The sequence below is a fragment of the Caretta caretta genome, chromosome 23 (assembly GCF_965140235.1).
Source record: "Caretta caretta isolate rCarCar2 chromosome 23, rCarCar1.hap1, whole genome shotgun sequence".
NCBI lineage: Eukaryota > Metazoa > Chordata > Testudines > Cheloniidae > Caretta > Caretta caretta.
Window position 1 is genome coordinate 10378313 of NC_134228.1, and position 60948 is coordinate 10439260.

General features: G+C 41.4%; 1 protein-coding gene and 1 pseudogene across 1 annotated transcript; both read right to left on the reverse strand.

Moving 5' to 3' along the window:
- Nucleotides 1–23377: 23377 nt before the first annotated feature.
- LOC125629377 (butyrophilin-like protein 2) lies at nt 23378–51550 on the reverse strand. Its single transcript, XM_075122305.1, has 9 exons — nt 51517–51550; nt 49528–49878; nt 48023–48307; nt 46931–47359; nt 41176–41451; nt 30309–30329; nt 29974–29994; nt 25536–25556; nt 23378–23559 (listed from the first exon to the last, which is right to left on the reverse strand). The coding sequence occupies exons 1-9, from the start codon at nt 51548–51550 to the stop codon at nt 23378–23380; spliced, it is 1620 nt and encodes a 539-aa protein (XP_074978406.1).
- Nucleotides 51551–56524: 4974 nt separating this feature from the next.
- On the reverse strand, nt 56525–59573 carry LOC142069834 (erythroid membrane-associated protein-like; annotated as a pseudogene).
- Nucleotides 59574–60948: the final 1375 nt, after the last annotated feature.

Below are 60948 nucleotides of genomic sequence, written 5' to 3' on the forward strand. Positions count from 1 at the left end.
CAGCCGTTCAATACCCCTAATAATTTTTGTTGCCCTTTCCTGAACCTTTTCCAATTCTAATATATCTTTTTCAAGATGAGGCGACCACATCTGCACACATTATTCAAGATGTGGGCGTACCATGGATTTATACAGAGGCAATATGATATTTTCTGTTTTATTTTCTGTCCTTTTCTTAATGATGCTCAACAATCTGTTCACTTGTTTGACTGTTCCTGCACTTTCAGTGGTTGTTTTCAGAGAACTATCCACAATGACACCAAGATCTCTTTCTTGAGTGGTAACAGCCAATTTAGACCCCATCATTTGATATGTATAGTTGGGATTATGCTTTCCAATGTGCATTACTTTGCATTTATCAACACTGAATTTCATCTGTCATTCTGTTGCCCAGTCACCCAGTTTTCTGAGATCCTTTTGAAGCTCTTTGTAGTCTGCTTCAGATTTAACTATCTTGAGTAGTTTTGTACCATCTGCAAATTTTGCCACTTCACTGTTTACCCCATTTTCCAGATCATTTATGAATATGTTGAATAGGACTGGGCCCAGTACAGACCCCTGGGAGACACCACTATTTACCTCTCTTCATTCTGAAAACTGACTATGTATTCCTACCCTTTTTTCCCTATCTTATAACCAGTTACCAATCCAAGAGAGGACTGTCCCTCTTATCCCATCATAGCTTACTTTGCTTAAGAGCCTTTGATGAGGGACTTTGTCAAAGGCTTTCTGAAAATCTAAGTACACTATATCCACTGGATCCCCCTAGTCCACATGCTTGCTGACACCCTCAACAAATTTTAGTAGATTGGTGAGGCATGATTTCCCTTTACAAAAACCATATTGACTCTTCCTCAACAAATTATGTTCATCTATGTATCTGACAATTTTGTTCTTTACTAGAGTTTCAATCAGTTTGCCAGGAACTGAAGTTCAGTTTATCGACCTGTAATTGCCGAGATCACCTCTGGAGCCTTTTTTTAAAATTGGCATCACATTAGCTATCCTCCACTCATCTGGTACAGAAGCTGATTTAAATGATAGGTTACAAACAACAGTTGTTAGTTCTTCAATTTCACATTTGAGTTTCTTTCAGAACTCTTGGGTGAATACCATCTGGTCATGGTGACTTATTACTGTTTAGTTTATCAATTTGTTCCAAAACCTCCTCTAATGACACCTCAATCTGGCACAGTTCCTCAGGTTTGTCACCTAAAAAGAATCGCTCAGGTTTGGGAATCTCCCTCACATCCTCAGCCATGAAGACTGATGCAAAGAATTCATTTAGTTTCTCCGCAATAGCCTTATCGTCCTTGAGTGCTCCTTTACCATCTTAATCAGCCAGTGGCCCCACTGGTTTTTAGCAGGCTTCCTGCTTCTGATGTACTTAAAACAATTTTTGCTATTACTTTTTGAGTCTTTGGAAAGCTGTTCTTCAAATTCTTTTTTGGCCTTCCTAATTATATTTTTACACTTCATTTGCCAGAGTTTATACTCCTTTCTATTTTCCTCACTAGGATTTAACTTCAACTTTTTAAAGGATGCTTTTTTACATCTCACTGCATCTTTCACTTTGTTGTTTAGCCAGGGTGGTACTTTTTTGGTTCTCTTACTATGTTTTTTAATTTGGGGTATACATTTAAGTTGAGCCTCTATTATGGTGTCTTTAAAAAGTTTTCATGCAGCTTGCAGGGATTTCTCTTTTGGCACTGTTCCTTTTCATTTCTGTTTAATTAACTTCCTCGTTTTTGTGTAGTCCTCCTTTCTGAAATTAAATGCGATAGTGTTGGGCTGCTGCGGTGTTTTCCCCGCCACAGGGATGTTCAATTTAATTATATTATGGTCACTATTACCAAGCGGTCCAGCTGTATTCAGCTCTTGGACTAGATCCTGTGCTCCACTTAGGACCAAATCAAGAATTGCCTCTTCTCTTGTGGGTTCCAGGACTAGCTTCTCCAGCAAGCAGTCATTTAAGATGTCAAGAAACTTTATCTCTGCATCCCGTCCTGAGGTGAGATGTACCCAGTCAGTGTGGGGATAGGTGAAATCCCCCATTATTATTGAGCTTTTTTTTTTATAGCCTCTCTAATCTGCTTCACCATTTCACAGTCACTATCACCATCCTGGTCAGGTGGTCGGTAATATAGCCATACAGCTATATTCTTATTATTAGAGCATGGAATTAATATCCATAGAGATTCTATGGTACAATTTGGTTCATTTACAATTTTTACTTCATTTGATTTATGCTTTTTTTCACATATAGTGGCACTCCCCCACCAGCACGGTCTGTTCTGTAATTCTGATATATTTTGTACCCTGGTATTACTGTGTCCCATTGATTATCCTCATTGCACCAATTTTCTGTGATGCCTATTAGATCAATATCCTCATTTAATACGAGAAGCACTAGTTCAATCATCTTATTATTTAGACTTCTACCGTTTGCATATAAGCCCTTTAAAATTTTTTCACTTTTTAGCTGTCTGACATTACATGATGTGCTTGAATGGGACTCTTTTTCATTTGACTGTTTCTCATCAGATCCAACCTGTATTTTATCATCTTCCATCCTCTCCTCCTTACTAGGATATAGAGGATCTCCAATAATAGATGCTCCCCAAGGAAAGTCTCTGTCCGAACCACATGCTCCTCCGCACCAGTCGGCTTTCGCCCAGCCCTTAGTTTCAAAACTGCTCTATGACCTTTTTAATTTTAAGTTCCAGCAATCTGGTTCCATTTTGGTTTAGGTGTAGCCCATCCTTCCTGTATTGGCTCCCCCTTTCCAAAATGTTTCCCCAGTTCCTAATAAATCTAAACCCCTCCTCCCTACACCATCCACACATTGAGACCCTGCAGTTCTACCTGTCTAACTAGTCCTGTGCATGGAACTGGAAGCATTTCAGAGAATGCTCCCATGGAGGTCCTGGACTTCAATCTCTTACCTAGCAGCCTAAATTTGGCCTCCAGGGCCTCTCTCCTATCCTTCCCTATGTCATTGGTACCTACATGTACCACTGGCTCCTCCCCAGCACTACACATAAGTCTATCTAGATGTCTCGAGAGATCTGCAACCTTCGCACCAGGCAGGCAAGTCACCATGCGTTTCTCCTGGTCATCACAAACCCAGCTATCTATGTTTCTAATGATTGAATCCCCCATAAATATTACCTGTCTCTTCTTATAACTGGAGTTCCCTCTCCCGGAGAGGTATCCTCAGTGTGAAAGGATACTGCAACATCATCTGGAAGGAGGGTCCCAACTATCGGATCATTTTCCTCTGTTCTAGTTGGATGTTCTCCTTCCCTGAGACATCCATCCTCCTCAGCAAACACAGAGGCTGTCAGACCAGGAGTGGGACCATTCAACTGTGTCCCAGAAAGTCTCATACATGTACCTTTCTGTCTTCCTTAGCTCCTCCAGTTCAGCCACGCTAGTCTCCAAAGCCTGTACACTGTCTCTGATGGCCAGGAGCTCCTTACATCGAATGCACACATATGCCACCTGCCCATCAGGCAGGTAATCATATATGCTGCATTGGGTGCAATAAACTGGATAGCCCCCACTCTGTTGCTGGGCTTCTGCCTGCATTCTCTTTTTACTCCTGAAGCTCATTCCTTTGTTGATGTTTTGTTTTTATCAGGGGGTGTTTTTGGTTTTAAGTTTAAAGCAGTTTAAAGAATGTTAAGTGTAACTAGACTCCCTCACACTTCCCCTCTCAACTACCTCGCAAAAATCCTGTTAGCCGGTCCTGATCGCTCACTCCTCTGGTCACTTAGGAGTGGGCTTTTTAAAGCCCTGGCCCCCTGGTTAAAGGGTTGATGGGTGCTAAAGGGCTTAGGGATCAAAGCCTCATTAAGAAGCTCTCAGCCTTGCCTAGCAAGACTGCAGCAAAGGATTCAAATGTGCAGGACATGTGTCTACCCCACATCCAGTTCCACAAATCAACCATCAGCATCATTCCACAGATTACTATGAGCATTGTTTTTCCTTCTTATTAATAAAAATGTATTTTGACTGATGGATTAAACCCCAGCACTAGACTTCACTAACAAGTCATGTGACCCAGCATTCTAGATTCTGTACAGTCTATGTAACTCTCTCAGGGTATGTCTGCACTAGAGCCAGGAGGCAGCGTTATCTCCTGCAAATTGTAACCAGCCTCATTTGTCTGAGTGATTCAGCTAGTGTACTAGAAATAAAAGTGTAACCATGGCAGTGACAGCAGTGTGAGGGGCTATCCACTCAAAATACCATCCCATCTGAAACACTAGGTACGTGCTGGAGACAGCTAGCCCATCCTTCTGCTCTTGAAGATGTCACTACACTGCTAATTTTGGTATGATCATTGGTGAAAATGTTAAATAGAGTAAGGCCAAAAAACAATCTCTGTGGGACCACACTAGAAACACATCACTCTGTGAGGATTCCATGTTTGCAGTTACATTTGGAGACCTACGAATTAGTCAGCTTTAAATCCATTTAATGTGTGTCACATTAATTTTACATTGATCTAGTATTTTAATCCAAATGGCATGTGCTACCAAGTCAAACACCATACAGAAGTCTATTATATCAACACTATTACTTTTATCAAATAAACATCTAGAGAACAGGATGCAGGGATGTGCCATCCCCTTCCAGGGGTGGAAGGAGAAACCTAGACACCATGAGGGACTTTATATGATACTAGTGATTATTTTTAAGGTGCTTGGATACTGTAAGCATCAGTGTGTTATATCTGTAGATAGACAAATTGATATAATATGGCAAATCATTACAGAAAAAGTAAAAAATTAAAATGTATGAATCTATAATTCAAGTGCATTAAGTAGGGAATTTGTGTTGCATCCTTAAAATATTTGTTCAAGTCTTACCCAGGTAGAAGTGTGGATGTGAATGGATGTTCTATATGACTAACAACTTACAAAATTCTGTATTTGACCAATTATCTTCAAAGCAACTATTTATGGGAGAAAGATACCTCACGTAACTCAGAGTGGGCAGAATTGGACACATACTGAGTGGTATCTTTTTTTTTTTTAAAGCTACATAATGGATGATTTAGGGACTTCTGTTTAGACTGAGAAATATAGGATATACAGTTGAGTTAAAAAGAAAAATCTCAATGCACCTGCTTAGAAATCAGGGCTAACTTACCATTTTCACGCTGGACTTGGTCTGTAAAAGAATAAACTTGATCAAGATTTGCATTTTGTTTTTGTTATTGAAAATTAGGTTCTCATTACTATTGACTATGTCAGTTCTTAACTTCTGGTTTAACAAGAATTGGGATTTGTAAGAACTTCCATTGGATTAGATGGGCTTTGAATCAGCCCCAAAGTTTCTCTGAACTGTCCAATGTATTTTGGAAAGACCATTTTTGCTATTGAGACTGGTAGAACAAATCAGTACAATTTTTTAAAATGTCAAAGGATAGAAGCAGCCTTACTCAGAGTTTATCACATGCTGCAAAATGTTGTTTCATGGTCAGGCCAATGGCACACTTTTGACTGGCGGGAGGAAGGGAATTATTCAGGAAATGGATGGAAGAATTTTCTCACAGACAGTTGTCAATTTGAGTGGAAGTGCTGAAAAGGCAACTTTGACTTACACATTATCTGCTGGAGAGTGGTTGAAAAAGAAAAGTTGAAATAACACAGAGCTTTTCTCTAAATGAGGCAGAGAACGTAATTTTTTTTAACTTAAGGCTCTCCCAAATTATCAGACACATCATAGCAATAGAAAAATTTCTGCTTTATTTCTTGCCAGAAAAACAAACTGAGGGTTAAACCCGATTGCATTTAATATTGTACAACGGGATTCAGATATGAAGATTTGTCTGCTCAATCTCAGTTCTATGCAGTCTCATCGTAAGCTGTCTCTCTCCTCTCCCTGGTAAGAAGATTACAATAAATCATTTTTCACTTTCCTAGTGCCTTCCATAGCTTGGTGGCAAAGGAATGAAACACATTTGAAGTAACTACATATTTTCCCTATTGTGTAAACCAATCATGTCAATAGACCCCCAGTAAATAATGATCAATCTCTTCTGTTCCAGGTGAGGGAACCTCCTGGACTTCCCTTTATGCACAAATCGTCAGGTCTCTCATTATCACCCTCTTAAAGAAATTCCCGAAGAAGGCATTACTTGACCTTCCTCCTCCAAACCCTAGAAATCAGAGCAAACTTACTGTTTTCCACCTGGAGCCGGTCTGAAAAAAACACAATTATTTTCAATAAATGCACTTTTTTTCATATTGGGGATCCAGTCCTGTTCCCCTGACATCAATGGGACTCCTACCATTGATTTCCCTGAGAGCAGGAACAGACTCAAAGTAAACAAGTATTCTCACTTTTTATATTGTCATATGGCCAACCTGACACCATTCCAGCATCCAACACAGCTACCAAACTTCTTTGGCCTTCCCCCAGTGATAAATGCCCAATCCACACTGATACCGATAAGCAGAAGATATCGAGATTAACATGGGAGAAATGCACTCAAACCCATTCAGAATCCCACTTTTGCCCAGTACTAAGTGACTCACATGTGAAAGTCTCTCCCAAACACTGCAAAAAGTTCCTTGTCCCAAAGCAATTTAAGAAAAACTCCCCTGTGTCACCAAAATAAATCATTAATGGTATACCTACCATTAAGGCAAATTATTAAAGAAAAAGTTAAGTACAAATCAACATGTATGAATCTATATATCAAGTATATTAAGTACAAGACAGCTTTGGGTTGCATCCTTAAAATATTTATTCAGTTCTTACTAAGGTAGAAGTGTGAATACGAACACATGTTTTATGTTACAAAAAACGGAGAAAATTCTGTATTTGCCCAACTATCTTCAAAGGGACTATTTATGCAGGGAAGGATACCTCATGCAACTCAATGTTTGCAGATTCACACATCAACAGAACAGCATCTTTTCTTAAATTCTGCTTTCACAATGGGTCATTTAGGGGCTTTTATTTAGACTTAGAAATATAGGATATACAGATGAGTTAACAAGAAAAATCTCAGTGCACCTGCTTAGAAATTGGAAAAACTCACCGTTTTCACGCTGGAGTTGTTCTGCAAAAGAAAAACATTAATCAAGATTTGCATTTTTTTAATTGAAAATTAGGTTCTTGAGTATGTCAATACCTAACTTCTGGAATAGCAAGAATTACCTACATTCAGTGAACAAATTAGGCCCTGTGAGACTTTCCATTGATTTGATGGGCTTTGATTGTATTACATTATTAAAACTGATATCCTATCCCTCCCTCTTTTGCTGCTTTCAATACCTCTTCCTTTCTCCTCTCCTTCAAGCAAAATTTAGAAACATAGGATATACATTTCTATTAAAAATGCATATAGAAAGATTAAAAATCGGAGGGAGTCTTAAAAATGCAAATTTACCAATTTCATTCTCAAATTCTTTGGCAAAAAAAATATATTTGATCGACATTTATGTCTTTGTTTTTGGAACCTGTGGTTAACATTGCAGTTGGCTACTTGATTTATTAACTTTATTCATGATCAGTAGTATGAATGAGCCATATTCATACAAACTCATATACAGTGAGATAAATATTTTGGTCCATGAAGTGTGCTATCTGTATATTCAACCACTGTCCCATTCTATATTTTGCCTGTCATCACTGTTTTACTGCTATAAGAATTATCCTCATTCTTTTGCAATGTAAGTTGGCTACTGAATACACAGGTTCTCACATGAGATTCAGGGTGAATTTGAAATCTATTTTCAATTATATCAAGTTCTACATATGATTAGGATAAACCTAATCTGGACAGTAATCCACTCCATGGGAATTAAACAAATCAATATTGTTTTAATTGGAGTTTTCATCAAAGTCCAGTTTTTCCCTCATGTAACTCAGCTGACTTCACTGGAGTTACAGGCAGGATGTATCTGGCCTCTGATAGGTAGTATATTATTTTGAGAGGATGTATGGTCAAGACAACTATATAGCAGATGCAATTCCATGAGATGTTCTATCCCTTCCCTGCTTCACAATAAAGTTATACAGATCAATACAAACTTTACCACATTTCTCTTGCAGTTCTTCTGCAAATGAAAGACATACATTTGAATAAAATACATGTGCTCTCTAGATAATGTAAACTATTCTTTCTATGCAGGGTAACTTAGGATAAGGAGCTGTTTCACCTGTTATAGCAAAACTGCAACAAAGGATGCATGCATGCAGGACACTAGAGCATAAGGAACTATGTCTACCACACACCCAGTCCCACAAGTCAACCGTCATCATTATTCCATAAGTTACAATAAGCATTATTTTCCTTCTCATTAATAAGAATGATTTAACTGATGGACTTCCAGCACTGGACTTCATAGAATCATAGAATCATAGAATATCAGAGTTGGAAGGGACCTCTGGAGGTCATCTAGTCCAACCCCCTGCCCAGAGCAGGACCAATCCCCAAATAAATCATCCCAGCCAGGGCTTTGTCAAGCCTGACCTTAAAAACTTCTAAGGAAGGGGATTCCACCACCTCCCTAGGTAACGCATTCTAGTGTTTTACCACCCTCGTCGTGAAAAAGTTTTTCCTAATATCCAACCTAAATCTCCCCCACTGCAACTTGAGACCATTACTCCTTGTCCTGTCATCTGCTATCACTGAGAATAGTCTAGATCCATCCTCTTTGGAACCCCCTTTCAGATAGTTAAAAGCAGCTATCAAATCCCCCCTCATTCTTCTCTTCCGTAGACTAAACAATCCCAGTTCCCTCAGCCTCTCCTCATAAGTCATGTGTTCCAGTCCCCTAATCATTTTTGTTGCCCTTCGCTGGACTCTCTCCAATTTTTCCACATCCTGCTTGTAGTGTGGGGCCCAAAACTGGACACAGTGCTCCAGATGAGGCCTCACCAATGTCGAATGTCACTAACCAGTCATATGATCTAGTGTTCTAGATCCTGTACATTCTATGTAAATCTGTCATAGTATGTATACACTAGATTTGGAGATGTAAATCACAGCTCAGGTGGACATGACTCTGCTAGCTCTGATTGTGTTAGTGTACTAGAAATAAAGGTGTAAGAGTGGCAGTGACAGCAGTGTGAGGGGCTAGCTGCCAACAGTAGAATCTCATCTGAAAAATTATCTATGAACTTGGGGCAGCTAGCCCATCCTGCTGCCCATGCAGACATGACTACACTGCTAATTTTGGCATGCTAGCTCAATCAGAACTAGTGCAGTTATGTCTATTCAAGCTGGAAATTACACCTCCAGCTCCAATGTAGATGTACCATTAGTGAAGGTGAAGTTTCTTTGTGGATAGGAAGGATAATAATCTTCCCATCTTCCAGGCCATTGATGAAAATGTTAAATAGAGTAATGCCAAGAACTGATGTCTGTGGGACCTCACTGAAAAACACCCACTCTCTAAGGATTTTGTGTTACTATTTTGTTTTGCTATCAGTTAGTCATCTTGATTGTATATCATTTTAATTTTATATTCATCTACATATTTAATCCAAATGTCATGTGGCATCAAGTCAAATGCCTTATAGACATCTATTACATCAACACTATTACCTTTATCAATCAAATTTGTAAAGAGGAAAAGGAAGGGATGTATCAGATCCCTGGAGGAGTGAAAGGAGAAATCTAGACAACATGATGGGCTTTATACAATAAAAGTGATGATTTTTAAGGTGCTTGGATACTTTACCCATCAGTATTTTATATATTTCTCAACAAACAAATTGATAGAATACGGCATTATTAAAGAAAATGGAGAAAAATCTGTATTTGACAAAGGGGCTATTTAAATGGGGAAGGATACCTCACATAACTCAGAGTGCAGTAACAGTGCAGTATCTGTTCTTAAACTCTGCTACACAATGGAATATTTACAGGATTTTATTTAGATTCAGAAATAGAGGATGTACAGTGGACTTATAAAGAAAACAATTCAGTGCAGCTGCTTAGAAATCAGAGCAAACTTACCATTGTCACGCTGGAGTTGTTCTGCAAAAGAATAAAAATTATCACAATTTGTATTTTTTTTTTGTTATTGAAAATTAGGTTCTCGATACCATTTACTACGTCAATACTTAATTTATGGAATAGCAAGAATTACCTACATACAGTGAATAAATTAGGTCCTGTGAGGCTTTTCATTGGATTTGATGGGCTTTAAATCAGCCCCAAAGTTTCTCAGAACAGTCCCTTGTATTTTGGAAAGACCATTTTTGATACTGAAACTGGAAGAACAAATGAATAGAGGGTTTTTTTTAAAAAAATCAGAGAATAGAAGCAGCCTTACTCAGAGCCTACCATATGCTGAATTAAGATTTTGTACAGACAAGACAATGACACACTTTTGCGGCCAGCAGGATGAAGGGCATCATTAAGGAAAGATTGAAAAACTTTCTCACAGACACTTGTTGATTTGAGTGGAAGTACTGAAAAGGCAACTTTGACTTACGGATTATTGTCTGGAGAGTTGCTGAAAAAGAAATGATGCAGAGAATGTCACTAATTTTCTAAGTAAAGGATCTTCTAAATTATCTGATATATCATAGCAGCAAAAAAACTTTATACTTTTGTTTCATAGAATCATAGAATCATAGAATATCAGGGTTGGAAGGGACCCCAGAAGGTCATCTAGTCCAACCCCCTGCTCAAAGCAGGACCAATTCCCAGTTAAATCATCCCAGCCAGGGCTTTGTCAAGCCTGACCTTAAAAACCTCTAAGGAAGGAGATTCTACCACCTCCCTAGGTAACGCATTCCAGTGTTTCACCACCCTCTTAGTGAAAAAGTTTTTCCTAATATCCAATCTAAACCTCCCCCACTGCAACTTGACCAATCTAAACCTCCCCCACTGCAACTTGAGAAACAACAGAGAAACACAATTTGAGGATTAAATGAGATTGTATTTGATATTGTACAATGGGAGTCACATGTGAAGTTTTGTCTCCTTAATCTCAGATTCAATGCAGTCTCATTGTAAACTGCCTCTCACCTCTGGTTGATGAGAAGACTGCAAAAAATCAATGTACACTTTCCTAGTGCCTTCTGTAGCTTGGTTGCAAAGGAATGACATGCATTCTAGTAACTACACATTTTGCCTTGTTCTAGTTATCTACTAGTTATCTCAATGGTCGCCAAGGAAATGAAGCTCAATTTGTTCTGTCTCAGGTGAGGGAACCTCCTTAGAGTCCCTTTCATGCACAACTGAGAAGATCTCTCATTATCACCCTCTTAAAGAAATTCACCAATAGGGAAATATTTGACCTTCCGCCTCCAAATCCTAGAAATTAGAACAAACTTACTGTTTTCCACCTGGAGCTGGCCTGCAAAAAAAAAAATATTGCCAATAAATGCACTGTCTTTTCATATTCGGGACCCATTCCTGCCCCATTGGCATCAGTGGGACTCCTGCCACTGATTTCACTGACAGCAGGAACAAGCTCCAAGTTAACAACTATTCTCACTTTTTATATTGACATATGGACAACCTGACAGCATTTCAGTTACCAACACAGTTACCAAACCCCTTTGACCCTTTCCCACTGATAAATGCCCAACCCCCATGGATACCCAGCAGCAGAAATTACCCAGATTAACCAGGGAGAAATGCTCTCAAGCCAACTGAGAAACACTCAGAATCCCATGTTTGCACAATACTGAGTTACTCACATGTGCCAGTCTGTCCCAATCACAGTGAAAAGCTCCCTGTTCCTAAGCAATTGCAGAAACTGCCCTCTCCCTATGTCTCCCTAAATGAATCATTCATGGTATGTCTACAGTTGAGCTTTGTGTGTTCTCTGACTGAAATGGAGCAGAAACCACGCAGAAAGACTAAATTTCACCCTTGAGCGTTACTGAAAAAGAAATAAACACTGCAATATCAACTATGTAGATTCACTTCCACATCAGGCAAACGCTGTTTTATCAATTTAAGATTTTATTAAATTACTAAGACTGGTATCCTGTCCCTCCCTCTTTTGCTATTTTCAAAACCTCTTTCTGTCTTCTCTCCTGCAAGCAAAATTTTGAAATATAGGATATACACTTTTCTTTAAAAATGCATATAGAAAGATAAAAAATATGAGAGATTGCTTAAAAATGCAGATTTACCAATTTCATTTTGAAATTTGCAAAAAATGTATTTGATTAACATTTATGTCTTTGTTTTTGGAATTTGTGGTTAACATTGCAATTGGCTACTTGATTTATTAACTTCTTTCATGAGCAGCAGTATGATTCAGCCGTATTCATACAGGCTCATATTCAGTGAGATAGGTATTTTGGTCCTACCTAATAAAATGTTAAAGTATTTCTAACATGTATTTTTAACCTCTCCATGCTGAGTATGATGTTTGGGAAAGAAAACCAGTGAAATTATAGATTGGTTTATATGAAATTCTGAGATCACTTTTGGTAAAATCTTTGGGGGTATATGAAGAACCTCCTTCTTCTCCTGAAAAAGCAGTCAATGGGGGATCAGCCATTAATGCATGCAGTTCACTTACATGCCTTGCAGCATTACTGGCTATTACAAACACTGCCTTAGTATACAAATAAAATAAATTACAGAGTCCTAAAAAGAAAAGGAGTACTTGTGGCACCTTAGAGACTAACCAATTTATTTGAGCATGAGCTTTCGTGAGCCACAGCTCACTTCATCAGATGTATACCGTGGAAACTGCAGCAGACTTTATATACACACAGAGAATATGAAACAATACCTCCTCCCACCCCACTCTCCTGCTGGTAATAGCTTATCTAAAGTGATCAACAGGTGGGCCATTTCCAGCACAAATCCAGGTTTTCTCACCCTCCACCCCCCCACACAAATTCACTCTCCTGCTGGTGCTAGCCCATCCAAAGTGACAACTCTTTACATAATCAAGTCGGGCTATTTCCTGCATAGATCCAGGTTTTCTCACATCCCCCCCCACCCCCATACACACACAAACTCACTCTCCTGCTGGTAATAGCTCATCTAAACTGACCACTCTCCAAGTTTAAATCCAAGTTAAACCAGAACATCTGGGGGGGGGGGTAGGAAAAAACAAGAGGAAACAGGCTACCTTGCATAATGACTTAGCCACTCCCAGTCTCTATTTAAGCCTAAATTAATAGTATCCAATTTGCAAATGAATTCCAATTCAGCAGTTTCTCGCTGGAGTCTGGATTTGAAGTTTTTTTGTTTTAAGATAGCAACCTTCATGTCTGTGATTGCGTGACCAGAGAGACTGAAGTGTTCTCCGACTGGTTTATGAATGTTATAATTCTTGACATCTGATTTGTGTCCATTTATTCTTTTACGTAGAGACTGTCCAGTTTGACCAATGTACATGGCAGAGGGGCATTGCTGGCACATGATGGCATATATCACATTGGTGGATGTGCAGGTGAACGAGCCTCTGATAGTGTGGCTGATGTTATTAGGCCCTGTGATGGTGTCCCCTGAATAGATATGTGAGCACAATTGGCAACGGGCTTTGTTGCAAGGATAAGTTCCTGGGTTAGTGGTTCTGTTGTGTGGTATGTGGTTGTTGGTGAGTATTTGCTTCAGGTTGCGGGGCTGTCTGTAGGCAAGGACTGGCCTGTCTCCCAAGACTTGTGAGAGTGTTGGGTCATCCTTTAGGATAGGTTGTAGATCCTTAATAATGCGTTGGAGGGGTTTTAGTTGGGGGCTGAAGGTGACGGCTAGTGGCGTTCTGTTATTTTCTTTGTTAGGCCTGTCCTGTAGTAGGTAACTTCTGGGAACTCTTCTGGCTCTATCAATCTGTTTCTTTACTTCTGCAGGTGGGTATTGTAGTTGTAAGAAAGCTTGACAGAGATCTTGTAGGTGTTTGTCTCTGTCTGAGGGGTTGGAGCAAATGCGGTTGTATCGCACAGCTTGGCTGTAGACGATGGATCGTGTGGTGTGGTCAGGGTGAAAGCTGGAGGCATGTAGGTAGGAATAGCGGTCAGTAGGTTTCCGGTATAGGGTGGTGTTTATGTGGCCATTGTTTATTAGCACTGTAGTGTCCAGGAAGTGGATCTCTTGTGTGGACTGGACCAGGCTGAGGTTGGTGGTGGGATGGAAATTGTTGAAATCATGGTGGAATTCCTCAAGGGCTTCTTTTCCATGGGTCCAGATGATGAAGATGTCATCAATATAGCGCAAGTAGAGTAGGGGCTTTAGGGGACGAGAGCTGAGGAAGCGTTGTTCTAAATCAGCCATAAAAATGTTGGCATACTGTGGGGCCATGCGGGTACCCATAGCAGTGCCGCTGATCTGAAGGTATACATTGTCCCCAAATGTGAAATAGTTATGGGTAAGGACAAAGTCACAAAGTTCAGCCACCAGGTTAGCCGTGACATTATCGGGGATAGTGTTCTTGACGGCTTGTAGTCCATCTTTGTGTGGAATGTTGGTGTAGAGGGCTTCTACATCCATAGTAGCCAGGATGGTGTTATCAGGAAGATCACCGATGGATTGAAGTTTCCTCAGGAAGTCAGTGGTGTCTCGAAGGTAGCTGGGAGTGCTGGTAGCGTAGGGCCTGAGGAGGGAGTCTACATAGCCAGACAATCCTGCTGTCAGGGTGCCAATGCCTGAGATGATGGGGCGCCCAGGATTTCCAGGTTTATGGATCTTGGGTAGTAGATAGAATATCCCAGGTCGGGGTTCCAGGGGTGTGTCTGTGCGGATTTGATCTTGTGCTTTTTCAGGAAGTGTCTTGAGCAAATGCTGTAGTTGCTTTTGGTAACTCTCAGTGGGATCATAGGGTAATGGCTTGTAGAAACTCGTGTTGGAGAGCTGCCGAGCAGCCTCTTGTTCATATTCCGACCTATTCATGATGACAACAGCACCTAAAGTCCTAAAGGCTCAAATGGATGTTTCATCAATTGTGAGAGCACTATGTTTAAATTTCAAGATGGCAGAGGGTGTTTTATTGGAGGATAAAGAAAAGGAGGACTTGTGGCACCTTAGAGACTAACCAATTTATTTGAGCATAAGCTTTCGTGAGCAGTAGCGCTAAGGTGCCACAAGTACTCCTTTTCTTTTTGCGAATACAGACTAACACGGCTGTTACTCTGAAACTTGTTATTGGAAGATATAAATTATTAAGGCCTTTTAAGAACCTTTTAACAATATTATTAGTAAAAAATGTTTTCCCCTCCACAGTTATGTGATATGCTGATTATGGTGAAAATATTAAACTTTACTGAAGACAGAGAGAGCTTTGCTTTCTGGGGTACAATAAATACTGTAAAACAAATAAGTACTGTAACTAATGGGCGCTGTATATGGATATATATACCATACATGGCAATCCACAGTAAAAATCTTTTACGTTTATGACTGTAACATTTTCGTGTGGACTGTTCTGGAATACAACAGTACATTTTTCATCTCTAAAGAATAGCTCTTCTCTAGCACTCCCAGAGTCCTACTCCCCACACTGTTAGATGGACAGACTTTGAAGATCCAGGTGATAAACCATCTCATGTTGTTGTGCCACCACATCAATGGCAGAAGCTCCATTAGTCCTCTTGACAGGTGAATTAAATCTGGATACCATTGTTGTCTGGGCCATGCAGGCACTATTATAATTACCCTGGCCTTGTCTTGTCTTATCTTGTTTATCACTCTCTGAATGAGGGGAAATGGGGGGAAGTATTAAGCCCTGACCAGAGTGTATTAGAAAGGCATCCAGTATTGATTCCCTGTCTCTGTGTGCTCTTGAGCAAAATCTCTGATACTTTCTGTTGCTGCTGGATGCAGAGAGGTCTATTGTCAGATTGCCTCATAAAATGAAGAGATGTTTTGCTATTTCGTCTTTCAGAGACCATTTGTGCTTCTGACATGTTGACCTGCTCAGGCAATCTGCAGGAGTGATCTGCTTCCCTGCTACATGAATTGTAGCCAACATGCTATTGGAAAAACCTCCATACTATTGGACAAACCTACAATTTAACACCATCATATAAATAGCATGCATATACAATAGCATGCAGGTTGGACAAACCTCGGGACTTTCCAAAAGGTCATTGCCTCCCTGCGTAATGTCAGGAATGCATCTCCTCTTGCTTATTCAGATAATATAACACCATCATATTGTCCATTACCACTTGAACTACCTTGCATTAGACTTGAAGTGGAAATTACTTTAAAGCTAGTCTGATTGAGCTGAACTCTAACATGTTGATATGAAGAATCTTTTTTCAGGGGGAGACCAATTAGCTCTGGCTAACAATTTGTTGTTCAAATGTGTGGATGCTTTGGAGGTAAGTATTAATGACGGAAGAGGGGAATTGAAAAGCAAACTTTTCACAAATTTTGAACATTTGTCCACACTTTAATGATGCCAACACCTGCTGTGGAATTACTAATTTGTGACACATATTGTCTAAAACTGGTCTGTAATGTACTGCTAACCAGTGCTGCATATCTCTCACGTGAAGATGAGCATATAGTTGCCACCAATAGACCCAACAAGCACAGAAAACAATTATTAGTTGTTGAGGGATTGAAATCGGAGATTTATAGACCTTTTATCTTTATAAATTTCTCCTCTGGAAGGAAAGCTTTTGCCATAGTTGAATCTAGTATTGCCCCCAATAAAGATGATCTTTTTAGATGGGATTATATTTTATTTCTCCCAATTTATTTGTAACCCCAACCTGGCAAAAAAGGAAACACATTTATTTTACATGCAGTAAAGGTCTTCCCTGGATGACGCTCTTACTAGTCAATCATCCAGGTATGGATACACGAACATACCCTGCCTTCCTAGGTATACTTCTATGACAGAGAGGGATTTTATAAACATTCTGGGTTCAAAAGGGAGAACCTTATGCTACAAATGGTCCTTTCCCACCATAAAATGTAGCTATTTCCAATTACAAGGTTTTATTGATACATGAAAATATCTATCTTTTAAATCCAGAGCAGAAATCCCAAACTGAGGATAAACTATGTCTGCCTGGACTGGTTTGCAACTCCAAGTCCTCATGTTAAATCTGAGACCTTTTAGGAATCACATATGACAAAGCTCCAGCCCCCTGTGGAGAAATAAGTGGTTCAGGACTATTTAGAAAAGCTGGACAAACACAAGTACATGGGGCCGGATTCGTTGCATCCGAGGGTACTAAAGGAGTTGGCGGATGTGGCGGACTAGGTTAGCCAGCCTGCTCGCAAAGATCATAGAATTATAGAATATCAGGGTTGGAAGGGACCCCAGAAGGTCATCTAGTCCAACCCCCTGCTTGAAGCAGGACCAATTCCCAGTTAAATCATCCCAGCCCAGGGCTTTGTCAAGCCTGACCTTAAAAACCTCTAAGGAAGGAGATTCTACCACCTCCCTAGGTAACGCATTCCAGTGTTTCACCACCCTCTTAGTGAAAAAGTTTTTCCTAATATCCAATCTAAACCTCCCCCACTGCAACTTGAGACCATTACTCCTCGTTCTGTCATCTGCTACCATTGAGAACAGTCTAGAGCCATCCTCTTTGGAACCCCCTTTCAGGTAATTGAAAGCAGCTATCAAATCCCCCCTCATTCTTCTCTTCTGCAGGCTAAACAATCCCAGCTCCCTCAGCCTCTCCTCATAAGTCATGTGTTCCAGACCCCTAATCATTTTTGTTGCCCTTCGCTGGACTCTCTCCAATTTATCCACATCCTTCTTGAAGTGTGGGGCCCAAAACTGGACACAGTACTCCAGATGAGGCCTCACCAATGTCGAATAGAGGGGAACGATCACGTCCCTCGATCTGCTCGCTATGCCCCTACTTATACATCCCAAAATGCCATTGGCCTTCTTGGCAACAAGGGCACACTGCTGACTCATATCCAGCTTCTCGTCCACTGTCACCCCTAGGTCCTTTTCCGCAGAACTGCTGCCTAGCCATTCGGTCCCTAGTCTGTAGCTGTGCATTGGGTTCTTCCGTCCTAAGTGCGGGACCCTGCACTTATCCTTATTGAACCTCATCAGATTTCTTTTGGCCCAATCCTCCAATTTGTCTACGTCCTTCTGTATCCTATCCCTCCCCTCCAGCGTATCTACCACTCCTCCCAGTTTAGTATCATCCGCAAATTTGCTGAGAGTGCAATCCACACCATCCTCCAGATCATTTATGAAGATATTGAACAAAACCGGCCCCAGGACCGACCCTTGGGGCACTCCACTTGATACTGGCTGCCAACTAGACATGGAGCCATTGATCACTACCCGTTGAGCCCGACAATCTAGCCAGCTTTCTACCCACCTTATAGTGCAATCATCCAGCCCATACTTCCTTAACTTGCTGACAAGAATACTGTGGGAGACCGTGTCAAAAGCTTTGCTAAAGTCAAGAAACAATACATCCACTGCTTTCCCTTCATCCACAGAACCAGTAATCTCATCATAAAAGGCGATTAGATTAGTCAGGCATGACCTTCCCTTGGTGAATCCATGCTGGCTGTTCCTGATCACTTTCCTCTCATGCAAGTGCTTCAGGATTGATTCTTTGAGGACCTGCTCCATGATTTTTCCAGGGACTGAGGTGAGGCTGACTGGCCTGTAGTTCCCAGGATCCTCCTTCTTCCCTTTTTTAAAGATTGGCACTACATTAGCCTTTTTCCAGTCATCCGGGACTTCCCCGGTTCGCCACGAGTCTTCAAAGTTAATGGCCAATGGCTCTGCAATCACAGCCGCCAATTCCTTCAGCACTCTCGGATGCAACTCGTCCGGCCCCATGGACTTGTGCACGTCCAGCTTTTCTAAATAGTCCCTAACCACCTCTATCTCCACAGAGGGCTGGCCATCTCTTCCCCATTTTGTGATGCCCAGCGCAGCAGTCTGGGAGCTGACCTTGTTAGTGAAAACAGAGGCAAAAAAAGCATTGAGTACATTAGCTTTTTCCACATCCTCTGTCACTAGGTTGCCTCCCTCATTCAGTAAGGGGCCCACACTTTCCTTGGCTTTCTTCTTGTTGCCAACATACCTGAAGAAACCCTTCTTGTTACTCTTGACATCTCTTGCTAGCTGCAGCTCCAGGTGCGATTTGGCCCTCCTGATATCATTCCTACATGCCCGAGCAATATTTTTATACTCTTCCCTGGTCATATGTCCAACCTTCCACTTCTTGTAAGCTTCTTTTTTATGCTTAAGATCCGCTAGGATTTCACCATTAAGCCAAGCTGGTCGCCTGCCATATTTACTATTTTTTCAACTCATTGGGATGGTTTGTCCCTGTAACCTCAACAGGGATTCCTTGAAATACAGCCAGCTCTCCTGGACTCCTTTCCCCTTCAAGTTAGTCCCCCAGGGGATCCTGGCCATCCGTTCCCTGAGGGAGTCGAAGTCTGCTTTCCTGAAGTCCAGGGTCCGTATCCTGCTGCTTACCTTTCTTCCCTGCGTCAGGATCCTGAACTCACCAACTCATGGTCACTGCCTCCCAGATTCCCATCCACTTTTGCTTCCCCCACTAATTCTACCCGGTTTGTGAGCAGCAGGTCAAGAAAAGCGCCCCCCCTAGTTGGCTCCTCTAGCACTTGCGCCAGGAAATTGTCCCCTATGCTTTCCAAAAACTTCCTGGATTGTCTATGCACTGCTGTATTGCTCTCCCAGCAGATATCAGGAAAATTAAAGTCACCCATGAGAATCAGGGCATGCGATCTAGTAGCTTCTGTGAGCTGCCGGAAGAAAGCCTCATCTACCTCATCCCCCTGGTCCGGTGGTCTATAGCAGACTCCCACCACTACATCACTCTTGTTGCACACACTTCTAAACTTAATCCAGAGACACTCAGGTTTTTCTGCAGTTTCGTACCGGAGTTCTGAGCAGTCATACTGCTCCCTTACATACAGTGCTACTCCCCCACCTTTTCTGCCCTGCCTGTCCTTCCTGAACAGTTTATAACCATCCATGACAGTACTCCAGTCATGTGAGTTATCCCACCAAGTCTCTGTTATTCCAATCACGTCATAGTTCCTTGACATCACCAGGACCTCCAGTTCTCCCTGCTTGTTTCCAAGGCTTTGTGCATTTGTATATAAGCACTTGAGATAACCTGTTGATCGCCCCTCATTCCCAGTATGAGGCAGGAGCCCTCCCCTCACAGACATTCCTGCCTGTGCTTCCTCCCGGTATCCCGCTTTCCCACTTACCTCAGGGCTTTGGTCTCCTTCCCCCGGTGAACCTAGTTTAAAGCCCTCCTCACTAGGTTAGCCAGCCTGCTGGCAAAGATGCCAGATGCCCTGATTAGCCTGCCTTAATTGATTCTAGCAGCTTCTTGATTGGCTGCAGGTGTTCTAATCAGCCTGTCTTAATTGTTTCCAGAAGGTTCCTGATTGTTCTGGAACCTTCCCTGTTGCCTTACTCAGGGAAAAGGGACCTACTTAGCCTGGGGCTAATATATCTGCCTTCTATTACTCTCCTATAGCCATCAGGCCCGACCCTGTCACAACTGCTACAGACTAGGGACCAAGTGGCTAGGCAGCAGTTCTGTCGAAAAAGACCTAGGGGTTACAGTTGACGAGAAGCTGGATATGAGTCAACAGTGTGCCCTTGTTGCCAAGAAGGCCAATGGCATTTTGAGCTGTATAAGTAGGAGCATTGCCAGCAGATCATGGGACGTGATCATTCCCCTCTGTGCGGCATTGGTGAGAACTCATCTGGAGTACTGTGTCCAGTTTTGGGCCCCACACTACAAGAAGGATGTGGAAAAATTGGAAAGAGTCCAGCGGAGGGCAACAAAAATTATTAGGTTTCAGAGTAACAGCCGTGTTAGTCTGTATTCGCAAAAAGAAAAGGAGTACTTGTGGCACCTTAGAGACTAACCAATTTATTTGAGCATGAGCTTTTGTGAGCTACAGCTCACTTCATCAGATGCATACCGTGGAAACTGCAGCAGACTTTATATGTACACAGAGAATATGAAACAATACCTCCTCCCACCCCACTGTCCTGCTGGTAATAGCTTATCTAAAGTGATCATCAGGTGGGCCATTTCCAGCACAAATCCAGGTTTTCTCACCCTCCACCCCCCCCACACAAATTCACTCTCCTGCTGGTGCTAGCCCATCCAAAGTGACAACTCTTTACATAATCAAGTTGGGCTATTATTAGGGGACTGGAACACATGACTTATGAGGAGAGGCTGAGGGAACTGGGATTGTTTAGCCTGCAGAAGAGAAGAATGAGGGGGGACTTGACAGTTGCTTTCAACTACCTGAAAGGGGATTCCAAAGAGGATGGATCTCAACTGTTCTCAGTGGTACCAGATGATAGAACAAGGAGTAATGGTCTCAAGTTGCAGTGGGGGAGGTTTAGGTTGGATATTAGGAAAATACTTTTTCACTAGGAGAGTGGTGAAGCACTGGAATGCGTTACCTAGGGAGGTGGTAGAATCTCCTTCCTTAGAGTTTTTTAAGATCAGGCTTGACAAAGCCCTGGCTGGGATGATTTAATTGGGGATTGGTCCTGCTCTGAGCAGGGGGTTGGACTAGATGACTTCCTGAGGTCCCTTCCAATGCTGATATTCTATGATTCTATCATAAGCTTCCCCTCTTTGTTATCAAGCTTATGAGACTTATTCCTCTGCTCTTGATGTGGAGAGGCATGAAATTGAGGCTGAGGATAATAATTCCTCCTCTGACACTGGTAAGGAATCAATGAAGCTGAAAATACTATCTTTAATATATAAACACTGGATCTGTACACAATCTCTTAGCATAGTAAAGAAACCCAGAGACCCACCTGTAGCTCCCACATTTTTCATTTTTCTGTACACTTAACAGACTTTCCCCTTCAAAGGGAAGGTTTCAGTCTTCATCTTAGTGTTGAGAGACAGGCTTACTGACATAAGATATGCATGCCTTCTGAAAGAGATGGATGAAGCTATTGCCCTAACAGAAGCATCTGAACAGTGAAATGCTGCTCTGAATTGATGTTTAGTGACATTCTGTCCTCCTGTAAGTAGAGCAATTGCTGATCTCTGATCTTCCTCAGGTAAAACTTTGATAAAAGATAGCTTTTCCCCCCATAGCTGGTTCTGATAACCTGCTATGTCAGCTTCATAATTTGAAATTTGCATTGCTAAAATGGTAGAAGAAAGGATGTCAAGGTTCCTCCCCCACTCTGAACTCTAGGGTACAGATGTGGGGACCTGCATGAAAAACCTCCTAAGCTTATCTTTTCCAGCTTAGGTCAAAACTTCCCCAAGGTACAAAATATTCCACCCGTTGTCCTTGGACTGGCCACTACCACCACCAAACTAATACTGGTTACTGGGGAAGAGCTGTTTGGACGCGTCCTTCCCCCCAAAATACTTCCCAAAACCTTGCACCCCACTTCCTGGACAAGGTTTGGTAAAAAGCCTCACCAATTTGCCTAGGTGACTACAGACCCAGACCCTTGGATCTTAAGAACAATGAACAATCCTCCCAACACTTGCACCCCCCCTTTCCTGGGAAATGTTGGCTAAAAAGCCTCACCAATTTGCATAGGTGACCACAGACCCAAATCCTTGGATCTGAGAACAATGAAAAAGCATTCAGTTTCTTACAAGAAGACTTTTAATAAAAATAGAAGTAAATAGAAATGAAGAAATCCCCCCTGTAAAATCAGGATGGTAGATATCTTACAGGGTAATTAGATTCAAAAACATAGAGAACCCCTCTAGGCAAAACCTTAAGTTACAAAAAAGATACACAGACAGAAATAGTTATTCTATTCAGCACAATTCTTTTCTCAGCCATTTAAAGAAATCATAATCTAACACATACCTAGCTAGATTACTTACTAAAAGTTCTAAGACTCCATTCCTGGTCTATCCCCGGCAGAAACCAGCATATAGACCGACTATAGACAGACACACAGACACTTTGTTTCTCTCCCTCCTCCCAGCTTTTGAAAGTATCTTGTCTCCTCATTGGTCATTTTGGTCAGGTGCCAGCGAGGTTACCTTTAGCTTCTTAACCCTTTACAGGTGAGAGGAGCTTTCCCCCTGCCAGGAGGGATTTCAAAGGGGTTTACCCTTCCCTTTATATTTATGACAAAGGGTCTTCCTACCAATGACATCTACACTTTTCCCTTCCTTATCAGAGGGAGCAGAGTGTGATTGAGCACCTCTTGACCTCTGAAAAGCCACCTTTGCAACCAATGGATTGGGATATAGGTGGGTGTGGAACATCACCAAACTTTCTGAGGAAACTAGTACAGTTTTTCAGCCTTCTTCAATAAAAGTTGAGAAAATGAGGGATCCCATCTCCCAGTTCATTGGTTGTAAAGGGAGATTTACAGAGATCAAAAGGTGCACAATCCTTCCAATAAGGGAAGTGTAATTCTTTGTCTAGCAGCTGCTCCCAGTATATCAAATACAGGATGAGAAGATGCATCAGTTGAAACTAAGGAATATCCAATGTCTTTTCCATATGATCCACTAACTCATGGGATGCCACCACATCTTCTGAAGGTGACAAGACTGACTTGTCCCCTACATTCTCATCTGGGGATGTCATTTCTCCAGATTCTGGATCTGACTTCTGCACTTCCGTTGATTCCTCTTCTTCTGATAAAAAATCTCTCCCTGTTGTAGGAGATTTAGCAGGGCTTATGTATTCTATCTGATCCATATCATTTAGATCTGGGACGTGCTCATTTCTAACTGCAGAAAACCTATTCCCATACATAGGGAATTCTTGGTAAATTACTGGAGAAGGCCATTGTGACATTCGGATCCAAGGTAGTAATTGCCAGTTAGGCCCGAAGCCCACATCTGGATCCAGTGAAATATATATATGCCCGGATGGATCTGAGATATATAGGTGTATGTGTCCATAATACTATCTCTCTTTCTCTCTTTCCCTCCCTCTATGGATCCAGTCCACGATTCATTTTCCTTCTCTGATGTGAGAATATTCTTGGTTCAGATGGAACCAGAGATAGCAATACCTTTGGCTGAACAAGAGAAATTGGGGCTGGGGGGATTTCTCTGGGAAACCAGAAGGTGGTTTAAGTGATCGAAGGAGAGAAGAAAATTTAAATTCCTCTACATGACCTCCCCTTCCTGTGGAAACACATGTTTGAGCCTTTTTCACCACATCCTTCTTTTCATTTGTATAACTGATACAATTTTTAATGGAGTTGGGGATGGATCCTAACTATGCACCTGTGTCTCAACTACTGTCTGCTGCAGTACAACACCACTATCAGTCTCTAGCAACATAGTATTCCCTGGCTTTGCTGATTCCTTATTCCTCCTTTTTTGACCAACTCATCCATATCGGAGAGTATTGGATCTGAGCAGAAATGTCTCCTCACCTTCCCAGGAGGAAATACATCACTGCTCAACTCCTTAAACATATCTGATTCAGAAGAGTCTTGCCCCTGTGGATTGGCTTTTGTCAGAGAAGCCAATGCCACTTCAGGCTGAATCCTCATGCCTGCCTTGCCCTTCCAGTTGTTATTAACAGGATTGCCTCTAGTCCTAGAGACTGACACCTCAGACAAATTCTTTTTCTGATCTTGACCTCTGGATCCTTTAGTATTATGGGTTCAGAAAGATGGTTTACTTTTCCTCCCTGTAGATTCATCGGGAGTCACTGCTAGTCTGTGAGCTTTCTTGGAACCTTGTGCTGTCCCAGTTCCAGATGGTTTTAGAACATAAGTGCCTGAAGCCTATTCTGTCTTTCTTTCTTTGCTCTCTTGGTAAATGTAAAGCAAACTGAACACTTAGAGGGTGAGTGTCCTTCACCTAAACATGTATCTGATGCTGGGAACACCACTAGACAAGATACACACCTTTTGAAACTGGGTTTCTTCTTCATTTCCGTTCAAGTAACTATCTAATCTCCTATCACTAAATGTTAACTAATTCCTAAATATTTGATAACCTATGTTTTAACACTACCCACTAATCACGGATGCAAGCTCCACATAAAACTATTCATCTGGTCACAGTGAGAAGGAGCTCACTGCCCCTTTTGTACCCTGGCCCTGGAATGCTCCAAGTTTACTGAGGGGAGAGGTGAGGGAAGTGCATGAGCACTTCAGTGGTTATGATTGGCTAGAACTCAACTGTTCAGGGCTGCACTGATCTGGAGTGTTCCCATGAGTGAGAGTATGCAGAGGACACTTGAAGGAGAAGAATCTCTCTGTGGATGGTCCAGTATCCATGGATAGAGCCTGCTTTGGCTTCAATTTTTAGGTTTTCAGGCAGCACAATTTATCTCCTCTGTGAGCTGGGAAACCCATCACCCTTGAGAGGACATTCCCCAGGAGAAGCTCATAGATTTCCCAGCAGATGTGCCAAAAATGGTAACAAACTGTAGCTTCCTGTGACAATCTAACACTCCCAACCCAGCACAAATAACAGCCACTCCCAACAATCCCCCGATGAATAATGATCAATGTAACCCAAGTACCAGCTGCAATAAACTTCTCAAATCTCCCTCCCGTTCAACACTGCTGCCCTTGGTTCCTTCAACAATAATATAGTTATTTCTAGCCAATATCCTCTCTCCCCTCAAGAGTAGAAAGCTGCACAACTCGGTGCTAACTTACCCCTTTGTCTCTGAAGCTCATCTGTAAAAGAATGACACACATTTGAGTAATTATAAAAAGAAAAGGAGTACTTGTGGCACCTTACAGACTAACAAATTTGTTAGTCTCTAAGGTGCCACAAGTACTCCTTTTATTTTTGTGGATACAGACTAACACGGCTGCTACTCTGAAACTTGAGTAAGTATGTGATTTTTGCCCTTTTCTTCAAGCATCTTTTAAATTGCTTTATTTACCCCCTCCTGATAATTAAGAATGAAGGAGGATTCATGGACAGAAGTACTGTACTGAATTTGACTATCAACCTCTAGGTCCTTCTGGAGAATTTACTGCTGCTGGACATTCAAATACATGCTGCTCCTAAAGATTCCTTCTCAAATCTGCGGGTGGATAGGAGGCTGTGGGCAATATTGCGCATATGACTAATGAAATAATTACACTCCCTCCCCCCCTGCCCCCCCCCCCCCGCGCGCTGTAAACATCTGAATACAAATGGAGGAAAAAATAGGTTGGAGTTTTACAAAAATCCTAGGGGCTAATTTACCCAAGTGTAACTACATTGACATCACTGTAGTTTCAGATGGGATGAATTTAGCCATATCTATGCAGTGGAATGTTTTCAGAGAGAACCGATTTCTAAACAACAAATACACAGCATCCACAATTCCACCATATAGCCTCTCTTTTTTTTTCTTTTGCTTGAGTAGCAGGCTATATAAATCAATTAAAACTTATTCATTTCTCTCTGTTGTTGGTCTGCAAAAGAATGACAACTATTTGAGTAAGAAAATAATTTCCCTCTTCTTCAAAAAAATTCTTTTATAGAGGTTGAGAGGGGGTAGATGTCTGTTAGGTGAGAGTTATAAAAAGACAGCAAATTTTTTTCTTTATTTTTTAGAAAGGCCTAATTCATTATTAGGGCTTAAATAGGGTTGCCAATTTTCTAATTGCACAAAACCGAACACCTGAGCCCCGCTCCTTCCCGAGGCCCTGTCCCCGCTCTCTACATTACCCCTTCCTGTGTGGCTCACTCTCCCCCACCCCCACTCACTTTCACTCTGCTGGGGAAGGGGGTTGGGGTGAGGGAGGGTGTGAGGTCTCTAACTGGTGGTGTGGGTTCTGGGGTGAAGCCAGAAATGAGGGGTTCAGGGTGCGGGAAGGGGCTCTGGGCTGGGGCAGGGAGTTGGGGTGCAGGAGGGGGTGAGGGCTATGGCTGGGGATGTGGGTTCTGGAGTGGGGCTGGGGATGAGAAGTTTGGGGTGCAGGAGGGGGCTCCAGGCTGGGGGGTGGGGCCAAGGGATTCAGAATGTGGGAGAGGGGTGCAGGTTGATGCAGGGGGTTGGGGTGTGGGAGGGGACTCCGGGTTTGGTGGGGGGCTCAGAGCTAGGGCAGAGGGTTGGGTCTCGGCATTGGGGCACAGGATTACCTCGTGTAGCTCCCAGTCAGCAGCACACCCGGTCTAAGGCAGGCTAGTCCCTACCTGTCCTGGTACCGCGATGTGCCCCGGAAGTTGCCAGCACGTTCGGGTGCTGGGGTGTGGGGGCAGAGGCTCCACGCGTTGCTCTCGCCCACAGGCACCACCCTCCCTTCTCCCATTGGCTGCGGTTCCTGGCTAATGGGAGTGTGGAGCCAGTGCTCGGGGAGGGGGCAGCACATGAAGCCCTTTGGCCACCCCAGCCTAAAAGCCGGACTTCTGGGGTGCAGCGCAGTGCCAGGACAGATAGGGATTAGCCTGCCTTAGACTGCCTGGACTTTTAATGGCCTGGTCGGCGGTGCTGACCGGAGCCGCCAGAGTCCCTTTTCAAACAGGCGTTCCAGTCGAAAACCGGACACCTGGTCACCCTAGGCTTAAATTACTGTGAGACTGCACTAGAAGCTCTGCATTTTCAGCAGGGATACATCTGGCTAAGGCTGTGCAGCAGACTGTTCTGTGAGGGAGGGGCACTCCAGTCAGCAAATATAAAGCAAATGTAAGTCCATCATGAGCTCCATCTCTACATCAATGGAAGGTGTAGTAGGAAGAGGGCCTGAAACATAAGCCCATGTATCAACCATAAGCCCAGGTATCAAAGGCCTGGTATGAGGCCTGAGGCCTGGGCTAAAGTAGTTAAAATCTTGCTGCTATAAAGCAAAGTTAAGTTGTGAGCAAGAGGCAGGCCCTGCTCACAGAATTGATTGCAAAGGTATAGCTTGTGTTATAAAAGACTTGGTCCCTACTACATTGTAAACAAACTAATTTAATCTGTGTATTAAATTTGGGTTACTGAAAACAAGAAAAAATGTAAAACAAATAAACAATTTTATTATGTTAACTAACTTAAGCTGTTTAAGGTTGCATCCCACAGATAAAAGAAAACAGGTGATATCACACCCCGAACACACCAAACTTACCCATTTCCCCCCGTAGTTGGGCTGTAAAGGAATGACACACATTTGAGTAACAGCAGAGTTTTTGTTCTATCCTGTAAACAAATGTTTTCTACATAGTATGGCTTGGCAAAGGTGGCTGTTAGGTGGGAGCTATAAAAAGGTGCAGGAAAAGCGTAATGGTTCAGGATGCTGATGGATAAGGAATTAGCTCCCCCTGCATCCTCTACTCATACCAGTCGCCCATGAATATTACTGTGACAGATATGGCAAATTCCTAAAATATCTTTGGGATATCTTACTGCAGTGTTTTCTCTGTAATGCTTTCACTTTCCAAAGAAATGTGTTTACAAATAAAAAGCTATGCAGTAACTGGTGCCTGCTGGCAATTCCAGCTGCACATAGCCTTTGAAGAGAAAGTAAAGTACAGATGCAGGCCAGTTTAGGCAGTCTGACTTGCTGGGGATATCACATTGTAGGCAGGGAACTGTGCAGCCTGGACAAACCCCAGTCAGGAGGGAGAGAGACACAGATCTCTGCCCTAGAGGGGTGATGGCTGATGAGCCCTCAAGAGACCACAGAGGGGTAACACAGGGAGAGTTGCCCTGAACTGTGATAATCATGTCACAGTTTTCAAAATGCAGAGCAAGTGGACAACCCATTCATTTAGCCTGGCTTTCCCACAGCTGCAAAAAGGAAAACAAAGAGAGAAGTAGGAAATTTGCAAAAAAATGTTTAATAATTATTGCTTGCTAGCTTCTGGGAGGCATATAGACAATATGAGACACTTTATCAGAGTGGTGATTTGTAAGGTGATCAGACACTCTAGAAGCGAAACTGCTGGACATTTTGAGGTAAATGAGACAGAATAAGTAAGTCAATAAGTAGAAAGTTTAGAAATATAGGATATACATTGCAAAGCAGAAAAAAATCTGAATATCGCTACTTACAAATCAATGCAAACTTATCACAATCATTACGGAATTGGACTGCAACAGATTAAATTAGATTATTATTATTTTTTTTTATTCTTGAACGTTTGGTTAACAATACATTTAGCTGACTGAATTTTTAACTTTGTGAATAGCACCAATCAACCTTATTCAATGACCCACATAGGGACAAATATCTTGTACTATGTATATATTTTACCACCATCCTGCTGTTCCCATCACTGGTTCTTTCTCATGTCTTCCAAGAAAATGTAATTTTTTTTTCACAATATACCATGGTCACTGCATTAATTACCTCTCCCACCTGTATTTAATATTTGCTTCTCATACGATCAAAGTTTAGCACATTATGCAAAGATTAGCAGAAATCCACTCTATGGATTAGCCCTCTTGCAAAAACTGTCATCTATTTCATCCTTGCTATAATCGCACCGACTTCACAACAGGGATGAATTTGGCAACTGCTGTGTAGTAGACTCCACTGATATGGAGCAACACTCTAGATAATAAATATATATCACATACAGTTCCTTCATGTCATGCCACAGCTGCAATCAGCAAAGAAGCTGAGGCTAGATCTCCTTAATATAAAGTTCCTGGGGCTTTGGAATACCCTCCTGACCTAGGTCTGAAATAGCATGGATTGCCAAACTTTCAGAGCATGCTTCAGAACTCACCAATATGTTGAGATGTTATCAGACAGAAGGAGTGAAATTTTTATCTGATTTTGTATTTTGAAATAATTTGCAGGGTGCTCACAGCTTGCACATGGGCACATTGTTTAGCTGAGATAAAATAAACACATTTTTACAAATATATTCTTGCTTTTTTGAGAGAAAAGGTGGGTGAGGTAATATCTTTTATTGGACCAAATTCTGTTGTTGAAAGACAAACTTTCAAGCTCACACAGAGGGGTTCTGCAGAGCTGTTCCCAGATCTGAAAAAAAAGAGCTCTCTGTAAGCTTGAAAGCTTGTCTCTTTCACCAACAGAAGTTGGTGCAATGAGAGACTTTACTTTACCCACCTTGTTGCTCTAATGTTCTGGGACCAATACAGCTTCAATAACTTTTCCTTGTCTTGGTAGCTTGAGTAGAAGCTTACAGAAATCAATGTAAACTTACCCCATTCCCTCTGCAGTTGATCTAAAAAGAAAGTACACAATTTTCTTTAGTAAAAAAATGATTTAAATGGGAGGAGGGAGTGAGTTGGGATAGGGGTTTGTTAGCTGCGATTATAACAAGATTGCAGAAAAAACCTTGGGGCTTATTTTTCCCTGGTGTAACTACACTGACATTACTGAAGCTACAGCAGAGATGGACTTGGCCACCGCTGTGCAGTGGATTGCTCTGAAAGGGAGCACTGCTTTGATCAGCAAATATGAAGCACCTGTAATTCCATTATATGTTCCATCCCTTTCTACCTGAGTGGAAACCTACATAAATCAAGTCAAACTTACCCATTTCCATCCGTAGTCGGTCTGAAAAGGAATGACACAGATGTGAATAATGGAAGAGTTTTTCTCCTGTTCTATAGGCACTGACTTTTTTTTTTGGGCCGGTGGGTGCTATCGAAGTGGTGTGTGTGCTGAGCAGGGTGGTGGTATACTCTGCCAGTTTTGGGGGGAGGCTATTTTCAGCATATTTATATACTTCTTACCTGTTCTAATTATTGAATGTGTCTATCATTGCTATCTTTACTATTTTAGTAATGATTAAATTGTTATGAACTACATAATTACATTATCATGAATTACATTATATTAAAACCATTGCAATCACCTACAAGCTGTCTTAACTAATGTCCCAATTTAAAGACATTATGTCTCACTGTAGCTTTCTGGATGAAACTGTCAATCTTATTTACATCTAGTTCCCTGGTATTGTCTTGATGAACATTAGGACAGTTACATTATTCAGTTGTGTCTGTCCCACTGATGACTGGAGATAATTTTTAAGTCTTCTGAAGCTGGAGTATGAGTTCAGGATGATACAGGCACAATGAGAAGGATTCTTATAAATCTGAATTACTCTGGAAGCATAGTTATACTCCATATTCTTTATGAAAATATGCTTGTGGTAGGAATATGACATAATTAAGATATGCTTTATGCAAGATAACTCTTGTAAGGTATCATTGGAAAAGTTATAATGTACTGAATATGATTATCCTATTTGTATGCCTGTATCATTTCTGTATCTGAAATTAGGAATACTGACTCTGTGTCTATATTTCAACTATGCTACTTTGGATGACACCCCCTGCTAATACTTCAGGTACAATAATGAAAAAGCTGGACAGTGCTGATGGCCAACCAGCAAGAGACAATGGACTGTAAAAGAGCTTAGTCTTCCTGTGAACTTGTGGGTCAGCCTGTGAAGAATAGCCACAGGGGCCCAACAGAGGCATGTGACCATGTCACCTGGTGCTGGAACCCATCTTGAATTCTGTACTTTTCCAGGAGAAGCTGGTGTGTGTGTGTCAAACTAGGAAACAAAGGACTCCCACCTTATGCAAATACTATTTAAGGGTGGGAAGTGAGGTAATCCAGGTCATCAGTTCTCCCCTCCTACCCCATCCAAGATGACTGCTGGAAACAACTAACGTCGGGGGGAGGGATAGCTCAGTGGTTTGAGCATTGGCCTGCTAAACCCAGGGTTGTGAGTTCAATCCTTGAGGGGGCCATTTAGGGATCTGGGGCAAAAATTGGGGATTGGTCCTGCTTTGAGCAGGGGTTTGGACTAGATGACCTCCTGAGGTCCCTTCCAACCCTGATATTCTATGATTCTATGAACTGGGGGAAAGAACTGGACCCAGGCTGGAAGGGCATCTGGCCTGTGAATAAGATTATTAGAATCACATTTAGGGTGAGAGCTTACATACAACCAGTTTCTTTAGTGTATTAAGCTTAGTTTGCATGCTCTGTTTTATTTTCTTAGTAATCTGCCTTGTTCTGTCTGCTACCTCCTTAACGACTTAAAATACACCTGTTATAGTTAATAAATTTATTTCTGGTTTACAATATAACCCAGTTTGTGTGATTTTTAACTGGGGGGGGCAAGAAGTTGTGCATACCCTCCTCCACATTGAGGGAGGAGGCGAATTTCATATAATTTTGGGTTTGTACTCCAAAGGGGGTGGACATCTGGCTGTGGCAAAGCCCCTTAAACTGAGCCTTCCCAGCGTGGCTCTCTGTCCCTCTGTGCAGCTGTGTGTGGCCCTGCCTGTGTGTTTCGCTGGAAAAGCTAGCCCAGCAAGACCAGGTAAAAGGGGGCCCAGGCTGGCAGAATAGTCTGACTCAGTGGCATCCCTGTACACCAGGTGACATCCCAGGGGGTCTAGGCAGCTAGATCAATTAGACAGCTCAGTAAAATAGGATATACATTTCTGAGAGAGAAAAATATCTGAGATCAACTGCTTAGAATCATTGCAAACTTACCATAGTCATTGCGGGATTGCTCTGCAACAGATTAAATCAGTTCAAAATGTGCGTTTTGTCATTGGAAATTTGGTTTAACATTACAATTGGCTGATTGAATTCTTAACTTAATGAATGACATGAATCAGCCTTATTTAATGAGCCACATATGACGGAGTATTTAATCTTTAATACTTGTTTTATGTTATACATATATAGCCACTATTTCACTCTCTCACTATCTCTTGTACCATCAAGCAAAATTATCTATTCTTCACAGTGTAGGATCACTGTTTTCATAATATCTTCATCCAAATTCATGCTGTATTTGAAATCTGGCTCCTATCATATCATAGAATCATAGAATATCAGGGTTGGAAGGGACCTCAGGAGGTCATCTAGTCCAACCCCCTGCTCAAAGCAGGACCAATCCCCAACTAAATCATCCCAGACAGGGCTTTGTCAAGCCTGACCTTATAAACTTCTAAGGAAGGAGATTCCACCACCTCCCTAGGTAACGCATTCCAGTGTTTCACCACCCTCCTAGTGAAAACGTTTTTCCTAATATCCAACCTAAACTTCCCCCATTGCAACTTGAGACCATTACTCCTTGTTCTGTCATCTGGTACCACTGAGAACAGTCTAGATCCATCCTCTTTGGAACCCCCTTTCAGGTAGTTGAAAGCAGTTATCAAATTCCCCCTCATTCTTCTCTTCCGCAGACTAAACAATCCCAGTTCCCTCAGCTTCTCCTCATAAGTCAAGTGTTCCAACCTCCTAATCATTTTTGTTGCCCTCCGCTGGACGTTTTCCAATTTTTCCACATCCTTCTTGTAGTGTGGGGCCCAAAACTGGACACAGAACTCCAGATGAGGCCTCACCAATGTCAAATAGAGGGGAATAATCACATCCCTCGATCTGCTGGCATATCTAGCACTATGCAAAGGTTAGGTGAAATCCAACCTTCATAGTTATCCTCTTTCTGGGAATTAATGACATTACATTTGTTCCAATAGGAATATCCCAAATACTTTGAAAAAATGCTGCAACCTAGTCCTTCCTTTTTCTAACTGTACTGACTTGACTGGAATTACAGTAGGGATGAATTTCACCAGTGAAGTACAGTGGACTACACTGAGAGAGAGTTGTGCTCTTGTCAATAAATGTAAAGTACACACAGTTCCATCAGATGTACCATTTAACATTGGCCTGCTTAGAAGGCTACATAAATCAATACTAACGTACCTCTTTCCCTTTGCACTTGGTCTGCAATGGAAAGACAGAGTTGAATAAATACATATTTTTGCCTTCTTCTGTACACAAGTGTTCTGTAGGTGTGATCCTGAAACAAAGCTGGTCACTGAGAGCTCATGACCCTGGTACTTCACATTGGCACCCCATAAAATCCTGTCAAATTCCAGATCAAGACTCATCTTTGAGGAAGTTTTTGATATGTGCACAAGATGAGACAGAACACACTTGTCAACCTTACAGCAAGATCTCTCTTGAGGACTCCCACATGAACAATGAAATGGTCAACCACACATGTTGAACTTGTGAGAGCAGCAGCTGTAAAAAGACCAAGTAGCTGCCTCTAAAGCAGGCAAGAAGGCCTCAGATCTCACTGGTTCCAGAGCAAATGTAGTTTTCCCAGCCACAACACAGAGAAAGAAGGGAGGAGGAGAAAAAGATGTGAGAAAAATATTTTTGCAAAAAAGAGAGTTAGATTAGGTAGGCAGCTTATGTTGATAGCTCTGTGTGTCACCGCCTGCTTCTGTGAGGTACTGAGCACCCTCAATTCACATTTGGCCAAACCCATAAGTCTTATTCAGATGTAACTCAGATAAAATTCTCAAAAGCATAGATAGTTCTCGGAAAACATCTGCTCAATGTGCATCAGCAGTCAAAAAAGCTAACAGAATGTTAGGAACTGTTAAGAAAGAGATAGATAATAAGACTGAAAATAACATAATGACACTATATAGATCCATGGTATGCCCACACCTTGAATACTGTGTGCAGTTCTGGTCACCCCATCTAAAAAAATATATATGTTAACATTGGTAAAAGTACAGAGAAGGACAATAAAAATGATTAAGGGTATGAAACAGCTCCCATACAAGAAGAGATTTAGAAGACTAGGACTGTTCAGCTTGGAAAAGAGATGACAAAGGGGGAATATGACAGAGATCTAAGAAATCATGAATGGTATGGAGAAAGAGAAAAGGCAAATATTATTTATCCCTTTGCATAGCACAAGAACTAGGGATTACCTGATAAAATTAATAGGCAGCAGGTGGTTTAAAACAAACAAAAGGAAGTACTTTTCACACAACACACAGTCAACCCATGGAACTCATTGCTAGGGGATGTTGTGATGGCCAAAAGTATAAATAAGTTTTAAAAAAATTAGATACATTCATGGAGGATAGGTCCATCAATGGCTATTGGCCAACATGGTCAGGGACACAAGCCTGTGCTCTGGGTGTCCCTAAGCCTCTGACTACCAGAAGCTGGGACTGGACAACAGGTAATGCTGATAAATTGCCCTGTACTGTTCATTCTCTTTGGCACCAGCCACTATCAGAAGACAGGATAGTGGGTTAGATGGATCATTGGTCTGAGGCAGTGTGGCCATTCTTATGTTCTTCATGTTTAAGAAAAAGAATATTGTGCCAATAAAGACTAAATAAAACCAGCATTTGGTAAACTTAATCCAATGGACTATTCAGGTGGGTAAAATGAGCTTTCACCCAATTGAGCATTTGCAAAATCTGAGCCCTACAGTGAAAGGTTTTGGGGTTTTGATTGTTTGTTTGTTTTTGAGTTCCTCCTGCAAAGTGGATTATTGAGCGACTAGTGTGGAGAATTTAAATGATAGTAAATACATTTTTTCAATGAACCAAATAGAAAATGCAAACAAAATCTGAGTGCAACTCCTTAGAAATGAGGCCAAACTCACCAATCACATTCTGGAACTGGCCTGTAAAAGATTAAAATTGATCAATGTACTTCGTTCGTGTTAAAATTCACTAATTGTATTTTAAACATCATGAACATCATAAATTAGTCACCTTCAGTGAGGTTCATGTGGACAAATATTTGGATCCAGTAGTTTTGCTATCAGTAAATTTGACCAGCATTGTGTTCTCTCTGCTGCTTTCAGTCAGCTTCTCCTTGTTTCTTTCAAGGAAAATTAACCTCATTCACTTGCAATATGACAGTTTTTCCATTGATCCCAATGCCAAAAGAGACCATTCTAATAATGTAGTCTGATCACCTGTAGAACGCAAGCCAGAGAACTGCCCCAAAATAATTCCTAGAGCAGAGTTTTTAGAAAGGCATCCAATCTTGATTTAGAAATTGTCAGGGATGGAGACTCCACCGCAACCCTTGCTAAATTGTTCCAATGGTTAATCACCGTCACTGTTAAAAATGTACACTTCATGCAAATTAAACAAACAAAAAAGTAAGTTAACTTACTTTTGCATTTTCCAAAAAAATGTTCGACAGTCACAGCAAGAAACAGCAAGAAACAAATTAAGAAACCTACTGAAAGATAGAACATGTTACAATCACCACAATGTAGCCTCAAACATGGGAGGTATTTCTAGGTGTTACAGTTTTGGACCTAAACAATGATGGACTTTTTTCTCATTCTCTAAAGTATGGTTGTCTTTATACCTTGATAGAGAATGAGAGAGAATATATTTCATATGGAATAATAGAGGCCTGCCTTCAGTGTCCCAGGGAATTATAACAAAATCCAAAATACATGTACTTACTTTTGTGTTGCTAATTGCTCTATCAGACTACGCTGTGAACATTTACATTAAGCTTATAAATGAGCTAAACAGCCAGTCCCAGAACGTTTTTTTTTTTCTTCACACAGAACTGCATTCCCAATCTTATGTATTCTAATAACCTCCAATTCACTTCATAGTGAACTGGCCCTCATCTAGAATATTTATCGTTCTTCTGGTTCTGTGTGAGACCTGACTCTCATGATGGAGAGTGTCTCTTCCAAATGTCTGTAGCCATGTAGCTAGTCTTTAGGTTTGGAAGGATTCAATTTTTACTGACAAATGTCAGTAAACTTCGGTTTCATCGTCCACAAACAAACTGAGGGAAAACATTTCTACCAATAATAATAAAAATGTGTAAATAGACAAAGTAAGAAAAATGTTGCTTGAGAATTTATTAGAGTCTGAATAAGGATATTTTACTTGGTATATTTTGACATACAATGTTCACAATTTGTATTTTAATGGTTATAAAGCTCTATCTTTTTTGAATTTCAACATCTACTGTCATTAAATAATTATTGTCTGACACCCCCTCTCTGAACCCACCATAATTTTCCCTAAATGTGAAAATTTAAGTAGGTAAACATCCAAAAACCCCTTAAAATCCATAATTTTGCATAACTATGAAAATTTAAATGATAAAAATAAAAATTGCTTAAAAATAAACATTGATATTATACATCAAAATTGTAAAACAATAAAAAATCTAATTCTACCAAGCCTATTTATCTTTGGTATTACGATGGGCTATCACTAAAGATGAGTGAATTGTGAAGAATATTTCACATGTATTTGTTCAAATTTAAAGACTAATTTGGATTTGGCCATGGTCTCAACTCTCTCATGTTTCCTTTCTGAGAACTTTCAAGTTAGTATGAATACTCAGGAAAAACAAATTTTAAAGCTGAATGCTCTTATATTTATTATAAAGTGTGTTTGGAATTACAGAACCACTTATATTGAAAATATGCCCTGTGCTGATCACTTTACAAAAATCATCTATGCAGTGTTGTAGCTGTGTCGGTCCCAGGATATTAGAGAGACAAGGTGGGTGAGTAATATCTTTTACTGGACTGACTTCTTGGTGAGAGAGACAGGTCTGAGGAAGAGCTCTATGGAGCTCGAAAACTCTCACCAAGAGAAGATGGTACAATAAAAGTGTAACCGCCAAGGCGCTTACCTAGGTTCCTGGGGCTCTGTGTGCTAGTAATTCAGGGAGAGGCACTGTCCCTGAGAGGAAGGGGGGCCAAGGGCAGATTCAGAGCCTGTTGGCAGCTAAGAGAGAGACACTATTTAGAGCATCAGGAGCCTAGTCAGTGTGGGGAGAGTAGCAGCTCTGCCTGCTCAGAGGAGTGGCAGTGTCTGAGAGAAAGGAGGGGGAAGAGTCAAATGACTGACAAGTGAAAGCCCAGGAAAAAAAAACTAACCTTACACATAGGAAGTGAGATGCCCTCCCCTGGGAGCCCTGGAGAGGGGAGGAGCCATTTTTGAGGAGTCTGGGGTCAGCCACAGAAAGGGTGGGACTGGCTGTGGGGGCTGGTGAGTCCCAGGCCTGCATGCAGAGCCCCCTGAGAACTGGCATCTGGGCACCTGGCAGCAAAATCCCACAGCTTGGTCCTTTCCCTCTTCAAGGTGACTCCAGGTCTGTAGCATTCTGTTGGGAAAACTTACCACCCAGCCAGGCTGAGTTAGCCTTTCAGCTAACTCAGCCTGGGAAAAGCAGTCACCACATGGCATCTCTGCTCTGGCTGTTGGTTCAGGGCTGCCTCCTGCTGTGAGTGTGTCTGAGCACTAGGGTGGGAGACTTAAGTGAGGATTTTAGTAGAGCTGTTGTAATCTGCACCTTGAGCCTTGCACCCCTTTGTGGTGAGGGGAAATCCTGGGACCAGAAGTAGCCCAACTCCTGCCAGCAGCGATCATCAGCCCCTCTGCTGTGACTGAGGAGGCCAGATCCATCTCTGAACCTGAGGATCATTCATGGAGTTGTGAGTGCGCCATCCTTTAGTTAGATAGTCAGGGAGATTGTTTGAGAGACCCCCAACTCCCTGAACTGTGTCCTCAAGCCAGCAGGTAAGGGTTTGGAGATTTCACTACCTGCTGCCTATTAAACATGTGGAGGAACTTACCGCCTTATCCCACATGTGAGTCGTTTGGGCTGCACTGAGCCCATTTAGCCAAATTGCTAACTGCTGCTGCACAGAAGATATCGTTGTCACAGGTCATCAAATGTCCTTACAAAGTACACATACTAACAGGACTCTAATTTTTATGGGTATTATCAGTATGGGGATAAAAAAATGATGTCTGTTTGGGGAAATTCATGGATATTATCAGTATGGGCACCGGTGACCTGGAGAGTAGGGTTTTACACAGTTATGTTATATTTACTTCCTGTTTAATATAATTACTTTGTTGAATATGTTGTGTTCGTTTGTGTTATTTCTTGGGAGACTCCAACTATCTGGCATGTAAGTGGGAGTTACTCTGTGGTTAGAATGTTCTTTCTAAGCTGCCCTGGTGACCTTGCCAGGAATGCAGGAATGTGTGAGGGGGACCAAATAAATTCATACAGGAAGAAAACAAAGAAGTTACACACTGCTGAGCTGGAGGTGGGATCCAGATGAACCCAGGCATGTCCATCAAAACTTGTAAGGAGACTTGCACTAAAGGAGGTAATTGGGTAGATAGAGGATATTATAGAAGATATTACCTCACCCACCTTGTCTCGTGAATAATCTAGTCACATAACATAAACAATACCACATAAATACAATGCATTTGTGAACATTCTGAATTCCCAATTTTGTTAAAAAAATCAGCAGTTTTGCCTGAAAAAAATTAGGTTTGGGGTGTCTAATAAAACATCGAAAAAGATAGAGGGAAGCAGACACTTTCGACACAAAAATTAATTTGGTCAAAACCCCAATTTTCTACCAAAAATAGTTTTGATGGAAAAAATTTTGACCAGCCCTAGTACAATATGAGTGATTTGCAGCATTTGACCAAAATATTCAAAGTTGGGACCTAAAGAGAGACTCCAAAATAAAAGGTTTCAGAGTAGCAGCCGTGTTAGTCTGTATTTGCAAAAAGAAAAAGAGTACTGGTGGCACCTTAGAGACTAACAAATTTATTTGAGCATAAGGTTTCGTGAGCTACAGCTCACTTCATTGTGAGCTGTAGCTCACAAAACCTTATGCTCAAATAAATTTGTTAGTCTCTTAGGTGCCACCAGTACTCCTTTTCTTTTTGCAAAATAAAAGCAGATATTCTTGAGTGCTGTTCACACGCTGCTCCCATAGACTTCCATGGCATATGCGTGGGCGCAACAACTCCGAAAATGAGGTCACTTATCTGGGTACATAAATATGGCTGAAATTCATCCCAAAATGTTTAAGCAATTGGTGTTTGTGATAAGCTCTAGGTTTTGAGGGCAGTGTGTGTGAGAGTGTATGTGTTTTTGAGAGAAAGAAATACACAGGTGATGGGAAGAGTAGTTGTAGTCGCTCTCTGATCCGACTGTATACATATATGTACTATTTACTATTCCAGTAGCTCCTTTCCTAGACCATTGATGAAACTGTTGGCAGGTAGCTACCCCTCCTTGGTGTGCACCCACTAAGCAATCTCTCATCCTGAGTGACCCCATAACAGAGGAAAGGCCAAATTCTATCCTGACTGGCAAAAGCTGCAACACTTTGAATGAGATTGAACAAATCCCTCTCGAAGTAGAAATGCCTCACCCATCATAGACATGCAGTCACATCTGAGAGGAGTGCAGATGCAGTTCTACATCAGAAACACTGCATGCTGTGGTGTGATCATTCTGCAAGCCCTTCATCTGTTAGACTCCCATAGATTTGAAGAGCATCCATTTGCCCCTTTAATCCATTCTCAGCCACAATCAAAACTAACACTGCAAGATGATACGATGGGAGATGAGGGTGCTGAGCAGGTCACAGACATGTGGTCAGCATCTTGAAGAATAGAGTCCTGTCATAAATATAAAGGGAAGGGTAAACCCCTTTGAAATCCCTCCTGGCCAGGGGAAAGCTCCTCTCACCTGTAAAGGGTTAAGAAGCTAAAGGTAACCTCGCTGGCACCTGACCAAAATGACCAATGAGGAGACAAGATATTTTCAAAAGCTGGGAGGAGGGAGAGAAATAAAGGGTCTGTGTCTGTCTGTATGCTGGGTCTTTGCTGGGGATAGACCAGGAATGGAGTCTTAGAACTTTTAGTAAGTAATCTAGCTAGGTATGTGTTAGATTATGATTTATTTAAATGGCTGAGAAAAGAATTGTGCTGAATAGAATAACTATTTCTGTCTGTGTATCTTTTTTGTAACTTAAGGTTTTGCCTAGAGGGGTTCTCTATGTTTTTGAATCTAATTACCCTGTAAGATATCTACCATCCTGATTTTACAGGGGGGATTTCTTTATTTCTATTTACTTCTATTTTTTATTAAAAGTCTTCTTGTAAAAAACTGAATGCTTTTTCATTGTTCTCAGATCCAAGGATTTGGGTCTGTGGTCACCTATGCAAATTGGTGAGGCTTTTTAGCCAACATTTCCCAGGAAAGGGGGGGTGCAAGTGTTGGGAGGATTGTTCATTGTTCTTAAGATCCAAGGGTCTGGGTCTGTAGTCACCTAGGCAAATTGGTGAGGCTTTTTACCAAACCTTGTCCAGGAAATGGGGTGCAAGGTTTTGGGAAGTATTTTGGGGGGAAGGACGCGTCCAAACAGCTCTTCCCCAGTAACCAGTATTAGTTTGGTGGTGGTAGCGGCCAGTCCAAGGACAACGGGTGGAATATTTTGTACCTTGGGGAAGTTTTGACCTAAGCTGGTAAAGATAAGCTTAGGAAGTTTTTCATGCAGGTCCCCACATCTGTACCCTAGAGTTCAGAGTGGGGGAGGAACCTTGACAGTCCTAACTTGTTACAGATGAATTATTTGGGGATAGATATGAGTTAAGATTCAGAATGTAAAGATTTGTGTTTGTTAGTAGGCAGGATGATGCCCCATAGACCAAATAAAAAAAGCAGTAACACTTGCTCAGAAGAGGGCAAGTTTTCTGGAATAATAATAATAACATACAAAGTTACATACCAAAGTCTTGAGCAGTTGATTGTTGAATCATCTCTGATTCTGTGTTGACGATGTCACAGGTAACCTTGGGAGTATCACATGACACAGCAATGGCGCTTGCTACTGTGAAAAGATTCTGCTCATCCTGCACTTCTGTTGTCTCAGCCAATGAGTTTATGCTTTGTCCTTTGTGATTTCTCCAGAAGACAATGGGCTTTGGATACCACCCTTTCCATTTACATTCATATTTGCAAACTTTCTGCAGATGCACTTGTAAAGAAGTTTCATTCCCTACCCCTGTAAAAAAGGCAGCATTATCACAATGGATGCATGTCTGACAATGCCGAGAGATGCTCAGAGAGGGTACAGTGTGAAAAGATCTCAGGGGCATCTACATATTTGTTCACTGTTTCATCTCAAAGCGAAGAGTGAATGTTTTGGTTAATATGATTTAAGATAAATCCCAGTGGAAACAATGGGAAATTGTTCTGCCTGAACAAAGATGAAGGTTCAAGTATTGCTCTCATTTATACCTTTACAACCTCAGTGAAGCTAATAGTTCTGCATGGATGGCAGAATTTGCCCAGAATATTTACACTGAGCAGAATGTGCTCTACAAAGAGAAAGACTGAGCTCCAGCCAAATCCCCAATCACTGCCCCTTTACATAGTGTCTCTCACCCTGAATAACCCATCACACTTTACAAACTTTAAAAGAAAAAAATAAACCAAAAATAAGCTTTAGTGTGAAAAGATGGACACATATCGCTGTTCTCTGTCATTAACAGATGGCTGCCATACTAACCCTGGCATAGTTCAGCAAAAAGGCACATGAAGGACTCATTTTGTGTAGGAAGAAGGGGGTTCAATTGCCACCTTCTGCTTATAGATAAATAGGTTATGTTAATAAGATGGCAGAAAAAGAAAGAAAATATGTGGAATTGCCACAGGACTCTATCTGCAGTTAAATGACCGTAACCTGCTGTACGCCAATATATTACACTAGGGTTACAGAATCCTATACCTGTTCCAACCCTGTTCTGAAGCCCACTCCTTCCTGGCCCCTCAAGAACCAGTGTATCTTGTATATCTCTTTATTCTGAATTTTAACTTCACACACTAAGAGAAAACTACAATTCCATCGTAACTCATTTGCTACTCTCAGCCTTTGGTTTTGTGTATTTGCTTTTGTATCTCTTCAATAACACCTAGATCCATCAACACGTAGATAAGTGAGTTCAAGTTTCCAGATGAGCAATTCAGAAAACAAAATTACATGAATGGACAAAAAATGTTTGTGAAACAGCTAGATTAAAGTAGGGAAGGGACGGACAGAGAGTGGGCCAGGAGGAAGTGGCAGCAGAGGTGGATGGCACAGGGGCTCCTCCTTTGCTGCATGTGCTTCCACCTGCATTGATCTGCCTGTCTAGACATGTCATCTGATTCCTTAGTTGAAACTGAGGAAAAAAATGTTGTTCTTCTGAGGGCTAGTGTACACAAACTCAGGGATTTCAGCAGTGCCCTTGAATCTTTTAGTGTTGGCAGTGCTTTATCCATCTTCAAAGAAAATAAACTACAATCCATAAAAGGGAGCTCTTCAATGGTCTGTTGTATTTCTACAGAAATCCCCAATGACTGAAACCATGATGAGCAACAGATGGTAACTGCCATTGCCATGACTCTGGCAGCTGACTTGGCCACATCCAGAGAAGCCAGCAATGCAGACCTTGCAACCAGTTGACCTTCCAGCAGGAGGGATCAGCAATTAAAACTACCCTTTAAGCTGTGGTGTGCGAAAGCAAAGGTGTCTGGGCTCTAGATTGTTATGCCCTGAACAACTGAAACACCTCTGTGCAGTATGCCCTGTTTACAGCAAAGCTGCCCTTCTGCTTTTGCCCTGAGACCTGGACTGCTTCAAGCCAGAACAACTGTGGGTTCAAATTGAATGTGGTAATATAATGATTTTTTATCATATTCTTAGGTGACCATTTCATATCACCTCATGGAAGGCAGCTCCAGAAAATATCATGCTGACAACTGAAGCCTGAACTGCTAAGGAGAAAACAATTCTCACTAGAGAGTGGTTCTGAAAGAAGATGCTAGACTTGCATAAAGCATTCAGCATCCTGAAGGACAAAGTCCGAACTGACATGGGGTTGGGGATAGAGATAGAGATGACCTAAGAAGACAGCTCAGAATATAAGCCTCCATGGTTATTGGTAGGCATCATAATGTAATACGTAAGGGCCAAATAGAACAAGAACCCCATTGTATGCCTGGAACAGCCTGTAAACACTAGCAACAAGAATTAACAAAGTGAAAAAAATAGCTTGGTATAAAAAAGTTACATAGCAAACTGGTGGGTGCTTGATTCTTGACTGATCTTTAATTCTGTAAAAGGAAAAGGAGTACTTGTGGCACCTTAGAGACTAACAAATTTATTTGAGCATAAGCTTTCGTGAGCTACAGCTCACTTAGCTCATGAAAGCTTATGCTCAAATAAATTTGTTAGTCTCTAAGGTGCTACAAGTACTCCTTTTCTTTTTGCGAATACAGACTAACACAGCTGCTACTCTGAAACCTTTAATTCTGTGTTGATGATGGTGCAGGTAACCTCAGAGGTCACACATGGCACAGTAATGGAGCTCTCTGCTGTGAAAATCATAGAATACAAGGGTTGGAAGGGACCTCAGGAGGTCATCTAGTCCAACCCCCTGCTCAAAGCAGGACCAATCCCCATTTTTTGCCCCAGATCCCTAAATGGCCCCCTCAAGGATTGAACTCACAACCCTGGGTTTAGCAGGCCAATGCTCAAACCACTGAGCTATCCCTCCCCCTCCCAAAGGATGACCAAAAGTTTCTGGTCATCCTCTCTTAGGGTTGTCTTAGCCTTTGAGGTTATGTTTCCCCCTTTGGGATTCCTCCAAAGGACTTTAGGTTTTGGATACCATCCTCCTGATTTACATCTATACCTACATACATTCTCCTTCTGATCCATTTGCAGAGATGGTTTATCCCCTAACCCTGTAAGAAAGGCTTCCTTATCACAATGAAAAAACATCTTCTAGTGCAGAGAAATGGAAAAGAAAATGTTCAGGAAGGACACATTGCTAAGAGATCTCAGCAACATGACATCTGGATATTTATTCACTGCTTCACCCCAAATCAGTTTTCCTTTTTATACCAAAAAAGGTGTGTGTGTATGCTGGTGGATTATTTTAATAGTGATTTAACATAAACACATTGGGTAAAATATTGAGAAGACAGAAGTTGCTCTCATTTACTATCGTATGACCTTTCTGAAGTCTGTAGTGCTACAGGGGTTTAACTAAGGGCAGAATTTGCCCATACAAGCTTTCACTAAGAAGAATGTACTCCACCAAGAGAAAATCTTAGCTCCCATCAGTGTACAAATAATTTATCTCTATATATATCACATTGTCAATCATTATTATTGATACCACATATTAATATTCATTAAGCACACAATTTCAATATAACATTATACTGTATACACATTTCTCGTAGTTACATGCCCAGAATGGACGCATGTATTTTTTATAATCCTGTTCATTAATGCTAACTATCCTATAATACTTAAAAGCTGACTTCAGTTTTGGCATTAGAAAATAAGAAACTTGTCAAAGGCAAAACACATTAATGTTTTGCCCATATACAAGCAGGAGACTGGTACCTGGAATGGTTGTATCCAAAACAAAGATAAGGAAGATACAAAACAGCTAGTTAAGGAACCGGGATGAATTGTTGGGTTGGATTTTAGTGATGTGTAAAGAGTTTTTTAACTTGTAAAATCATCTTATGAATACTCCAGGCTGAAATGTGTAACTTTGGAAACACAATGCGTAAGGCAAATTTAACAACAATGCATGAGACAGCGTCCCCAAAACAGGTACCACATTGAACCTTTCTTCCTGTGCCACGCTATTATTGACTTTTAGCAATTAACCTGACTGACATTGGTTATTTTGTATTTTGAATATATTTCATACCGAATCAAAGTGTGGTTTAGCAATAGACTATACAATTTACCAGCACTTCCCTTCCTAGATACAATCACTTCATAATAACCTTTTATAGACAGTAGCAGAAAAATAGCTGGTTACTGGTAGTAGAAATTTCCTCATACAAGGATGGCATGGGTCAACCATTGCTCTAGTGCTTGCTCCATAGGTAAAAAGTATTTTTTAAAAATATCTTAAAACTGATCAGAATTCTATAGAAAGGAAGGATGGGCTTACGGTTAAGGCTTTCATTGGACTAGGATGCAGATGATCTGGGCTCTGTTCTTGGTTCTACCACAGACTACCAGTGCGACTTGGGGCAAGTCACTTACTCTCAGTTCTTTAGTTCCCCTTCTATAAAATGGGAATTATAACACTTCCTTTCTTCCACCCATTGTCTGTCTTGCCTATTTCATTATAAACTTTTTGGGTCAGGGACTCTTTCTTAGCCTGTCTGTCTCGCACAAATAATAATAATAATAACCACTTTCAAAGGTGATTTATGTACTTCTGAGCCTAAAGGCAGGTCTGCACTTAAAATGCAGGATTGGTGCAGCTACACCGATGCAGCTACGCTGCTGTAGCATTTAAATGAAGACACTCCTACATCTAATTGGCATAGTTAATACATCTCCCCAAGAGGCAATGGCTATATCGGTGGGAGAAGCTCTTCCATCGACACAGCACTGTGTACACTGGGGGTTAGGTCAGTATAACTACGTCGCATGGGGTGTGGATTTTTCATACCCCTGAGTGACATAGTTATACTGACATAGATCTATAGTGTAGACCCAGCCTAAGTCTCCTGAAAAATTAATGGGATTTAGTCTCCAAAGTATCTAAGGGCTTGTCTGCTTGGGAACACTCAGGAAGGTTGATCTGAATCAACTTTTAAAATGGATTAGTTAAACCACAGTAAACCCATGTGGATGTTCTTATTCAGAATTAAAGTGGCCTTAATTTGATTTAGCTTAGTTCACAAATCGAATTCAGGCAACTTTAATTCTGAATAGAGATGTCCACACAGGGGGTTAATGAAATTTAACTAATCCACTTTACATTCAAATTTTAGTTAATTGGGATTAATTTTCCAGAGTGCCTCTGTGTAGACAACAACTAAGTAACTTTTGAAAATGGGACTCAAGATCCTAAATCTTTTTGCCACTTTTGAAAATTTTATCCTCATGGAATAAAATGTATTTTTTCAACCTGAGTGTGGAAAGAAAAACATCTGTTCTCTGTTGTAAACAAATTGTTGCCATAATAACTCTCATAATAACTTCTTGAGGTCCTTTCCAGCCGTACATTTCTTTGATTGTATGTTGTTATGGCTTCTACTTCTTCTTCTTATTATTATTATTATACTTCAAAAAGGCTTGTTAAAAAGTAGTTTAAATTTCACTCTCACATCCCTTTAATTTTGGGGAAATAGATTTACTAATACGGCTCCAAGAATTGTCATTTTAAAGGAAAATAAAGGGGAGAGTGATTATTATTGATACCTCTTCTAATAGCAGACAGTCTGAAATCACTTCTGAAATCAGGAAACTGATCTCACAGTGAGATGCATTAGACCATGTAGTAGCTTCCCAATGGAAGAAGTGGAAACTCCATTATTTAGGAGTTTTAAAGCAATAATAGACAAAGCAATAGAAAATGTGCTGTAGAGAAGGGACAAACCCATGCTGGCTCTTGGGGAGATAGAATAACAGAGTTCTGCTACATTTGCTTTCTCCAGTTCCAGGCTTTTCTTACCTATAACCAAGACTTCAATGATGATCTCTCTGTGAAAAAAGTTGGCTGAGGCAGAGCATACATATTTCCCTTCATCTTCCACCTGAATATTATTCAGTTTCAGAGAAATATTTCCTTTCCCAAACTCTTTTCCTTTAAAAACTTCTGCCTTTTTTTCATATTCCTTCCTGAGCCATTCTCTGCTGTTGTCTCCATTTGGAGACAAATAGCTCATTGGGCATTTGTCACTCTGTGAATAAGAATTAACCAGGGGGCTGCTTTCATCATAGAGATAGAAATAGATTATCTTATCCTTTCCAGGTCCAACTTTCCTCCATTGCAACTCCATGCTAGGGGGCAGATGTTTCGTAATCAGCCGGCAGGGAAGAATGGCATTTTCTCCAGTTACAGTGGTAATTATGTCATATTCTGCCTCCACATCAAAGAAACCTGAAAAATGTTCAGGGGGTTATATTTGTACCAGCAGCACATAATGCCTCATATTAATGTCCAAGAGAGAGAGTGAAAAAGAGGCAGCCCTAATTCTCCTCTTATTGATACTGTTTCTACAATAGTGTAAATTCATTAGCTTCAGGGGGTCAATCCTAATATACACACAGATAAGTGAAAAGAGAATCAGAGTTCTACTATCTTTTACATCTGTGGTGAACTCAAGAATAGTATTTGAAAAGAAATGCTGAGTTGTACAGGTCTTCACTATGCTGTACCAAAGGCTTGTCTACACAGTGGGGTAATGGGCACTACAGAAGTGTAATTAATAAAGTGCACCAATGTGTTGTTCATTAATTGCTCTGTGTAGACCTTGATGATGCACACTAAAAGTTCCCTAGTGTGATTTACCATATTACTGTTTCAAACAATAATACAGTAAAGCACACCAGGGAAACTTTAGTGAGTACCAGCTGGATGTCTACATGGACTAATTAACGTGCAACCCATTAATACACTTTAGAAATCACACCCCAATAATGCGTGTTGGTGCTCCATGTAGGCAAGCCTTGAATGACATGGTTGGCCACAAGGCAGATGCGTTTAGCCCGATTTCGTAAGTAACAGCAGGAATATTTACTTTGACAGTACTGCATCTCTTACCTGAAATTGCAATAACTTTTTTGCGGTGCCTCTTCAGCAAGGGGTTTCTTATAGTGCATGAGATAGTGTCAGAAGCAGTATCTGCGACCCTGAGCGTACTGTGGATTTGATACAGATCTGTCCCATCTTTTTGGATTCTTGTTTCAGCCATAGCAGTTATGTTTTGTCCTGTGCTGTCAGTCCAGCATACTTCAGGTTGTGGGTACCACCCTTGGGACGTACACCTCAGAGTGACTGAATTATTCTGCTGATGGTCTATAGTTAGGCGAGGTGCAGATCCAAAACCTAGAGTGAAAACCAATTTCAGAAAATGTTAAACAGGCTGAAGAACTAGCTAACAAACCAAACAAAGAGTGCTAATGATGAATGATCACCACTATCATTACAGTCGCCATGACCTATTGAATCTACACTATAATTTTGCATTTCCAAATATCTTAAATTCATGCAGAGAGATTTCCACCTCAAGAGATCACCAAACACTTCACAAGCTGATCCCAAACTGTATCTAGACATGACTACATCATATGTATGTGACAGCTTCACTTTTGGGATGGTAGAAGGTCAATAAGGAAACAGTATTTTCAGAAAAGGGGAGATCCACCTTTGTGCTCCCCATATTTTGGACTCATTCAGGGGCTCTGCTAGGTCCCAATGTAAGTCATAGCAACCTTAGGGCTATTCTACCTTACACTTTGCTTCCCATGGTCCCCTATGATCCCTGGGTAGCAGAGCATAGCCAAAGCACAGTGTGCTCCAGCCATACCCCTACCAGCCCTTAGCCTGCTCCCTCTCTCCCACAACCCTGATATGCCCCTTACACCACGTCCAGAAGCAAGGCCACTATAGAGCCCTTACATCAGCGCTACACTGGCCAAGGAGAACCTTCTCTGTACAAGGGGTAATGTCAGCGGTTCATTTCCCTGTAAAAGGGCCTTTGTGTAACTGAGAATCAGGCACGGTGCATACAAACCACAGGTTGACAATGACCTCACAATCCCACCGGACTCTGTAATTTATTGCCTGGATGCATATGTGCGTGTGACGGGAGGTAATGGCCCAGCTTTGCCCCTGCGCTTTATTCATTTTATTGCTGTTGTGCAACAGCAGCACACACAATGCAGGTGGATGAGGATTGCACATGCCACTAGCAAAAAGCCAGAGAAAAATGTACATGATGTGTTCATGTTGTGTGCATACACTGGGTATAATTTGCATATACTATCCGAGATGGACACCAAACTGCTGAAGCTTCCCTGACTCCCAGTCCTGCACTTCCTCTGCCCCCCTCCCATAACATTGCACACACATGGATGTTCATCTACAACAGATGCTGTTTCTCCTTCCCTTGCCAGCTGCTGAGCCCTCCATGTTGGGAGGAAAGGATTAAATGGAAATACAGCTGGCCACACACAGTGCACTGCAATGGAGAATTAGCGCCACTGTGATAAGTGCAGCATTGTTTACTGCCAGCAACACTTCTGTATGAACATATCCATGCTTACCTGCAACAATCACCAGGGCAATAGCTTCTTGATAGACACCATCGCTTGTCACCGCACACACATACTGCCCACTATCTTCTACTTGCACTGGAAAGAGCTTCACCGTAACGATTCCATTTTCATATCGTCCTCTGGGAGCGTCACTCCTGTGCTGGACCTCAACCCGGCCCAGCTCAGTACCATTTTCTGTGCTGTTGTAAAAATATAACGTCATATTTTTGCCCCTTTCCCATTTATACCAATGCACTTGAACGTTAGTGGGGTTGTGGCCTCCGGGCTGGCAGGACAACATCACACCTTGTCCAACCAAGGCAATTGCAGGATCAACATGTACAGTGACAGTAAAACCATCTGCAAGAAAGAAAATAAATCATGATCATCAATTTTCTTCAAAGGCTTGACATTGGTGTTGAGAGAACAAAAGAAAAACTAGACACAATTACTGAGACACAACAGCAGTATTATGTTTCATGGTAGAAATGTACCTCAGCTAACCTAATTATCCCCCTTCAGAATGGAGAGAGCATTTGAGGTTCTCACTAGTAGCTCAGCTATGCACAGATTTGAGCACGAGGTGGCGCAGACTGAACTTCTCAGGGGTCGGTGCAGGATGCATAGTCCCCCCTGAAGCTCCAGGCAGAGCAGAAGCCGGTGCCGTCATTAAAGATGTTACAGTGTGTTCTCCTCTCAGTGGCTGGCCAGCATGGGGAGGTGGACAGCAGAGCTAGGGTTAGACTTGGCAGAATTCTATTTTTTTAAATAATTTTGATGGATGATATCAATGTTTATTTTTAATCAATTTTTCTATTTTTATCTATTGAAATTTTAAGAGTTTTGCAGACTTATGGGTTTTATGAATATTTTTATTTGTATCAATTTAAATGTTCACAGATACAGGAAATTATGGAGGAGCACAGAATGGGGGCAGGCCAGACTATTATTTAATGACAGTATATTCTGGGATTCAAAAACTTAAAGTTTATAAGCATTAAAACACAATTGTCAACAGAATATATCAAAAGTGTAGCCTGAAATCAAACTCCAACTTCTTACTTTGTATCTCTGAATATTGAGCAGCAATGGAAGTATTTTTCATCGGTTTGTGTGCGTACAAAGCAATCAACATTTATCAACATTTACTGATAAAAATCTAAGCCTAGTTATTGTCCTGCTTTCTGCCCAACCCTTTTGGGTGGCTTGTGCCTCTGTAAGAAGTAGGAGGGAGAAGTCCCTGAGTACAGGAAAAGGAATTGTACCTGGCCACCATTGTGTGAAGTGTGGGTGTAACGATCTTTCTGCCACTTGGAATATTAACAATTATTCTGTTATTTTAGGCTTCTTCAAACAATACTCCTGGACAGGGTAAATGTCCCATCTAAGCATCAGTGTCACTGTGCTTTCATCCTGATATACGGCTCTCTGTACTTTTTCATAGGTTGAGGAGGTGACTAATGATAACTTTAGCACTGTGTAACAGACATGGAGTATGGTTAATCCCCCTGCTTAATGAAGCAGGGTCACTGAGACTTTACACACACCTGAGATCATGTAAAAACAACCAGGGAGGTAGACAGGCTCCAGCACACAATGATGTTAATCCCAGCTCAATGCCATAAGAGTTCCCAAATTCTCTTTGGGTTTCCCCTCTTCAGATTGCATCATGGTTTCCATACACACGGTTTACACAGGCAGCAATGTATACATTTATTTCCTGATCAGTAGTTAGGAAAAATGGTGCTCTTACCCCAAAGCCATTTCCCAATTATATAAACAAATGGGATGGCGATTGATTTGATCCATGCAGTCATTGTGAAGTGATTGCAGTCTTATCCATCCAACTCTCTGCTAAGGGAAATAAAAAACATTACAAACTGTAGCATGAGGTTTACACACAACTAGAGCTGGTCAGGAATTTTTCTACAGCGGGCCTGCATCAGAAAATGTTGATTTGTCAAAACCAAAATATTTCATGGAAACAGCACACCTCACCAGTTTCAGGAGAGTCTGGGCTTCCAGAATCCATGGTTCTGGGGTGGCTCCCCATGCAGCCCAGGGAGACTCCAGGAGTCGAGAGCACTCAGCTGCTTTATTTCATATTGGGAAAATTTAATCAAAACCATTTGATTTAAAAAAAATGTTTTTCTGAATTTCCTTTATGTGAGAAATTTCAAATTTTCCAGTTATGTTTCCAAATCAAAATTAAATTTTTTTCAAAATTTCAGAATTTACAATGGAATGGAAATTTTGAGTTTTGGCCAGCTCTGCACAAAACTGCATTCATTTTACATGGCCACTTCTACTTTCCTGAACAGTGAAACTCTAAGCTAAAATTATCTTTTGTGGAAGCAGATTGAGGGAAGAAAAGATAATTCATCTGATATTTAGTTAACCGGGGACACTTTCACCTGTCAGTGGCTCAAAAGCAGGCCAAGCTGTGGGTGACATAAATTCAGCACCATTCAATGACTCTTCTGAGCTATGCTGATTGTCCCAGACAAGTTTCTGATAGAAAAATGTTCCCATGAAAAAGTTAAAAAGCAAATGAGTAGTTATCTGGTCCTTTGCGGGACGGGGCTTATATAGACATGACATAACATTCCCCAAAGTGGTCTCTCTAGATCTTGGTTTGGGAATTTGTGCTTCTTCCTTTACTAATTCTGTTCAGATATTATCGAGAAATTTAGTCTCCATTAATCTCAAATGCACTGGCACTGATTTTTGGTTTTGCCAGTGGGTGCTCTGTCCCGAGAACCCGCTCCCACTCAGCTTCTTCCCCAGTGGCTCTGCCCCTACTCTGCCTTTTCCTGCCCCTGCTCTGCCCTCTCCCCCAAGTGCCTCCCACCTGCCACACGCTCCTTTCTGCCCCCTCCTGCCTTAAGGGCGAGTGATGGAGGAGGGGCGGAGAGGAGCAAGTGGTGGGAGCATTGGGAGAAGAGGTAGAGCAGGGGCAGAAAGAGGCGCAGCACGGGTGGGGCCATGGAGGAACAGGCCCAGTGGGGACAGGGCCTCAGGGCAGAGTGCAGGCAGGTCCATGGTCCTCGGGTGCTGAGCACCCCCTATTTTTTTACCATGAGTGCTTCAGCCCTGGAGCACCCATGGAGTCAGTGCCTAAGCTCAAATGGGAACTTTTCACAAACACAAAAACCATTTAAAAGAAAAAAAATTCGACTTCAAACTCAAACTTCAAATTTGCTGTATTTTTCCCCCAGAAATGCTGACTCAATATCTACTCAGATGACAGTCATGCACCTGGTATAAGACCCTATTTAAAGAGGAAGTATTGTAGAAGTAAGGACTGAAAGTCCCTATGAGCGAGCCTGGAAGAATCAGGCCATGTAGTACAATTTATGTGTGGCTACTGCAGTACTTTTCACGTCAAAGACTTCACAAACATACCCAACGCAAATATCAATTACTTCCTTGTTCAAAGAACAAAGTACAACGCTGCTAGAACAGGAATTTAACACTTCATTCACCTGAGACTACAACGGGAATTTGTTTAGACAAGCCCTGGTTAACACAATTGTAATTTGTCTAAGACAGCAGGGTTAATACACTGACCATTACAAGAACATACCACAATATATGTCACATCACGTCCAGTAGGATGTTACCCCTTCATACTGTGCTATAGTAGCAAATTGTATTGTCAGAGTGGGTACAGTCAATCTTCCTATTTCCAGTTACCCTAAATAAGAAAAGCTGGTTTATGCAATGATCACAATATTGACATTAGTGAAAAGTAAAAGGGCTGGGCTGAGACACTAGTTTCTTCCCCCGTCATCCCCAGAGCTGGCTTTAGACAACAGCTCCTCCCCCCATCACCCCCAGGGCCAGGCTGAAACATCAGTCCCTCCCCCAACCAACTGCCATTTGCCACCTGCCATGGAACCACCCATCCCCATGTGTCTTTGGGCTGGTTCCACCCGTCTCTGGTCCGGGTCCCACAGGCTGCAGGGGCCAGTTCATACCCAGCAGCCCCTGCCCAGATACAGCCCCCACACACACTCATCCCATGCAGACCCCCGACACCATGCAACACCCCCGCATCCCCCACCATGTGGAAAGGCATTCAGACCCACTGCCCCCCACAGAGATCCCAGCCCAGAGCCAGATGCACCCTGGTCCTGATGCCAGGGACAGCACTAGCCAGGGGGAGATAGACACAGGGCAGGGCAGCTGCCGCAGTGTTACGGTGGCAGGGGCAGGAGCTGATTTTTGTGGGTGGTGGGCAGTAAGTGCTTTTGGGGTGGTTGGGGGGAAGTGAGTAATTTTCGGGGTGGGAGGGGCAATGAGTGATTTTGGAGTGTGGTGGTAATGGGCAACAACTGATTTTGGGGAAGGGGCAATAAGTGATTTCTGGGGACAGGGCAGGGGACTGTGACTGTCTCGTGGTGGGGAAATAAGTGTGTGTGTGTGTGTGTGTGTGTGTGTGTTAGGCTCCTAGAACATCACTGTAATCCAAAAGTCGGTGTTTGGCATCCAGGATCCACATTCAACAAATGGAGGGAGGGACACGCCTTAAATTGAGATTCCCAAAAGCCCATGCACTAGGTGGCTCTTCGTTTAAACTAGCCAATGGGGGAGGCCTAGGTGAGTGATGTGCGCTAAGCCTTCCCCTCTCTCAGAGACAGGTGCCTAAAACTGGTTTGCGGTCAGGATTTATTGGTGACTCATGGGAATAAATTTTAGACAGTAGATTTTCCCTTTTTATGCTTAAAAGTCTTGTATGTTGTGAAGGCTATTTGTTTAAAAAATCCCCATGATGTAATCATGAGGGATAATAAACATATATTTGGTTTTGTTTCATTTCAAATTGAACTGTTCCATTTCTTAATAACCAGAACATCTTTAAAAAATCAAACATTTGGATTTCTACTTCTTCCACTTTCTTTCTCTTTTCCCCTTTTTTGCCACTGAATGCAATAGACTGATTTAGTGAGGTATAGGGTTTGTTTGCTTGTTTATTTTTTTCCTATGATTTTTTTTCTGCACTCTGTAACTTTGCAAAACAGCTGTCAGAAATAAGCTATTAAGAAATGAAACTGATTCATTTTAAGTTTTTTTATCAGTTTATTTCTTCAAGAGAAAATATGTCAAATTTCACAACATGTAAAATAACTCATTTCTTCTCAGCAGTGGGTGAATGCATCCTCTTCATCAGAATTTTTGGTACTTGTGTCTCTATTAAGCAGAATTTATCCCTATATAACCCTTCCAGGATGCACATGCTCCCTGGTACAGTTTCCAATACAGCAACCAACCTTGTTTAAAATCACTCCAATTAAATGGACTAAACTGTTTCAGCTATAGTTAAATTTGGTTCTTTCTAGTATTTTCTTTTAACACACTTTGTTGGGAAAGGATTGGTAACAGATGGAAATCTTTATTTTAAGGCACAGAAAGGAAATGTGATTTGGGTGCCTAAATCCCTTTAGAACTCCCAATCTAATGCATTCCTCCCCAAATGCAAATACAGGTCTAGATGCTGAGCTCTATTTTGCTGCTAAGTAAGGAGGGGAGGTTAGGGTCTCTTCTTTCCCACCAAGTCTTGATTGTGTAATGCACACAATATGTATAGACAGGGGAAATGCAGGGCTGCAAAATTCCGGGGGGAATGCTGGGAGAAGGGCTGACCAAAATTTGTCCATAAAAACATTTTTTTTTATAAAAAATGAACTTTTTGAAAACACAAAACATTTCATAGAAAAGGTCTGCTTTCCTAGAAAAGTTCTGATTTTTCACCAGAATGCTGAAAATATGAAAACTGAACATTTTCATCGAAAACCCAAAGATTTCCCAGTTTGTGGCCAGAAAATATTCAACCGTCAGCAGTTTTTGGCTGAAATATTTGTTTTTCAGAATTTTGATATTTTGGTCAAAAAATCAAATGTTTTCTGCTAAAAAATTACCAGAAATTATATGGGTTTTTTTCATCTTCACACTCATTTTCTGCTGAAGGGGGCAGATTGCCTCCTAGGACTCCCTGGTGCTCAGGGATCTAGCACTCCAAACTACACTCCTACACGGGATGCAGACTATTCCCCTCTGAATGACTGGCCCGCTGGGTTAAAAAGGGCCAGAACCATGGCAGGGGTAGAACCACCGCTGTAAAGATAGTGCTCAGTTTTGAATGTCTGTAGTAGTGCTGAGCAAATTATGCACAGAAGGTAACATATTTATATCTTTTTCTGTTGGTGAATTATCTGTGAGCATTTCTCACTTTTCACAAACCTATTCACGATTCAGAGTTATTTTCCAAATAATTGCAACAAAACAATTCTTGGCTGTGAGCTATTCAATGTGAGTAACTGACATTTGATATTTGAGCTGCCCTGGTTAGAATTGTTTGGACGGATAAGCATTCTGTCTTGATTGGGTCCCGGGTTCAGCAAACCATCCCTATTCTGCAAAGAAATAGGGTTCACTAAAGTCTAAGGAACTTAAGTATAGTCTTAAATTTTGCTGAAGAAGGATGGCCTTTGCTGCATTCTGCCCTAGATGATCATATCATTTGACATCAAGTTTCTGGTGTGCATATTTGCATTTACTCATTCAAAATTTACTTTCCAACAATATTCTGTCATCTTTGCTTACAATTTATCATTTCCACTAACATTGCTGATAGTAAATTAGTTCACTAGATACCTGATGAAAGTGAACACAAAATGGACAAAAGCACAGCCCTCCTTTATTTGTTTTTTTATTCAAGTCAATATTTACTGAAAAATTATTGGTCCATTTGACCAGTCGTAGTTTTTACTCAGGTCATTTCACTGGCAATTTGCCTGGGTTGGGGTTATGAAGTATCTGTTTCGGCCTTTGGGCCATCTTCAAAAATGTTAAAATTGTACCATTCCCCCTTTCTCTCTCTCTCTTTCTCTCAGATTCTATATTAACTAATTAAACCCTTCCCTTTCTTCTATATTGGTTCAGGTTTCCTGGTTCCACTTTCTCCTCTCTCCTCAGATGGAGTGAATTTAAAATTCCCATAACTATTAGATCCAATGTTTGATTTCAGAGAGAGGTTAAGGGGCTGGGGACACTGACAGGGCAGATTCCTAGATATTGCTTATCACTGCCAGGATTGAAGAATGGGTACAGTTTTCCCTGAAACTCTTGAGTGATGGACACAACAGGGCACATTAGCTCTACATTATAGAATAATTCCCTCTTCCCAGTCCAGAAAAATGCCAACCACTGGGCATTTTTTATCCTCAGAGGTGATTGTGTCACTTTTCCAACTACAATGATATTGACCCTCAGACAGCCGCAAACTCCAGTATTCCTTCTCAGGAGGTTTCTCCATCTTCTCATTTTTCAGTTTCCCTCTTTCATTCTGAGTCAGCACTCCCAGCTCCCACTCTGGCTTGTCCCCCACCTCCACCTCCCAGTATTGTTTCTTCTCTGAAAATCCTTCATTTGCCACCACTATCAAATCCCTGCAGGCTTTCTTCTCTGTCGTGGAAATGACTCGATTTTTATCCTTGAGTGAAAGTTTGGGATGTTTACAGTCAGAATCCAGAGTGATGTTAACTGGAGGGAGGAATAAAAATGTTCATTTCATCAGTAACTAGAGACTTAGTAACTCTCACTGAAATAAACAAACAAATATCAAAGCTGGTGAGGAAAATTAAAGACACAGTAGAGAGACAAACAAAATATTAAATATCTCAGTAAAATGCACTACAACTGCCCAGAACAAGAGCATATGTAATATATGTATTAATATATGTAATAGCAAGGGCACATACAACCCTGGATGGTTATAGCATGAATTAACAAACACTCCTGGCCCAAATCATCTCCTCCCATAGTAAAAGCCATGGGCACAGAGAAAAGAAATCTTTGATCTCATAAGAACAGTCATAATGGGTCAGACCAATGGTCCATCCAGCCCAGTATCATGTCTTCTGACAGTCGCCAACGCCAGGTGCTTCAGAGGGAATGAACAGAATAGGGCAATTTTGAGTGATCCATCCCCTGCCATCAAGTCCCAGCATCTGGAAGTTGGAGGTTTAGGGACACCCAGAGCATAGGGTTCCATCCCTGACCATCTTGACTAATAGTCATTGATTGACCTGTCTTCCATGAACTTACTGAGCTCTTTTTTGAGCCCTTTTATAGTTTTGGCATTCACAACATCCCCTGGCAACAAGTTCCATGGATTGACTGTGCATTATGTGTGAAGAAGTACTTCCTTTTGTTTCTTTTAAACCTGCTGCCTATTGATTTCATAGAGTAAACCCTGGTATTTGTCTTATGTGAAGGAGTAAATAACACTTCCTTATTCACTTTCTCCACAGTAGTCACAATTTTATAGACCTTTATTATATCTCTGTCAAGGTTCCTCCCCCACTCTGAACTCTAGGGTACAGATGTGGGGACCTGCATGAAAAACCTCCTAAGCTTATCTTTACCAGCTTAGGTCAAAACTTCCCCAAGGTACAAAATATTCCACCCATCGTCCTTGGATTGGCCGCTACCACCACCAAACTAATACTGGTTACTGGGGAAGAGCTGTTTGGACGCGTCTTTCCCCCCAAAATACTTCCCAAAACCTTGCACCCCACTTCCTGGACAAGATTTGGTAAAAAGCCTCACCAATTTGCCTAGGTGACTACAGACCCAGACCCTTGGATCTTAAGAACAATGAACAATTACAGCTGTTCATAGACTCTAAGGAGAAAGCAAAGTGCAGATGCTTTCAGGCAGTTTGGCTTGCTGGGAATAACACAGTGTAGGCAGGGAACTGTGCAGTCTACAGAATCTCTGGTCAGGAGGGAGAGAGACATGGGTCTCTGGACAAGCATCTTGATGGCTGAGAAGCCAGGAGCCTTGAGCAGGTGTCCTCAAGGGACAATGGAGAGCACATAAAAATGCAGTGGCCTTGAACTGTGACATAGGGTACCTAGAGACAGGGGCTTTCGAAAATATGAATAAAATAAATAAGCAATGCTCATGTGAATTGTGTAAGAGAAAAAACAGATGTGTATTAAAGGAATGGATCACATTTCAAAAGATGCTTCAGGAAAATGTATTTAGCCATGCAACTGAACGGGAGCCAAAACATGAAGGTCCCTATTCTGCTTCCATTACTCACCTGATCCATGGATACCAATAGAGTTACTCACATGTGTAATGCCAGGAGCACTGGGTCCTAAGAACTTTCTTCACAATGGCAATTCATAGTCATTCATGATGGCAATGGAGTGTTAATGGACCAGGGAAAGAGAGTGGGAGAGACTACAGCCCAGTAGTTAGGATCTAGGAGTCCCAAGTTAAAGTCCCACATCCAATTACTATTTAATTATTTATAAGAAGTGGAACAGCTACCTCTAACATGGGGGACCCAAGCTTGCATCCACAATCCTCAACAAGCAAAGGATGCAACTGAACCTAGGTCTCCTACCTCCCTGCTGAGTGCCCTAACCACTAGGCTATAGCCTACAAGAGAGGCACAAGGGCCTCCCCCTTCAGCCATTTTGTGAATCTAGTCCTCCTTTCCTTTGTTTTTGTCAGAATGCCTGAACATCTAAATAAAATTTTTCAGGTTGAAATGAAACATTTTGGCTTTTTCAATGAAGTTGAAATTCTTCAGCTAACTCAACACAAATTCATGAATAGTTTCAGTAGACTGGAAACTCCTTTTTTCAACTGTTAAACTATTTGTCCTTACTCGCTCAACTACAGTCACCAATTCTTTTATCAACAAATATCGTCCCTTTTTTCTGTAGCTAGGTGCCTAGTCAAATCCCAGTCACATTGCTCTTTCAGGGCTGTTGAGCAGACTTTCTTTATTCCTTCTTTCAGAACTCAGGGCACCAAAAATATTTAATCAAAATATTAAACTTCTGGGAGAAAATAACCTGTGTATAATTCCAGATACAAGGCATCTTACCTGCATTGTTACGAGCCCTCCTGAAGTCTACAACAACAAAAAAAGAATTCAGAATTTCAGCTATAGCATATGGCTTATTTTACATTGAAATAATACAAGCTGTGTAATATTAAACATGGTCTTTCAACTCACCCAGCTCAGCCATGGCTTTTTCTGAAATGGAAAAAGATTGTTACATCATGCTTCTTCATTATTCCCTTGTTAATTCTGTTTTGTAGGAAATCATTACTCCTTACATGGAATTACTCAAGTAAAATAGACTCAGGTGAGTAAGGGTCAGGTTCTAAGGCCCCAAACCTGCAAAAATCTACATCCATGCTTAATTTTAGACACCGTGAGTCCATTGTGTTAAATGGAACAACTCAGTGTGTGTACAAATTTAAGCATTTGTCTAAATCTTTGCAGGATTGGGTCTAAACATTTATCTTTTTGCCATATTAGCTGCAATACAATATCTACTATGGTATGTTCAATGGCATCCTCATACAAACTAAACTATGCAAAAACGGTGGCTAAATCTTGAAGTCCATGTTGCATTTAAACAATGGGAATTTGCCTGAGTAAAAAAAATGTAATAAGAGAATAAGAGTCAGATTCGTAATGATATTAAGCACCTAAAGATGCAACTAGGTATCTAGTCGGATTTTGAAAAGAGGTTAGGTGTCTAATTCCCATTGGTTTCAATGAGAGTAAGGCACTTAGCATGATTTTCAGAAATGTCAAGGTGCCTATCTGTGTCTTTACAGAGTAAATACTTTTTTAAAATCTAGCCCTGGATTCTTTAGGATTTGACCGGCTGACCTGCTGCTTTAAAGTTCTCAGCTTTTTTGATGTATGAATATAGTGTTTTGCTTTGGTTGTTTTGCACTTGTCATAAATATATGTTAGGGGGCTTATTCCTTCACCCACTTACTTCCCTGGTCCTTCTCGCATGAACAGAGAGCAACAATACCCGAAGTCCAAAGGTGCAAACAATTCGATGTTTATTGGGGTGAACTTCCAGCAAGCATGATTCCAGTTTCCTTCCTTAGTATCCTCCTTCCCAGCTCTGACACCACAGAGCCTTACACCTGTGTCCCTGTTCCCATTCCTACCCTTAGCCAAACATGATTCCAACTTCCTTACTCCCATTCCCTGTTCCCATTTCCCCCTTTAGCAAAACATGATTCCAATTTCCTTACCCCCATTCCCTGTTCCCATCTTCCCCTTTAGCAAAACATGATTCCAATTTTCTTACCCCCATTCCCTGTTCCCATCTCACACACCCACATGCCCACCCCCTCCCACCCATGCCCACAGAGTTTTCATGCAGAACCCACCAAAGCAACAATCTGATCCCCCAGAGCCATCCCAAGGCTCAGTGTTCCCATCATTCCTCCCCTTTTCCTTTTCTTTTACCTGTGCACACACACACACAAAATTCTGTTTTGCCTAACATCCCTTGCACTGTAATTACACTTTTTACACAACTGTACCCCGATTACACTTCCATCTTGTACAACTAGACACAACTAGGGGCA

Excerpts from the sequence above, each read along its gene's own strand:
- LOC125629377 (XM_075122305.1), bottom strand. The coding sequence starts at position 51,550 with ATGGATTCTGGAAGCCCAGACTCTCCTGAAACTG. Across the intron at positions 48,308-49,527 it reads TGCCCTGGTGATTGTTGCAG|GTTTTGGATCTGCACCTCGC; the intron begins GTAAGCATGGAT and ends TTTTCACTCTAG. Across the intron at positions 23,560-25,535 it reads TGAGCTTCAGAGACAAAGGG|GGAGAGATTTTTTATCAGAA; the intron begins GTAAGTTAGCAC and ends CTCCTACAACAG.